General features: G+C 42.4%; 1 protein-coding gene and 1 pseudogene across 1 annotated transcript in view; one reads left to right on the top strand and one right to left on the bottom strand.

The window, feature by feature from the left end:
* Window positions 1-36,607: 36,607 nt before the first annotated feature.
* Window positions 36,608-58,456, top strand: LOC124034956 (annotated as a pseudogene).
* Window positions 58,457-66,898: 8,442 nt separating this feature from the next.
* The window catches only part of LOC124034954 (AP-4 complex accessory subunit RUSC2-like), a 66,881-nt gene continuing 61,690 nt past the window's right edge, over window positions 66,899-72,089 (bottom strand). Inside the window, 3 exon segments of the mRNA XM_046348346.1 lie at window positions 66,899-71,047; window positions 71,168-71,344; window positions 71,552-72,089. The exon segment at window positions 71,552-72,089 is cut by the window's right edge and continues 19 nt beyond it. Of these exon segments, the coding sequence (XP_046204302.1) occupies window positions 70,837-71,047; window positions 71,168-71,344; window positions 71,552-72,089 (926 nt within the window). The 3' untranslated portion in view covers window positions 66,899-70,836.

The following is a 72,089-nucleotide window of genomic DNA, read 5'->3' as shown; positions in this document are numbered from 1 at the left end:
TTTACCCAGCAGACCATGTTGTTTCTCAGTGGCACATTCATGTACTATATGTTATATTTTATGTGACAAAATGATAAATAACATTCTAGAAAGAGTAAATTAGCTTTGATTCCACCTGGGAACCTTAAAGCTACAGTCTGGGATTGGAAAAGTAACAAAACAACTATTTTATGAACATGTATTTAATCAGGGGAGCCCCATTGAGACCAGGGACTCATTTTCAATGGTGCCTTTAGATCACAAAGCTATAACATGTGTTTAGTTAGCTGATATGTGAAATACCTATCCAGGCAAGTTTAGGTTTCAGCAATGCCTGGGCTGAGGAGAGTGCCCTATAGCTTTAAGGTCATAAGTCAGGGGTTAAAGGTCAGGGGTCAAAACGTACTGGCAGCTGGTTCAAACACCCATCTTTAAATTAAACTCAGAGACAATCAAACATTTGCTACCTTTTTGTGAACTTTGCATTTAATGAATATATATTTGTCATGGTTTTAAAAAAAATAATGACTGTCAAATCAAGATTTTGAGTGAACTTGAGTTCCTTTTTGAATGAAATGAGACCTTTAATGACTAACCTCAAAGGTAAAATATTGTAGTTCATTGATACCTTGCTCTTATCTATTTTGAAGGATTAAACTGTGAGTTGATGAAATTATAGGAACTGTAAAGTGACTGGTCCATTTATGGGTTTAACATTTATAAAACGTGTTGTGGTCCCTAGCTACAGTTATTGATGCAAGTTTAGAGTGCATCCTAATTGGCACCCTATGGGCCCTATGGGTCCTGGTTCAAATAAGTGCACTATGGAGGGAATATGTTGGGATACATTTGTTTTTGATTCAGACATTGATTTGAGAGTCCAGATAGAAGTCCCCAGAACAAAAACAAAAAAATCTATCTTTATCTACACTGTTTAAAATTGCTGCATAATTTTTTTACATCTAGGGGCTATTTCCAAAAGCCTATTCCACAAAGAAAGGCATTTTATTGGGGGGGGGGGGGGGGTTGTTATAGCAATAGAGAGAAACAGAGAGCGAGCGAGAGTAGGCGAGAAAAATAAATCCGAAATGAAAACTACAGCGAAAGCTAAAGCCTTACCAAAATAGAGGCTAGAGCCAAACAAAAGAAGAAGTTATAGCAAACAAGAGTAGAGTTCAGCCACCTTGTGATTAGAAGTCTGTGAACTGAGAGAAAACAAAGACTACTGGAACACACACACTAAATGGGAACCGGACTGTAGGAGTATTGCTTCATACCACATTCGAACACAAACTTGAATTTATTGCAACATTTACAAGGTGTGTTTTTCTATAGAACTCCAGGCTATGACATCTGGGAGTTTTCCCTCCTTTTGGGATGAAACAAAATACTGGGGAGCACAATATGTCAGAATACACAGTTTATAGTATTTTTCTTTAGGAGATGTGTTCAAACATCTTGAGAATGGGAGTGGATGGAAACAACCGGCATGTCCTGACTTCCTGTCCAGCGAAGAGGTTCACGCATCCTGTTTTCCTACTAGCATGTCATCTAGATTGACAATTAATTACAAGTCCATAAAATGTTGATAAATGAAGCACACAACAAGACAACTTCATCCTCGTGGGGAACTTTTGGTTGCGGCTCTGTGCACAATGGAAGATTATCCTCTGTATAAAGACAGAGGATAAATACAAGTAGGAAGTGCATTTGTTTTCCACACCCATTTGAATGAATCTTTGGGCCATTTTCCCCCCAAAAACACTAAATATAAAACGCTACAAATCTCTAGCAAAAGCAAACGCTACATTCAAAACTGTTCTCTTTACAAAATGTTTTTTTTTTTTTGCAACACTCCACATGAATAGAGCTGTGTTCAACACAAAACACTACTATGAATATCCCATCAGTTAGGTCTTTTGCATTTTCAGTGTGACACTGTAGCCGGTTGTAAAATATTGTTACAGTCATGTATGACTACGCAAATATACATAAATAAACACTCAAATGCACTACAGTAACAAAAAACATTGTAATTTATTTCCAAAATATAGTATTTTTGAACACTTGTGTTTGGCACCCTATGTATCACTTACCCAAGAGGAGAAAACCAGGAAAACAATTCAGTAAGATAAAGGGTTTTCTGTACAAGAACAAAAAATGAAAGTAGCTCATTCTTTAAAAAAATCTAAAATCAAAGACAAAAATGCAAAATGTAAGACTAGAAGACATTAGGCTGCATCCTGCCTCCTATTTTGGTCTGACCACAGTACCTCATCTATATCACAAGCAATTTTCTCCCTGGCTAAACAGCAGGGAAAGAATCTTCTACAGTGACGGATCCAGCCGCCAAAAGCCACCACATCAACTTCACCACGTGCATCCTCCATTGCCTGGAGAAGAAGCAGGCGTGCGAGGGGATGGCAGTCACACACCTTCCATCACCATGCCGAAAAAAACTCCTCAATTGTGTGTAGTAATGGGGAATATGGTGGGAGGTATAGAACAATACATTGTGGGTGGTCGATGAACCAGTTGTGGACCAGAGCAGCCTGGTGGAAACTCACGTTGTCCCAGACGACAACATCCCTGGTCTGCTCTGGTCCACCCCTCTGCTGTAGTGTAGTGCAGGAATGTGACGAGAAGGGCGGTGTTGTAGGGACCAAGGTTGGCATTATGAATGGAGGACGCCTTGCTGGCTAACGGCTGCGCACATGGTGATATTGCTTCCACGCTGTCCAGGGACATTCACAATGGCACGGTGGCCAATAATGTTCGTTCCCTGTCCTCTTCTTTTGGCTAGTTTGAAGCCAGCCTCAATGTAAATATAAACGTGCTGAATTGCAGCGGCATCCAGCTCCAACACTCTCTGAAACAGACAAGACAATATGTGACATAGACCAGGATCAGTCAATATGGTGAGGGACAATACACTGGATTACAGTACTGTGATGTGTCTATACAGAGCTGATATGGTAGTAAATTCACAGTACAGTACTTACTTGCACATAGTCATAGCTGTTCTTTAACCCTCTGAGTTTTGCTCAAATGTCACCCTGTAGACCGGTTTCAGCCGAATTCGGTTGAATTGTAATACACGGTCCAATGTAGACAATCCCACCTGGTGAATGTTATTGAATATTGTTTTGTCTGCAATTATGTGGTTCTGGATTTCTCCTAGTCTAATGGTGTTGTTTGACACCACCATGTTCACAATAGCCGGTCTCCTGTTCTGGTGTGAACAGCCGGTGTCTTCCACCATGGCCTGGCCATCGCTCAGTTCTGAACAAGACGCAAACATGATTGGTTACAGTAAGCTAAAATAATCTATTTTCTTTCAATATGAAATGACATTACCGTAACATTGGCCAACAATGACTGAGTAACATAGGCCTACTGTTGTGTTGGACTACAGTATACTACAGTATACATACATAAAGAGCATAGTGCGTATATAGTAGGCAACTTACCGGATCTAATTTCTAAATGTACAGATGATAGTTGCAACCGTGTAGCAGCTCAGGTTGGGCTGAACTCTCTGCCCAGCCTCCCTCATACTCAATCCATGGATGAGCACATGGTCAACCAATGAGGCCCTGATCTCATCTGAGACAACTGTCCTCGTCTCACTCCCTTCACCTCCAGCTCTTTCTTCACCATTGACTTCCATTTTCTTCCAGAACAGGAGAGCTCATCTGTGGACTTTTATAGTGCTAAAACTCTGATTTCTAAGTGAACAACTTAGCAACTAGTGTTTACACCTGTGAGAAGTGGGTGTTGCCAACTAGTATATAGAGCTTGGCATTGGGATCGGTGTTGCTTTCCAAAGGGACTAACGAGATTTTCATTTTGAATGTTGTGCCTAAAGTAGAGAACTGTGTGTAATGTTTTGCAAAAAGTGTGATCTAGAATTGAAAAATGAGTGTAAAGCAGGAATTGTGCTTGCAATTTTGCAAACTCGGTTTAGGGATTTGGTATATGAGTTTCAGGTTTCGGTGATTTATAGAACTGGTGGTAGAGGTTAACACAGGGGATCTAGTAGTGTGTGTGTGTGTGTGTGTGTGTGTGTGTGTGTGTGTGTGTGTGTGTGTGTGTGTGTGTGTGTGTGTGTGTGTGTGTGTGTGTGTGTGTGTGTGTGTGTGTGTGTGTGTGTGTGTGTGTGTGTGTGTGTGTGTGTGTGTGTGTGTGTGTAAAACTGCAATGATCATATGGTCCTACTAGTGGTTTTTAACATTCAGGAGCCTTACTGCCGCTGGGATAAAGGATCTCTTGGCCTCATTTCTCCCTGAGGGGAGGAGCTCAAACCTCTGGTAAAGAGAATGTCTGGGCTCCATCAGTACCCTGTGGGCTTTTGGGAAGGATCTTATGTCATAAATAACCTCCTCATCTGTCTGTTTGACCCCTAGCACCTTACTAGCAGAGTGAACAATTGTATTACAGTTTTTGTCGATTGCTTAGACACTGAAAGTGAATGCTTAGACAAAAGCATCAACACTTACCTTTTGTATCCATGCCTTAAACAAAGGCACAAAAAGTGCAAACACATTTTCTGCTTAGCAATTTGTTTGCAATTCTGCAAACCACTTTTAAAACACTACACACGGTTTCATAAAATAGACACTTTGTTCAAGAATGAAATTTCTGGGAAAACACTTCTATTCAAAATGCAAAACATACCTGAAACTGGCAACACACACACACACACACACACACACACACACACACACACACACACACACACACACACACACACACACACACACACACACACACACACACACACACACACACACACACACACACACACACACACACACACACACACACACACACACACACACACACACACACACACACACACACGAAAACACTTATACAATAATTGAACACCAATTAGTCTGAGCCTCACCACTACAAATAGACCTCAGGTAAGATCACCTCTTAAAGTGAGAACTTTACAAACATGGAGGTAGTGAGAGGACGAGGTAGAGGACGAGGTAGAGGACGAGGTAGAGGACAAGAGAGAGGACAAGAGAGAGGCAGTGAGAGGTAAAGGCAGAGGCCAAAGGGCACCAATAGACGGAGACATATTTCCGACGACATTAGGGCCACTTTGGTGGACCATGTCATAAACCATGACGATGAGGGAGGCGGAGAGTCCAGCCCAACCTGAGTCGCTACATGGTAGCATCCAGAATACGGACATTTAGACTGGAGAACAGGTATGTCTTCAACGTTCTACACTAGAGTGTACCTATGGAATTGTTGCACATCATTCTGCATCACAGTATAATGTGGTCCTACAATATTAGGTCTATACCCAGTGAACAATAAAGGAGGTATAGTGCTGTGAAATACATGTAATACAGTTTTGACGTTACTGTGTACAGTATTACAGTACAGTACGTAAATAAATAAAAAACTAACCAATGACATTCTTGCATTTTCTACAGAACTGGGTGGAAGATGACGTCTGTTCTTCATGAACAGGAATTGGCCATTGTCAATCTAGTGTTGGCAAAACGTACCATCTGCCTACATAAACCAGGAGAGCAAATCACCACAGAACTCACAGCATTCCATAATATCAACCGCGTCAGTATGTCGACACTCTACCGCAACTCTCGTCAACACCAACTTACGAGGAAGAGGCTGTACAGGGCTAAGTTGAGAGGAACGGCATTAGTCAGACCTTTGCTATGATTATGTGGAAGTAAGTGTCACTGTACTATACCGTGATACAGTAATGGCAGGAGATTGTTTCAATGCAGTGCCATTAGGACACATTCAGACAGCATTATGTGACCTAGGCACAAAGTCTACATTTTCACACAAGGATGGGGGGCGCACCTGCCTTGCCTTGCCTGTTGTAGTTTTGACTGAATGTGTCTGACCCAACCCACCCCACACCCCCCATCCTTGTGTGAAAATGTAGACTTTGTAGTCCTGTGTTTTGAGTTACACCGTATTCACGGTACAGCATCTTCTGTTAGAGACCTGGGCTTCGATGCAACAGCCTCATGAGTTTATTTTCCGTTGAAGCTGGGTTCACTCTAGCTAAAACCAGCCTCATGAGTTTATTTTCAGTTGAAGCTGGGTTCACTCTAGCTAAAACCAGCCTCATGAGTTTATTTTCAGTTGAAGCTGGGTTCACTCTAGCTAAAACCAGCCTCATGAGTTTATTTTCAGTTGAAGCTGGGTTCACTCTAGCTAAAACCAGCCTCATGAGTTTATTTTCAGTTGAAGCTGGGTTCACTCTAGCTAAAACCAGCCTCATGAGTTTATTTTCAGTTGAAGCTGGGTTCACTCTAGCTAAAACCAGCCTCATGAGTTTATTTTCAGTTGAAGCTGGGTTCACTCTAGCTAAAACCAGCCTCATGAGTTTATTTTCCGTTGAAGCTGGGTTCACTCTAGCTAAAACCAGGCGTCGGGGCCAAAATGTTACAGGCCAAAGAGCCGTTGTGAATGTCCCTGGGCAGCACGGGGGGGGGGGGGGGATATCACCTTGTGTGCCGTTGTTAGTCTGCAAGGAGTTCTCCATCACCATGCCAACCTCGGTCCCTACAATACTGCAACACATAATCATATTTCTGGATGTATCACCATGCCAACCTCGGTCCCTACAACACATAATCATATTCCTGGGTGTATCACCATGCCACCCTCGGTCCCTACAACACATAATCATATTCCTGGGTGTATCACCATGCCACCCTCGGTCCCTACAACACATAATCATATTCCTGGGTGTATCACCATGCCACCCTCGGTCCCTACAACACATAATCATATTCCTGGGTGTATCACCATGCCACCCTCGGTCCCTACAACACATAATCATATTCCTGGGTGTATCACCATGCCACCCTCGGTCCCTACAACACATAATCATATTCCTGGGTGTATCACCATGCCACCCTCGGTCCCTACAACACATAATCATATTCCTGGGTGTATCACCATGCCACCCTCGGTCCCTACAACACATAATCATATTCCTGGGTGTATCACCATGCCACCCTCGTTCCCTACAACACATAATCATATTTCTGGATGTATCACCATGCCACCCTCGTTCCCTACAACACATAATCATATTTCTGGATGTATCACCATGCCACCCTCGGTCCCTACAACACATAATCATATTTCTGGATGTATCACCATGCCAACCTCGGTCCCTACAATACTGCAACACATAATCATATTTCTGGATGTATCACCATGCCAACCTCGGTCCCTACAATACTGCAACACATAATCATATTTCTGGATGTATCACCATGCCAACCTCGGTCCCTACAATACTGCAACACATAATCATATTTCTGGATGTATCACCATGCTAACCTCGGTCCCTACAATACTGCAACACATAATCATATTTCTGGATGCATCACCATGCCAACCTCAGTTCCTACAATACTGCAACACATAATCATATTTCTGGATGTATCACCATGCCACCCTCGGTCCCTACAACACATAATCATATTTCTGGATGTATCACCATGCCAACCTCGGTTCCTACAATACTGCAACACATAATCATATTTCTGGATGCATCACCATGCCACCCTCGGTCCCTACAACACATAATCATATTCCTGGATGTATCACCATGCCAACCTCGGTTCCTACAATACTGCAACACATAATCATATTTCTGGATGCATCACCATGCCACCCTCGGTCCCTACAACACATAATCATATTTCTGGATGCATCACCATGCCAACCTCGGTCCCTACAATACTGCAACACATAATCATATTCCTGGGTGTATCACCATGCCACCCTCGGTCCCTACAACACATAATCATATTCCTGGGTGTATCACCATGCCACCCTCGGTCCCTACAACACATAATCATATTCCTGGGTGTATCACCATGTCACCCTCGGTCCCTACAACACATAATCATATTTCTGGATGTATCACCATGCCAACCTCGGTCCCTACAATACTGCAACACATAATCATATTCCTGGATGTATCACCATGCCAACCTCGGTTCCTACAATACTGCAACACATAATCATATTTCTGGATGTATCACCATGCCAACCTCGGTTCCTACAATACTGCAACACATAATCATATTTCTGGATGTATCACCATGCCAACCTCGGTTCCTACAATACTGCAACACATAATCATATTTCTGGATGTATCACCATGCCAACCTCGGTTCCTACAATACTGCAACACATAATCATATTTCTGGATGTATCACCATGCCAACCTCGGTTCCTACAATACTGCAACACATAATCATATTTCTGGATGTATCACCATGCCAACCTCGGTTCCTACAATACTGCAACACATAATCATATTTCTGGATGTATCACCATGCCAACCTCGGTTCCTACAATACTGCAACACATAATCATATTTCTGGATGCATCACCATGCCAACCTCGGTCCCTACAACACATAATGATATTTCTGGATGCATCACCATGCCAACCTCGGTTCCTACAATACTGCAACACATAATCATATTTCTGGATGCATCACCATGCCAACCTCGGTCCCTACAACACATAATCATATTTCTGGATGCATCACCATGCCAACCTCGGTCCCTACAACACATAATCATATTTCTGGATGCATCACCATGCCAACCTCGGTCCCTACAACACATAATCATATTTCTGGATGCACTACATAATACAGCTGTACAGGACGGGCCAGAGCAGTCCAGGTTTGTTGTCATCTGGGATAATTTTAGTTTCAACCGGGCAGCTCTGGTCAGGGACTGGTTCACCAACCACAATAAATTCACATTTGTATATTTGCACCCCCCCCCCCTCCCTCACTCCCTATTTCTCAATCTGATTGAGGAATTTGTTTCGGCTTGGGGTTGGAAAGTGTTTGACCGCCAAACACATGCCCGCCTGCCTCTTCTGTAAACAATGGAAGAGGCACGCAGAGACATTGAGGTGGACACAGTCCAGGGTTGGATACGGCACGCAATGCAACATTTTATCCAGGGATGATGTTGCTTGTGATGTGGATGAGGTGATGTGGCCAGACCCTAACAGAAGGCAGGATCCATAAACCGTCCACTCCTGTCACGTTCTGACCTTTATTTCCTTTGTTTTGTATTTATTTAGGCTGGTCAGGGCGTGAGTTGGGGTGGGCAGGGTGTGAGTTGGGGTGGTCAGGGCGTGAGTTGGGGTGGGCAGTCTATGTTTGTTTTTCTATGATTTTGGGATTTGTATGTTTTGGCCTAGTATGGTTCTCAATCAGAGACAGGTGTCATTAGTTGTCTCTGATTGAGAATCATACTTAGGTAGCCTGGGTTTCCCTGTTTGTTTGTGGGTGATTGTCTATGTTGATTGCTTGTGTCAGCACAGTTCTCATTAGCTTCACGGTCGTTATTTCGTTTATTGTTTTTGTATAGTGTGTTTCCGTGTCTGTGTTTTCCACCACACGGTACTGTTTTGGTTTCGTTCGTTCCACGTTTATTGTTTTTGTATAGTGTGTTTCCGTGTCTGTGTTTTCCACCACACGGTACTGTTTTGGTTTCGTTCGTTCCACGTTTATTGTTTTTGTATAGTGTGTTTCCGTGTCTGTGTTTTCCACCACACGGTACTGTTTTGGTTTCGTTCGTTCCACGTTTATTGTTTTTGTATAGTGTGTTTCCGTGTCTGTGTTTTCCACCACACGGTACTGTTTTGGTTTCGTTCGTTCCACGTTTATTGTTTTTGTATAGTGTGTTTCCGTGTCTGTGTTTTCCACCACACGGTACTGTTTTGGTTTCGTTCGTTCCACGTTTATTGTTTTTGTATAGTGTGTTTCCGTGTCTGTGTTTTCCACCACACGGTACTGTTTTGGTTTCGTTCGTTCCACGTTTATTGTTTTTGTATAGTGTGTTTCCGTGTCTGTGTTTTCCACCACACGGTACTGTTTTGGTTTCGTTCGTTCCACGTTTATTGTTTTTGTATTCAGTTGTTCATGTGTACTATTTCCTATTAAAAGAACCATGGACAATTACCACGCCGCACATTCGTCCTCCGATCCTTCTCGCCTCTCCTCTTCGGAAGAAGAGGAGGAAATCCCTGACAACTTCATCTCTTACAATCCCTTTTACAATACTTTTGTTTACCACTGTAATTATTTTTCTTTCTGTGAGTTTACAGTAATGTATTGTATTGATTACTGTACTGTAATTCTACTATATTTTTTTTGTTGTAAAGCCTTTCTACTTTTGTGTTCATTGCAATATGAGTAGATGTACTGTTCTGGAACAATCTTTAACAGAAGCCTGTATATGAGAACATTAAAGGTATACAAAGTACGGAAGACGCTAGTGTTTTGTATAAAAGTACATTAGTGTGTATCATTTTGTTGCAAAAAATGCCCTTTTGAAAAACGATTGTTAGGTTTTGATTTTGCAGAGTTTCATTATGACATAGAAGTGAGATGTTATTCTCCAAGTGTTGTGTCTTATTTGGCTTGAGTGTTGAGATGACACAATGAGGCAAATTCTACAACAAGTGTTGCGATTGCAAAAAAAACGAACATTTCTGAGACATTAGCATATCCTTAGAAACAGATGCAATATGTTAGGATACTTGTAAAACGGTGACAACAGAACATACTTCAGACTGTTTTCTATCCAATACTAATAATAATATGCATATATTAGCAACTGGGACTGAGGAGCAGGCCGTTTACTCTGGACACCTCTGGGCACCTTTCATCCAAGCTACTCAATACTGCCCCCTGCAGCCATATGAAGTTAAAGCAACAAGCTGTCCGGTCTCACAACAGATGTTTGTCAAATTTCAAAGGTTAAATGAATTCATTGATTCATTCTGAATGGTTAAGCTAAGGATTGGCATAGGGAAAAACTAAACAGCCTTGTACTGGGCTTGAACAATGAGACCCTCAGAGCCGGAGCTCGCGGCTCACGCCCAAGTTTCCTCGATTGTAATAGCTCCCACTGTTGCCCCTAGTGGCCGGGTTTTAATGACATCTCCTGACGTCCCGCGTACTTGGACAGACGTCTTACACCTCGACTCAATCTGTGTTGCCGATTGATCATCTGCAGCGTTTACAGGAACATTGCCTTTAAATTTCCATCACACTGTAAAGCTGAACTTCGAGAGGTACAGATGGGATAGATCCCCTAATTTTGGATTTTGGATCTTGAGCGACCTGGCTGTATTATAGATGCTCATCCTCCTTATCTAGGCTAGAATAAATGGGAACGGGGCCATACTGTACAGACTAGGAGTATTTCCTCATATTTCATCCTGTTATGGATCATGCGCATTTTCGCAGCTTTTTGTTAAAAATCGCGCAACATTTCAGTGTCCTGCTACTCATGCCAGGAATATAGTATATGCATATGATTAGTATGTGTGGATAGAAAACACTCTGACGTTTCTAAAACCGGTTAAATCACGGCTGTGACTATAACAGAACGCGCGTTTCATCGAAAAGCGCAGGAAAATCTGATCACTGAAAACTGGAAAATATATCAATGCGCCACTTGAATGTATTGTTGAAAAGAAACCACATTAAATGGGGCCGAGGTTGCAATACCTACAGCTTCCACACGATGTCAACAGTCTTGTTGATTTGTTTCTTGGTAAAAAGAAAACACAAGGCAGCGCATATCTTCCGGTCTTCGACCGGATATTTTGGTTGAGATTTACCCGGACATTATTTCCAGACGTACAGCTATAGAATATACATCGCCTCGTGATCAATTTGATCGATTATTAACGTTTACTAATACCTAAAGTTGCATTACAAAAGTATTTCAAAGTGTTTTGTGAAAGTTTATCGTCGACTTTTTTAATTAAAAAAAATGACGTTGCGTTATCAAACTCAGTTTTTTCCTTGATTACACAGTCTTCATAGATCGATATCTAGGCTATATATGGACCGATTTAATCGGAAAAAAAGACCCAATAGTGATGTTTATGGGACATCTAGGAGTGCCAAGAAAGAAGCTCGTCAAAGGTAATGAATGTTTTATATTTTATATCTGCGTTTTGGGTAGCGCCGGCTACCGCAAAATCTGTCGTTTTCGGTGACGTTGCAGTATTTTGGGGTTGCATGCTATCAGATAATAGCTTCTCATGCTTCCGCCGAAAAGCATTTTACAAATCTGACTTGGTGGATAGATTCACAACGAGTGTAGCTTTAATTCAGTACCTTGAATTTGTGTTTTAATGAAAGTTTGAGTTTGAACAAAAACTATACGTGGCGATCTTAATATCTTGAAATTTCCGCTGATTTGATCCCGACAGCGGAACCCACTCCCTAAAAACACAAACTAGATTTTTTTCAACATTCTCAAGGTGGGCTTTTCCATAGAACTCCAGGCTATGGCATGTGGGAGTTTTCATACACCTCCTTTGGTAGAGATGAGAGAGAAACACAAAATGTGTGGGGTGAGCAAAATGCAAAATAAACAGTCACTTTATAGTCAGACACTTTACAGTCATGTACATTACATTACCAAAATGCTCGTCGAACGTCTCATTCCAAAAATCATGGCCATTAATACAGAGTTGGTTCCCCCCTATGCTGCTAAAACAGTGTCCAGTCTTTTGGAAAGGCTTTCCACAAGACATGGAACATTGCTGCAGGGACTTGCTTCCATTCAGCCACAAGAGCATTTGTGATGTTAGGCACTGATGTTGGGGGATTAGGCCTGGCTGGCAGTCAGCGTTCCAATTCATCCTAAATGTGTTCGAAGGGGTTGAGGTCCTATGAAGGTGCCATGTTGAAAGTCATTTTACTGCCATTGTTTGTCTATGGAGATTGCATGGCAGTGCGCTCAATTTTATACACCTGTCAGCAACAGGTGTGGCTGAAATAGCCAATTCCACTAATTTGAAGGGGTGTCCACATACTTCTGTATATACAGTACCAGTCAAAAGTTTGGACACAGCTACTCATTCAAGGGTTTTTCTTTATGTTTACTATTTTCTACATTGTAGAATAATAGTGAAGACATCAAGGTAGCCATCTTCAAAGTAGACACCCTTTTCCTTGATGACAGCTTTGCACCCTCTTGGCATCCTCTCAACCAGCTTGATGAAGTAATCACCTGGAATGCATTTCAATTAACAGGTGGGCCTTGTTAAAAGTTAATTTGTGGGACTTTCCTTTAACTGATGGGCGTTTAAGCCAATTCGTTGTGTTGTGACAAGGTAGGGGTGGTATACAGAAGATAGCCCGACTTGGTAAAAGACCAAGTCCATATTATAGTAAGAACAGCTCAAATAAGCAAACAGAAACGACAGTCCGTCATTAGGACATGAAGGTCAGTCAATCCAGGTTAATTTCAAGACCTTTGAAAGTAGAAAATAGTAAAAAATAAAGAAAAGCCCTTGAATGAGTAGGTGTGTCCAATCTTCTGACTGGTACTGTATAGTGTATTTTACAATCAGAAACTTTACAGTCAGTTCCTTTATAGTCAGATACTTTACAGTCAGATACTTTACAGTCAGATACTTTACAGTCAGATACTTTACAGTCAGATGCTTTATAGTCAGATACTTTACAGTCAGATACTTTACAGTCAGATACTTTACAGTCAGATACTTTACAGTCAGATGCTTTACAGTCAGATACTTTACAGTCAGATGCTTTACAGTCAGATGCTTTATAGTCAGATACTTTACAGTCAGATACTTTACAGTCAGATGCTTTATAGTCAGATACTTTACAGTCAGATACTTTATAGTCAGATACTTTACAGTCAGATACTTTATAGTCAGATACTTTACAGTCAGATACTTTACAGTCAGATGCTTTATAGGCAGATACTTTACAGTCAGATACTTTAAAGTCAGATACTTTACAGTCAGATACTTTATAGTCAGATACTTTACAGTCAGATGCTTTATAGTCAGATACTTTACAGTCAGATACTTTACAGTCAGATGCTTTATATTCAGATACTTTACAGTCAGATACTTTACAGTCAGATACTTTACAGTCAGATGCTTTATAGTCAGTTGCTTTACAGTCAGATACTTTACAGTCAGATGCTTTACAGTCAGATGCTCGTCAGATATTTCTGCTGGAGGGATGAGTGTTGCTCACACACATTGAAGAAAAAGAGGAAGAGGAGGAGGAAGAGGAGGAGCAGATGAGGAAACACATGTACATTATTAAAGGAAATAGGCATGTAATTAAATCAAATCAAATTGTATTGGTCGATTATATATATTTGCAGGTGTTGCAGCAGGTGCAGTGAAATGCTTATGTTACTAGCTCCAAACGTGCAGAATGTCTAGCAAATACAATACAATACAAGAAATGAAGAAATGTCAGAATGATAAATGATAAATACTGTATGTGGTGTGTATAAACTGAATACCATTTGGAAAATAAGGTAGATACATTAGGATGGGTTATGTGAAGAATAAAGTATATACATACATAGTGAGTATAAAACAGTATATAAACAGAATCAGTGATCAGTTTTCAATATCTATCTATACATGCGGCATTAGTCTGAAGGTGCAGGGCAGAACACCAGGCAGGTAGCTGGCTGGTGATGGCTGTTCAACAGTCTGATGGTGATAGAAGCTGTTCAACAGTCTGATGGTGATAGAAGCTGTTCAATAGTCTGATGGTGATAGAAGCTGTTCAACAGTCTGATGGTCTGGTGATAAAAGCTGTTTAACAGTCTGATGGTCTGGTGATAAAAGCTGTTCAACAGTCTGATGGTGATAGAAGCTGTTCAACAGTCTGATGGTGATAGAAGCTGTTCAACAGTCTGATGGTAATAGAAGCTGTTCAACAGTCTGATGGTGATAGAAGCTGTTCAACAGTCTGATGGTGATAGAAGCTGTTCAACAGTCTGATGGTCTGGTAATAGAAGCTGTTCAACAGTCTGATGGTGATAGAAGCTGTTTAACAGTCTGATGGTGATAGAAGCTGTTCAACAGTCTGATGGTCTGGTGATAGAAGCTGTTCAACAGTCTGATGGTCTGGTAATAGAAGCTGTTCAACAGTCTGATAGTGATAGAAGCTGTTCAACAGTCTGATGGTGATAGAAGCTGTTCAACAGTCTGATGGTGATAGAAGCTGTTCAACAGTCTGATGGTGATAGAAGCTGTTCAACAGTCTGATGGTCTGGTAATAGAAGCTGTTCAACAGTCTGATGGTGATAGAAGCTGTTTAACAGTCTGATGGTGATAGAAGCTGTTCAACAGTCTGATGGTCTGGTGATAGAAGCTGTTCAACAGTCTGATGGTGATAGAAGCTGTTTAACAGTCTGATGGTGATAGAAGCTGTTCAACAGTCTGATGGTCTGGTGATAGAAGCTGTTCAACAGTCTGATGGTCTGGTAATAGAAGCTATTCAACAGTCTGATGGTGATAGAAGCTGTTCAACAGTCTGATAGTGATAGAAGCTGTTCAACAGTCTGATGGTGATAGAAGCTGTTCAACAGTCTGATGGTCTGGTAATAGAAGCTGTTCAACAGTCTGATGGTGATAGAAGCTGTTTAACAGTCTGATGGTGATAGAAGCTGTTCAACAGTCTGATGGTCTGGTGATAGAAGCTGTTCAACAGTCTGATGGTCTGGTAATAGAAGCTGTTCAACAGTCTGATGGTGATAGAAGCTGTTTAACAGTCTGATGGTGATAGAAGCTGTTCAACAGTCTGATGGTGATAGAAGCTGTTCAACAGTCTGATGGTGATAGAAGCTGTTCAACAGTCTGATGGTGATAGAAGCTGTTCAACAGTCTGTTGGTGATAGAAGCTGTTCAACAGTCTGATGGTGATAGAAGCTGTTTAACAGACTGGGTGTACAGGGATAAAGCAGGTCAGTAATGTTAAATTTAATTTAATTTAATGGCTTCCCTTTTTCCTTCTAGAATGTGTGGATTCTGAGGAAAATGAGTTGTAGCATAAAGAGGAAATCACGTTTATTTTTACACGGTCCATCTGAAGTGCACTCATTGAAACACACACACAGCACACACACACACACACAAACACTCAGAATCTGAGCACCCCACGTCCAATTAATCCTGAATAAGCAGATTATTTCAACAGAAAACTTGTGTCAAAGAGAGAGAAGTGGAACCAAGTAAACGGTGGGGAAAGTGTTTTTGTCTACCACTTCCCTTCCAGTTCATTATGCTGCATCTTTCAAATCAGCAGTGCCTCTCGCCTCTCTTCTCATTCTGATATTTACCTACACAGCCTGGCTGGATGTACAGTCATGTCCATAATTATTGGTCACCCTGATAAAGACGAGCAACAAATACTGTATAAAATAAATAACAAAAATTCTGAGCTATATCGTATGCAATTTTTGGGGGGAATATTATTTACAGTATATCACAAAAGTGAGTACACCCCTCACATTTTTGTAAATATTTGAGTATATATTTTCATGTGACAACACTGAAGAAATGACACTTTTGTTGCCAGCGGTTTAGACATGAATGGCTGTGTGTTGAGTTATTTTGAGGGGACAGCAAATGGACACTGTTATACAAGCTGTACACTCACTACTTTACATTGTAGCCAAGTGTCATTTCTTCAGTGTTGTCACATGAAAAGATATACTCAAATATTTACACAAATGTGAGGGGGTGTACTCACTTTTGTGATATACTGTATATATTAAATCAAATCCAACTTTATCCAACTTTATCAGTCACATGCGCCGAATACAACAGGTTTAGACCTTACCGTGAAATGCCGAATACAACAGGTTTAGACCTTACCGTGAAATGCCGAATACAACAGGTTTAGACCTTACCGTGAAATGCCGAATACAACAGGTTTAGACCTTACCGTGAAATGCCGAATACAACAGGTGTAGTAGACCTTACCGTGAAATGCTGAATACAACAGGTGTAGTAGACCTTACCGTGAAATGCTGAATACAACAGGTGTAGTAGACCTTACCGTGAAATGCCGAATACAACAGGTGTAGTAGACCTTACCGTGAAATGCTGAATACAACAGGTGTAGTAGACCTTACCGTGAAATGCTGAATACAACAGGTGTAGTAGACCTTACCGTGAAATGCTGAATACAACAGGTGTAGTAGACCTTACCATGAAATGCTGAATACAACAGGTGTAGTAGACCTTACCGTGAAATGCTGAATACAACAGGTGTAGTAGACCTTACCGTGAAATGCTGAATACAACAGGTGTAGTAGACCTTACCGTGAAATGCCGAATACAACAGGTGTAGTAGACCTTACCGTGAAATGCTGAATACAACAGGTGTAGTAGACCTTACCATGAAATGCTGAATACAACAGGTGTAGTAGACCTTACCGTGAAATGCTGAATACAACAGGTGTAGTAGACCTTACCGTGAAATGCTTACTTTACAAGCCCTTAACCAACAGTGCTATTCAAGAAATACATGTTGAACAAAATATCTTTGTTTGAACAATTGTATAAGTATAAAATACTATAAGAATATAAAAAGTAGCATACAATATAGCCCAGTATTTGTATTATTTATTTGATTCAGTCTTTTGTGCTCATCTTTATGCCAAAAATGTTGGACCTGACTTTCTTTACCAGCAGTGTTGTTGGAGTGTATTGATTTCCATCCAGTGCAATAATGGCCCTATCTAGTGGCAAGATTTGACAATTACATTAGGTGCCTTGACCTTCTTTATATCAATTATACAATATCATAGAGGTTCAGATACATAAAACATTAATGCTCTCAAAGAGGCAATACATTTTTCAGCAATAATAATACCTGTCTTTTCTTCCCTTCCCTCTCTTGCTGTCTTCAATCAAATGTTGTCTTAGAAAGATTTGGATATTTCTTTCCCTCAATAATGCTCTCTCTCTCTCTCTCTCTCTCTCTCTCTCTCTCTCTCTCTCTCTCTCTCTCTCTCTCTCTCTCTCTCTCTCTCTCTCTCTCTGGGTGTTTACTTGTTTTGTTTGTCAAAAAGAGATCATTCCTCAGCGATGTCGTTAAGGGTTACCAGCCTCAGGTCAATGCAAAATCAAAAATCAAATCAAATCAAAGTTTTTGGGTCGCATAAACAGATTTGCTGATGGCAGCGCGCTCCGAGAATAAATGATGTTACCTATTATTGAAATGGCTGGTCTCCGTCTATTTTATGCAAACAAGAATCTTACAAATTCTCATAAAATAGATTAAGGGTTTTCAATTAATGAAAACACATTGGCATAATTAAATTACAGTAACTCCTCAATAAAATGCACATGACAGCCCACTTGGAGTTTGCCAAAAGGCACCTAAAGGACTCTCAGACCATGAGAAAGAATATTCTCTGGTCTGATGAAACCAAGATTGAACTCTTTGGCCTGAATGCCAAGCGTCACATCTGGAGGAATCCTGGCACCGTCCCTACGGTGAAGCATGGTTGTGGCAGGATCAAGCTCTGGGGATGTTTTTCAGCGACAGGGACTGGGAGACTTGTCAGGATCGAGGGAAAGATGAACGGAGCAATGTACAGAGAGAGCCTTAATGAAAACCTGCTCCAGAGCGCTCAGGACCCCAGACTGGGGCTAAGGTTCACCTTCCAACAGGACAAAGACCCTAAGCACATAGCCAAGACAACGCAGGAGTGGCTTCAGGACAAGTCTCTGAATGTCCTTGAGTGGCCCAGCCAGAGCCTGGACTAGAACCCGATCGAACATCTTTGGAGAGACCTGAAACTATCTGTGCAACAACGCTCCCCATTCAACCTGATCTGATCTGCAGAGAAGAATGGGAGAAACTCCCCAAATACAGGTGTGCCAAGCTTGTAGCGTAATACCCAAGAAGATTTGAGGCTGTGATCGCTACCCAAGGTGCTTCCACAAAGTACTGAGAAAAATGTAATATAATAGTAATAATAATGTAAAATAAAATACACGGTTACAATACAGTTGAAAGATGATCCCAACAACTTTACCACTCCCCTTATGGCCACAATGTGAGGGTGTCGGTGAATGGAAAAATGTGGAGTCAGGCGCAGGACACAGATATGAGTAATAACCCGAAAATGTACTCAGAAATAGAAGTAATGTTGCAATAAGGAAAAACATAATATCCCAGAGCACAAAACACGAACCCACATGACAAACAATAACGCACAAAACAGAGAGGGAAGCCAGAGGATTAAATAAGGAACATTAACTTCTTATGGTCACGTCCCACTTGGGCAAAAAACAGGGAAAATGCAGCGTGGCAAATTTAAAAAAATTATATAAAAATCAAACTTTCATTAAATCACACAGGTAAGATACTCAATTAAAGCTACACTCGTTGCGAATCCAGCCAACATGTCAGATTTTAAAAAGGCTTTTCGGCGAAAGCATAAGAAGCTATTATCTGATGATAGCACAACCAGTAAACAAAGAGGTTAACATATTTTAACCCTGAAGGCGCTACACAAAACGCAGAAATAAAATATAAAACATGCATTACCTTTGACAAGCTTCTTTTGTTGGCACTCCAATATGTCCCATAAACATCACAATTGGTCCTTTTGTTCGATTAATTCCGTCCATATATATCCAAATGTCAATTTATAAAGCGCGTTTGATCCAGAAAAAAACTGCTTCCAAAAAATGCAGCGTCACTACAAAATATTTCAAAGGTTGCCTATAAACATTGCCAACATATTTCAAAGGTTGCCTATAAACATTGCCAAAATATTTCAAAGGTTGCCTATAAACATTGCCAAAATATTTCAAAGGTTGCCTATAAACATTGCCAAAATATTTCAAAGGTTGCCTATAAACATTGCCAAAATATTTCAGAGGTTGCCTATAAACATTGCCAAAATATTTCAAAGGTTGCCTATAAACATTGCCAAAATATTTCAAAGGTTGCCTATAAACATTGCCAAAATATTTCAAAGGTTGCCTATAAACATTGCCAAAATATTTCAAAGGTTGCCTATAAACATTGCCAAAATATTTCAAAGGTTGCCTATAAACATTGCCAAAATATTTCAAAGGTTGCCTATAAACATTGCCAAAATATTTCAAAGGTTGCCTATAAACATTGCCAAAATATTTCAAAGGTTGCCTATAAACATTGCCAAAATATTTCAAAGGTTGCCTATAAACATTGCCAAAATATTTCAAAGGTTGCCTATAAACATTGCCAAAATATTTCAAAGGTTGCCTATAAACATTGCCAAAATATTTCAAACTACTTTTGTAATACAACTTTAGGTATTTTTAAATGTTAATAATCGATCAAATTGTAGACGGGTCAATCTGTGTTCAATACAGGAAGACAACAAACCAACGCTACTTTTCACGTCTTGCGCAACTCTCAACAGTGTTACCCAGTTCCTAGTTGGCCTACTTCTTCATTGAACAAATTAATAACCTCAACCACATTCCAAAGACTGGTGACATCCAGTGGAAGCGGTAGGAACTGAAAACCAGTTCCTAAGAAATTTAGTTTGCCAAAGAGAACTCACTGGACAGAGACCTCAAAAAAAACAAATCTGAACGGTTAGTCCTCGGGGTTTTGCCTGCTACATAAGTTCTGTTATACTTACAGACATGATTTAAACAGTTTTAGAAACTTCAGGGTGTTGTCCATCCGAATCTACTAATGATATGCATATCTCATATTCTTGGCATGAGTAGCAGGAAGTTGAAATTGGGCACGCTATTTATCCAAAAGTGAAAACGCTGCCCCCTATCCCTTAATTAACGGAATAGAAACCTGGTGTGTATGATTAAGACAAAACAAAACAAAAATGAACACCGCCCGAACAAGGAGAGGGACCAACTTCGGCCGAATTCGTGACACACGCAATGATTTAAATCCACGCCTACGTCATTCTTGGATTCACCATGGTAAGATGTTTTGGCGAATGAACAATGTGGATATTTACTGTGAGGTTGATGAGAACCTCTGGCAAAATGCTCAAGACAGTATCTTTTTTAATTATTTCATTTGATTACATGTCTTCAATTATCACACCTTTGATCACACATAGGATAGAAAATATAGAAATGTAATGTTCAGTCATTTTTGAAGGTTGTGCTAGTGTATTGCCTAATGTGAAAACAGTGTAATGTACAGTAATTTCCATTACTGTAGCATACCACATTCAATGGGCAATTTTGGATTAACTGCTTGTTAAAATATCTACATTGAGAAGATACTGTATCATTTTGTTGTGTTTTGGTGATTAAACCAATGTACTCATTATATTTCACAATAAACATATAATTTTGGATCAATGGTTGTGTGGTGAAAGATGTCTACAAACAAAATGTAAGCAGGGTGAAAAGTTTTGAATGTTAGACTGGCTGTGTTACTATAGTTACCAGTTTAGAGTTTTGAATGTTAGACTGGCTGTGTTACTATAGTTACCAGTTTAGAGTTTTGAATGTTAGACTGGCTGTGTTACTATAGTTACTGGTTTAGAGTTTTGAATGTTAGACTGGCTGTGTTACTATAGTTACTGGTTTAGAGTTTTGAATGTTAGACTGGCTGTGTTACACGAGTTACCAGTTTAGAGTTTTGAATGTTAGACTGGCTGTGTTACTATAGTTACCAGTTTAGAGTTTTGAATGTTAGACTGGCTGTGTTACTATAGTTACTGGTTTAGAGTTTTGAATGTTAGACTGGCTGTGTTACACGAGTTACCAGTTTAGAGTTTTGAATGTTAGACTGGCTGTGTTACTATAGTTACTGGTTTAGAGTTTTGAATGTTAGACTGGCTGTGTTACTATAGTTACTGGTTTAGAGTTTTGAATGTTAGACTGGCTGTGTTACACGAGTTACCAGTTTAGAGTTTTGAATGTTAGACTGGCTGTGTTACACGAGTTACCAGTTTAGAGTTTTGAATGTTAGACTGGCTGTGTTACTATAGTTACTGGTTTAGAGTTTTGAATGTTAGACTGGCTGTGTTACACGAGTTACCAGTTTAGAGTTTTGAATGTTAGACTGGCTGTGTTACTATAGTTACTGGTTTAGAGTTTTGAATGTTAGACTGGCTGTGTTACTATAGTTACTGGTTTAGAGTTTTGAATGTTAGACTGGCTGTGTTACACGAGTTACCAGTTTAGAGTTTTGAATGTTAGACTGGCTGTGTTACTATAGTTACCCGTTTAGAGTTTTGAATGTTAGACTGGCTGTGTTACTATAGTTACTGGTTTAGAGTTTTGAATGTTAGACTGGCTGTGTTACACGAGTTACCAGTTTAGAGTTTTGAATGTTAGACTGGCTGTGTTACTATAGTTACTGGTTTAGAGTTTTGAATGTTAGACTGGCTGTGTTACTATAGTTACTGGTTTAGAGTTTTGAATGTTAGACTGGCTGTGTTACACGAGTTACCAGTTTAGAGTTTTGAATGTTAGACTGGCTGTGTTACACGAGTTACCAGTTTAGAGTTTTGAATGTTAGACTGGCTGTGTTACTATAGTTACTGGTTTAGAGTTTTGAATGTTAGACTGGCTGTGTTACTATAGTTACTGGTTTAGAGTTTTGAATGTTAGACTGGCTGTGTTACTATAGTTACTGGTTTAGAGTTTTGAATGTTAGACTGGCTGTGTTACACGAGTTACCAGTTTAGAGTTTTGAATGTTAGACTGGCTGTGTTACACGAGTTACCAGTTTAGAGTTTTGAATGTTAGACTGGCTGTGTTACTATAGTTACTGGTTTAGAGTTTTGAATGTTAGACTGGCTGTGTTACAGTTACCAGTTTAGAGTTTTGAATGTTAGACTGGCTGTGTTACTATAGTTACTGGTTTAGAGTTTTGAATGTTAGACTGGCTGTGTTACTATAGTTACTGGTTTAGAGTTTTGAATGTTAGACTGGCTGTGTTACACGAGTTACCAGTTTAGAGTTTTGAATGTTAGACTGGCTGTGTTACACGAGTTACCAGTTTAGAGTTTTGAATGTTAGACTGGCTGTGTTACTATAGTTACTGGTTTAGAGTTTTGAATGTTAGACTGGCTGTGTTACCACCAGTTTAGAGTTTTGAATGTTAGACTGGCTGTGTTACTATAGTTACTGGTTTAGAGTTTTGAATGTTAGACTGGCTGTGTTACTATAGTTACCAGTTTAGAGTTTTGAATGTTAGACTGGCTGTGTTACACGAGTTACCAGTTTAGAGTTTTGAATGTTAGACTGGCTGTGTTACTATAGTTACCAGTTTAGAGTTTTGAATGTTAGACTGGCTGTGTTACTATAGTTACTGGTTTAGAGTTTTGAATGTTAGACTGGCTGTGTTACACGTTTTTAGAGTTTTGAATGTTAGACTGGCTGTGTTACACCAGTTTAGTTACCAGTTTAGAGTTTTGAATGTTAGACTGGCTGTGTTACACGAGTTACCAGTTTAGAGTTTTGAATGTTAGACTGGCTGTGTTACACGAGTTACCAGTTTAGAGTTTTGAATGTTAGACTGGCTGTGTTACACGAGTTACCAGTTTAGAGTTTTGAATGTTAGACTGGCTGTGTTACACGAGTTACCAGTTTAGAGTTTTGAATGTTAGACTGGCTGTGTTACACGAGTTACCAGTTTAGAGTTTTGAATGTTAGACTGGCTGTGTTTTACCAGTTTAGAGTTTTGAATGTTAGACTGGCTGTGTTACACGAGTTACCAGTTTAGAGTTTTGAATTTAGAGTTTTTTTGAATGTTAGACTGGCTGTGTTACACGAGTTACCAGTTTAGAGTTACTGGCTGTGTTAGTTACTGGTTTAGAGTTTTGAATGTTAGACTGGCTGTGTTACTATAGTTACTGGTTTAGAGTTTTGAATGTTAGACTGGCTGTGTTACTATAGTTACTGGTTTAGAGTTTTGAATGTTAGACTGGCTGTGTTACACGAGTTACCAGTTTAGAGTTTTGAATGTTAGACTGGCTGTGTTACTATAGTTACTGGTTTAGAGTTTTGAATGTTAGACTGGCTGTGTTACTATAGTTACTGGTTTAGAGTTTTGAATGTTAGACTGGCTGTGTTACACGAGTTACCAGTTTAGAGTTTTGAATGTTAGACTGGCTGTGTTACACGAGTTACCAGTTTAGAGTTTTGAATGTTAGACTGGCTGTGTTACACGAGTTACCAGTTTAGAGTTTTGAATGTTAGACTGGCTGTGTTACTATAGTTACTGGTTTAGAGTTTTGAATGTTAGACTGGCTGTGTTACTATAGTTACTGGTTTAGAGTTTTGAATGTTAGACTGGCTGTGTTACTATAGTTACTGGTTTAGAGTTTTGAATGTTAGACTGGCTGTGTTACACGAGTTACCAGTTTAGAGTTTTGAATGTTAGACTGGCTGTGTTACACGAGTTACCAGTTTAGAGTTTTGAATGTTAGACTGGCTGTGTTACTATAGTTACTGGTTTAGAGTTTTGAATGTTAGACTGGCTGTGTTACACGAGTTACCAGTTTAGAGTTTTGAATGTTAGACTGGCTGTGTTACTATAGTTACTGGTTTAGAGTTTTGAATGTTAGACTGGCTGTGTTACACGAGTTACCAGTTTAGAGTTTTGAATGTTAGACTGGCTGTGTTACTATAGTTACTGGTTTAGAGTTTTGAATGTTAGACTGGCTGTGTTACTATAGTTACTGGTTTAGAGTTTTGAATGTTAGACTGGCTGTGTTACACGAGTTACCAGTTTAGAGTTTTGAATGTTAGACTGGCTGTGTTACACGAGTTACCAGTTTAGAGTTTTGAATGTTAGACTGGCTGTGTTACTATAGTTACTGGTTTAGAGTTTTGAATGTTAGACTGGCTGTGTTACACGAGTTACCAGTTTAGAGTTTTGAATGTTAGACTGGCTGTGTTACTATAGTTACTGGTTTAGAGTTTTGAATGTTAGACTGGCTGTGTTACTATAGTTACTGGTTTAGAGTTTTGAATGTTAGACTGGCTGTGTTACACGAGTTACCAGTTTAGAGTTTTGAATGTTAGACTGGCTGTTTACTGGTTTTTAGAGTTTTGAATGTTAGACTGGCTGTGTTACTATAGTTACTGGTTTAGAGTTTTGAATGTTAGACTGGCTGTGTTACATAGTTACCAGTTTAGAGTTTTGAATGTTAGACTGGCTGTGTTACACGAGTTACCAGTTTAGAGTTTTGAATGTTAGACTGGCTGTGTTACTATAGTTACTGGTTTAGAGTTTTGAATGTTAGACTGGCTGTGTTACACGAGTTACCAGTTTAGAGTTTTGAATGTTAGACTGGCTGTGTTACTATAGTTACTGGTTTAGAGTTTTGAATGTTAGACTGGCTGTGTTACACGAGTTACCAGTTTAGAGTTTTGAATGTTAGACTGGCTGTGTTACTATAGTTACTGGTTTAGAGTTTTGAATGTTAGACTGGCTGTGTTACTATAGTTACTGGTTTAGAGTTTTGAATGTTAGACTGGCTGTGTTACACGAGTTACCAGTTTAGAGTTTTGAATGTTAGACTGGCTGTGTTACACGAGTTACCAGTTTAGAGTTTTGAATGTTAGACTGGCTGTGTTACTATAGTTACTGGTTTAGAGTTTTGAATGTTAGACTGGCTGTGTTACACGAGTTACCAGTTTAGAGTTTTGAATGTTAGACTGGCTGTGTTACTATAGTTACTGGTTTAGAGTTTTGAATGTTAGACTGGCTGTGTTACTATAGTTACTGGTTTAGAGTTTTGAATGTTAGACTGGCTGTGTTACACGAGTTACCAGTTTAGAGTTTTGAATGTTAGACTGGCTGTGTTACACGAGTTACCAGTTTAGAGTTTTGAATGTTAGACTGGCTGTGTTACTATAGTTACTGGTTTAGAGTTTTGAATGTTAGACTGGCTGTGTTACACGAGTTACCAGTTTAGAGTTTTGAATGTTAGACTGGCTGTGTTACTATAGTTACTGGTTTAGAGTTTTGAATGTTAGACTGGCTGTGTTACTATAGTTACTGGTTTAGAGTTTTGAATGTTAGACTGGCTGTGTTACACGAGTTACCAGTTTAGAGTTTTGAATGTTAGACTGGCTGTGTTACTATAGTTACTGGTTTAGAGTTTTGAATGTTAGACTGGCTGTGTTACACGAGTTACCAGTTTAGAGTTTTGAATGTTAGACTGGCTGTGTTACTATAGTTACTGGTTTAGAGTTTTGAATGTTAGACTGGCTGTGTTACTATAGTTACTGGTTTAGAGTTTTGAATGTTAGACTGGCTGTGTTACACGAGTTACCAGTTTAGAGTTTTGAATGTTAGACTGGCTGTGTTACACGAGTTACCAGTTTAGAGTTTTGAATGTTAGACTGGCTGTGTTACTATAGTTACTGGTTTAGAGTTTTGAATGTTAGACTGGCTGTGTTACACGAGTTACCAGTTTAGAGTTTTGAATGTTAGACTGGCTGTGTTACTATAGTTACTGGTTTAGAGTTTTGAATGTTAGACTGGCTGTGTTACTATAGTTACTGGTTTAGAGTTTTGAATGTTAGACTGGCTGTGTTACACGAGTTACCAGTTTAGAGTTTTGAATGTTAGACTGGCTGTGTTACACGAGTTACCAGTTTAGAGTTTTGAATGTTAGACTGGCTGTGTTACACGAGTTACCAGTTTAGAGTTTTGAATGTTAGACTGGCTGTGTTACACGAGTTACCAGTTTAGAGTTTTGAATGTTAGACTGGCTGTGTTACACGAGTTACCAGTTTAGAGTTTTGAATGTTAGACTGGCTGTGTTACACGAGTTACCAGTTTAGAGTTTTGAATGTTAGACTGGCTGTGTTACACAAGTTACCAGTTTAGAGTTTTGAATGTTAGACTGGCTGTGTTACTATAGTTACTGGTTTAGAGTTTTGAATGTTAGACTGGCTGTGTTACTACAGTTACCAGTTTAGAGTTTTGAATGTTAGACTGGCTGTGTTACTACAGTTACCAGTTTAGAGTTTTGAATGTTAGACTGGCTGTGTTACTATAGTTACTGGTTTAGAGTTTTGAATGTTAGACTGGCTGTGTTACTACAGTTACCAGTTTAGAGTTTTGAATGTTAGACTGGCTGTGTTACTATAGTTACTGGTTTAGAGTTTTGAATGTTAGACTGGCTGTGTTACTATAGTTACTGGTTTAGAGTTTTGAATGTTAGACTGGCTGTGTTACTAGAGTTACCAGTTTAGAGTTTTGAAAATTCACCACAATCTTCTGAAAATAGTACCAATGCAATTAAAACACGATTAATTTGTAGACAAACTGGAATTAAATATATATTAAGTTTGTGACACAGAGGGAACTATCCAATCAGGAGATGCAAATCCTTCAAATATAGATTTTTGGTTGTGTTGACAACCAAACACAATTCAATATCACTATATCATTCAATTTGAAATCAACCAGAGTTTGAAGCACTAGGCCTACTGTATTTTCTATTTTTAGGTGAATTCTGGGTTGAATTGAAACGGTAGTAGCTGTTGATTACACAGCAAATTCTACATAAGCCTAAATAGCATCATTGATGATACAATATATAAGTGATAATGTATGGTCACATTTCATTTGCTCTGTTAAACTTTCCCATTGGAATGACTTTAATAGCATCAGTGAATCTATTTAGTTTTTAAGTGGAGATCTCTCAACAATATTTCCCACGATAGCACATTGGCAATAATCACAAACACATATCATAGCTAAGCTGGTGTCACTCCCTGGTCATTATATTTTGTGTTTTTGGTATATGTTTGGGTAAGCCAGGGTGTGACATGGGTTTATATGTTGTGTTTTCGTATTGGGGTTTGTAGTAATTGGGATTGTGTATGATTAGGAGTGTGTCTAGTTAGGCTTGGCTGCCTGAGGCTATTCTCAATTGGAGTCGGCTGCTTATCGTTGTCTCTGATTGGGAACCGTATTTAGGCAGCCTGAGTTCGCGTTGTATTTTGTGGGTGTTTGTACCTGTCTCTGTGTAGTAGTCACCAGATAGGCTGTAATTATTTTCACTCGTTTGTTGTTTTCGTATTATCAGTTATTTCATGTACCGCGACATTCTTCATTAAAGTCATGAATAACCTACACGCTGCATTTCGGTCTGACTCTCTTCATACAACAAACTAACAACGTTACAGCTGGGCTTGGTTAAAACCCTGCATGGGAGACCAAAGGCTATCTGTAGATACATCACTTCTCTTCTCTTCTCTTGTCCCTGTGCTCCCCATTCTGTTCGTTTCCCTCTGCTGGTCTTATTGGGTTCTTTCCCTCTTTCTATCCCTCTCTCTCCCCCTCCCCCTCTCACTCTCTCGCTCTCTCTTCTCTCTATCGTTCCGTTCCTGCTCCCATCTTGACGATATCCTGATTTTTTCTCCGTCACTCGAGATTCATGTTCAGCACGTTCGACGTGTTCTACAGCGCCTTTTAGAGAATTGTCTCTACGTAAAGGCTGAGAAGTGCTCTTTTCATGTCTCCTGCTTTTACATAAAGACTAGAACCAGCTCACCTGCTTTTACATAAAGTGTAGAACCAACTCACCTGCTTTTACATAAAGAGTAGAACCAGCTCACCTGCTTTTACATAAAGGCTAGAACCAGCTCACCTGCTTTTACATAAAGAGTAGAACCAGCTCACCTGCTTTTACATAAAGACTAGAACCAACTCACCTGCTTTTACATAAAGACTAGAACCAGCTCACCTGCTTTTACATAAAGTGTAGAACCAACTCACCTGCTTTTACATAAAGAGTAGAACCAGCTCACCTGCTTTTACATAAAGGCTAGAACCAGCTCACCTGCTTTTACATAAAGAGTAGAACCAGCTCACCTGCTTTTACATAAAGAGTAGAACCAGCTCACCTGCTTTTACATAAAGACTAGAACCAGCTCACCTGCTTTTACATAAAGACTAGAACCAACTCACCTGCTTTTACATAAAGACTAGAACCAGCTCACCTGCTTTTACATAAAGTGTAGAACCAACTCACCTGCTTTTACATAAAGAGTAGAACCAGCTCACCTGCTTTTACATAAAGGCTAGAACCAGCTCACCTGCTTTTACATAAAGAGTAGAACCAGCTCACCTGCTTTTACATAAAGACTAGAACCAACTCACCTGCTTTTACATAAAGACTAGAACCAGCTCACCTGCTTTTACATAAAGTGTAGAACCAACTCACCTGCTTTTACATAAAGAGTAGAACCAGCTCACCTGCTTTTACATAAAGGCTAGAACCAGCTCACCTGCTTTTACATAAAGAGTAGAACCAGCTCACCTGCTTTTACATAAAGAGTAGAACCAGCTCACCTGCTTTTACATAAAGACTAGAACCAGCTCACCTGCTTTTACATAAAGACTAGAACCAACTCACCTGCTTTTACATAAAGACTAGAACCATCTCACCTGCTTTTACACTGTGATCTGATTATTAGATGTTCAATATTTATTTTGAAAAATATAATTTAAAAACGAATAGTTTCACCAAAACGAGAGTTCAATTCACGTAACAGGGTTGACGTTAAAAGGAGACACAAATGTAAATGTATTACTTAATCACATTAATTAAATAATAATCTTCAGAAATGTACTTAACATAATTAGTGCTTTACAATGATGATTTAAAAATGTTAAGAAATGTTGGGGTTAAATGGGTTCACGAAGTCTGAAAAACGTGTGGATAAAAACACAACGTCTACTTTGCGAGCACAGATTGAGCCCTCTAAAGCAGCCTTATGTATTGGATCAATTGTACTGTCTGATCCTCACAAGGCCCAGCCAAAATATGTCATATGTACAATGATGTTTTAGAATGACAGTTTTCTCAACTGCGTATTGATATTAAGTATTACAATGGCTGTTGTAATGGTTGGAGAGGACCAAGGTGCAGCGTTTTAAGTACAATAAGTACAAACAATACACGACAAACGAACAGTCCTGAATGGTGCAACAAATCACAGAACAAAAAATAAACACCCACAACTCAAAAGTGAAACCAGGCTACCTAAGTATGATTCTCAATCAGGGACAACGATTGACAGCTGCCTCTGATTGAGAACCATACCAGGCCGAACACAGAAAATCCCAAATTATAGAATAAAGAACATAGACAACCCACCCAACTCACGCCCTGACCAATACTAAAACAAAGACATAACAAAGGAACTAAGGTCAGAACGTGACAGCTGTAATGGTTGTTACGAACTTCTGCCCAGAGCAAGTTTGAAGCTTAGAAGAAACATGTCCCTCAAATACAAAAACACAGGTCATATATCACGCAAGATCTTGGCACATTAAAATAGTTTAAATGTCATCAACTCAGTCTGCATGGTGTGAATGTTCTCTCCAGCCACAATCACGCCAAGTAGATGTCGTCTGACTAGTAACAGTGGCATCGGTGCCAGAATAAGGCTGTGTGGAAATGCTGGCAGATATACCAAACAATAAACCTTGGCTGTAGTGAAGAAGAGAGCGCAGTCCAAGAAATGAAAAGGTGTTGATGGGGTCCTTCCAGATGGTCAGCATAGCTTCCTGCCCAATTTGTATAAGCGGTTTACTTCAGAGTGAGGTAAAAGTTTAAGACGGCTATATCGCTGTCAGCAATTTAAGTGGAGAAGATTACTGAAATACTGTACTGATGTCATATCAATCGTAACAATCCTGCTGGACCGTTTTAGCCGACTGAAATGTGAGCCAAATAAAAGCATCTCCAGCATCTTCATTAGATCCTACTGATAAATAACTACACATCTTCATTAGATCCTACTGATAAATAACTACACATCTTCATTAGATCCTACTGATAAATAACTACACATCTTCATTAGATCCTACTGATAAATAACTACACATCTTCATTAGATCCTACTGATAAATAACTACACATCTTCATTAGATCCTACTGATAAATAACTACACATCTTCATTAGATCCTACTGATAAATAACTACACATCTTCATTAGATCCTACTGATAAATAACTACACATTTGAGGGAACAGTTTAATGAGCTGTCGAAAGCCTAAATGTCTCTGTTATAGCGCTTAAATATTTATTCTGGTTTCACCAGGGTGATAAATCACACTTAGATAACGGACAACTCCGTCACAAGCATGAGGTGAGGAGACAGTTCAGATGTTTTTACAAGCAAAATATAAAATATATATATATATATATTTTTTTTAAAGTCAAAAATATAAAATGGTTGATAAAGATTATTGCCACAAAAATGTACCTAATTAAGGACATATTAGGTCATATAAGATTAATTGGTAGTTGGGAACATGGACTCACTCCATTACAGTAGCTGAGGTGCAGTAGTAGTAATCTTGGAATCAATTTGATAAATCAAACAGTTTATATTGTCATCAGTATTATTAGCGAAGACATCTCTAATTTACATAAATTCAGTTAAATTCGATACAGAAGTCAGATATTGCATTTAAAAAAAAGTGATGTAATGGGAGTGTGGCGCTCCTGGATGTGGAAGGTGCTAATGAAACATAGACATACAGAGGTCCCTCATGCAATTCATTGCCTTAAACAGAGTGGTCCACAATTAACTTTTGCTTGGTTGGCACTTCCAACCAGATATAAGGAAGCTGTGGACCCAGTATCCATAAGTCAGAAACTTCTTCCTCTATGGTAAGACTCTCTCCACCTCCTTAGATATTAAATTGGTCTCATCTTTGCGCTCAGCATCTGAGGCAGAAGCTAACTGCACTGTTTGAATTTATTTTGGGAATTTTATTTTTTGAAATTTATTTCTGCAACAACAACAAAAATACATTTGTCTCTTGTAAGATTTTAGAATATGCAAATAAGCGGGATTCATTTAATATATATATATATATTTTATAGTGTTTTACATTATATCTTTACATTAAATCTGTAACTTTAATTTATTTTCAAAAGCGGTGCTCCTGCATTTAGCTGTAAATTGAGGCGTTGTGTCATGCTGGTGATAGAGGACCCAAAAGCGACTTAACAGAAACAGAGTTTATTCAAGTCCAAACAGGGAATAACAGAAATCCTCTAGTCTGTAGAGGGGAATAACAAGAGAAGCGGCCACAGACTGCAGGTCGCCGGGTAGGCGCAGGCCGTAGTTGACAGAGACACCTGCTCACACGCAGCATCTGATGAAGGCAAAAACACGACAGGACAGGGCGAAACACAATCACAGCACGGTGAATACTAAACAAGGAACCGACGGGACAGGAACGGAACACAAAGGAATAAATAGGGACTCTAATCAGGGGAAAGGATCGGGAACAGGTGTGGGAAGACTAAATGATGATTAGGGAATAGGAACAGCTGGGAGCAGGAACGGAACGATAGAGAGAAGAGAGAGCGAGAGAGTGAGAGGGGAGGGGGAGAGAGAGGGATAGAAAGAGGGAAAGAACCCAATAAGACCAGCAGAGGGAAACGAACAGAATGGGGAGCACAGGGACAAGACATGATAATAAATGACAAACATGACAGTACCCCCCACTCACCGAGCGCCTCCTGGCGCACTCGAGGAGGAATCCTGGCGGCAACGGAGGAAATCATCGATGAGTGAACGGTCCAGCACGTCCCGAGACGGAACCCAACTCCTCTCCTCAGGACCGTAACCCTCCCAATCCACTAAGTATTGGTGACCCCGTCCCCGAGAACGCATGTCCATGATCTTATGTACCTTGTAAATAGGTGCGCTCTCGACAAGGACGGGAGGGGGAGGGAAGACGAACGGGGTGCGAAGAAAGGGCTTAACACAGGAGACATGGAAGACAGGATGGACGCGACGAAGATGTCGCGGAAGAAGCAGTCGCACAGCGACAGGATTGACGACCTGGGAGACACGGAACGGACCAATGAACCGCGGAGTCAACTTACGAGAAGCTGTCGTAAGAGGAAGGTTGCGAGTGGAAAGCCACACTCTCTGGCCGCAACAATACCTTGGACTCTTAATCCTGCGTTTATTGGCGGCTCTCACAGTCTTCCCCGCAGACAAAGGCAGACCGGTAGTGAAGCCTAAGGCGATGTGAGACCATGGTCGAGAAGGAATGGGGAGCGGTCTGAGACGACCGGCAGGAGGAGAGTTACCCGACTTAGTCTGCGCGCAGTCCGAACAAGCAGCCACGAAACGGCGCGTGTCACGCTCCTGAGTCGGCCACCAAAAGCGCTGGCGAATAGACGCAAGAGTGCCTCGAACACCGGGATGACCAGCTAACTTGGCAGAGTGAGCCCACTGAAGAACAGCCAGACGAGTGGAAACAGGAACGAAAAGGAGGTTACTAGGACAAGCGCGCGGCGACGCAGTGTGCGTGAGTGCTTGCTTAACCTGTCTTTCAATTCCCCAGACTGTTAACCCGACAACACGCCCATAAGGAAGAATCCCCTCGGGATCAGTAGAAGCCACAGAAGAACTAAACAGACGGGATAAGGCATCAGGCTTGGTGTTCTTGCTACCCGGACGGTAAGAAATCACAAACTCGAAACGAGCGAAAAACAACGCCCAACGAGCTTGACGGGCATTAAGTCGTTTGGCAGAACGGATGTACTCAAGGTTCTTATGGTCTGTCCAAACGACAAAAGGAACGGTCGCCCCTCCAACCACTGTCGCCATTCGCCTAGGGCTAAGCGGATGGCGAGCAGTTCACGGTTACCCACATCATAGTTGCGCTCAGATGGCGACAGGCGATGAGAAAAATAAGCGCAAGGATGAACCTTATCGTCAGACTGGAAGCGCTGGGATAGAATGGCTCCCACGCCTACCTCTGAAGCGTCAACCTCGACAATGAATTGTCTAGTGACGTCAGGAGTAACGAGGATAGGAGCGGACGTAAACGTTCTTTTAGAAGATCAAAAGCTCCCTGGGCGGAACCGGACCACTTAAAACACGTCTTGACAGAAGTAAGAGCTGTGAGAGGGGCAGCAACTTGACCGAAATTACGAATGAAACGCCGATAGAAATTAGCGAAACCTAAAAGCGCTGCAACTCGACACGTGACCTTGGAACGGGCCAATCACTGACAGCTTGGACCTTAGCGGAATCCATCTGAATGCCTTCAGCGGAAATAACGGAACCGAGAAAAGTAACGGAGGAGACATGAAAAGAGCACTTCTCAGCCTTTACGTAGAGACAATTCTCTAAAAGGCGCTGTAGAACACGTCGAACGTGCTGAACATGAATCTCGAGTGACGGAGAAAAAATCAGGATATCGTCAAGATAGACAAAAACAAAGATGTTCAGCATGTCTCTCAGAACATCATTAACTAATGCCTGAAAAACAGCTGGCGCATTGGCGAGACCGAACGGCAGAACCCGGTACTCAAAATGCCCTAACGGAGTGTTAAACGCCGTTTTCCACTCGTCCCCCTCTCTGATGCGCACGAGATGGTAAGCGTTACGAAGATCCAACTTAGTAAAGCACCTGGCTCCCTGCAGAATCTCGAAGGCTGATGACATAAGGGAAGCGGATAACGATTCTTAACCGTTATGTCATTCAGCCCTCGATAATCACGCAGGGGCGCAGAGTACCGTCCTTCTTCTTAACAAAAAGAACCCCGCCCCGGCCGGAGAAGAAGAAGGCACTATGGTACCGGCGTCAAGAGACACAGACAAATAATCCTCGAGAGCCTTACGTTCGGGAGCCGACAGAGAGTATAGTCTACCTCGAGGAGGAGTGGTCCCCGGAAGGAGATCAATACTACAATCATACGACCGGTGAGGAGGAAGGGAGTTGGCTCGGGACCGACTGAAGACCGTGCGCAGATCATGATATTCCTCCGGCACTCCTGTCAAATCGCCAGGTTCCTCCTGAGAAGTAGGGACAGAAGAAACGGGAGGATGGCAGACATTAAACACTTCACATGACAAGAAACGTTCCAGGATAGGATAGAATTACTAGACCAATTAATAGAAGGATTATGACATACTAGCCAGGGATGACCCAAAACAACAGGTGTAAACGGTGAACGGAAAATCAAAAAAGAAATAGTCTCACTGTGGTTACCAGATACTGTGAGTGTTAAAGGTAGTGTCTCAAATTTGATACTGGGAAGATGACTACCATCTAAGGCAAACATGGGCGTAGGCTTGTCTAACGGTCTGAAAGGAATGTTATGTTTCCGAACCCATGCTTCGTCCATGAAACAACCCTCAGCCCCAGAGTCAATCAAGGCACTGCATGTAGCACCCGAACCGGTCCAGCGAAGATGGACCGACATAGTAGTACAAGATCTAGATGAAGAGACCTGAGTAGTAGCGCTCACCAGTAGCCCTCCGCTTACTGATGGGCTCTGGCCTCTTACTGGACATGAATTAACAAAATGTCCAGCAACTCCGCAATAGAGGCACAGGCGGTTGGTGATCCTCCGTTCCCTCTCCTTAGTCGAGATGCGAATCCCTCCCAGCTGCATGGGCTCAGTCTCAAAGCCAGAGGAGGGAGATGGTTGTGATGCGGAGCAGGGAAACACCGTTGATGCGAGCTCTCTTCCACGAGCCCGGTGACGAAGATCTACCCGTCGTTCTATGCGGATGGCGAGAGCAATCAAAGAGTCCACATCTGAAGGAACCTCCCGGGAGAGAATCTCATCCTTAACCACTGCGTGGAGTCCCTCCAGAAAACGAGCGAGCAGCGCCGGCTCGTTCCACTCACTAGAGGCAGCAAGAGTGCGAAACTCAATAGAATAATCCGTTATGGACCGTTCACCTTGGCATAATGAAGCCAGGGCCCTAGAAGCCTCCCTACCAAAAACTGAACGGTCAAAAACCCGAATCATCTCCTCTTTAAAGTTCTGGAACTTGTTAGAGCAATCAGCCCTTGCCTCCCAGATAGCTGTGCCCCATTCTCGAGCCCGGCCAGTAAGGAGTGAAATGACGTAAGCAACCCGAGCTCTCTCTCTAGAGTATGTGTTGGGTTGGAGAGAGAACACAATCTCACACTGCGTGAGAAAGGAGCGGCACTCAGTGGGCTGCCCGGAGTAGCAAGGTGGGTTATTAACCCTAGGTTCTGGAGGCTCGGCAGGCCAGGAAGTAACAGGTGGCACGAGACGTAGACTCTGGAACTGTCCAGAGAGGTCGGAAACCTGAGCGGCCAGGTTCTCCACGGCATGGCGAGCAGCAGACAATTCCTGCTCGTGTCTGCCGAGCATGGCTCCTTGGATCTTGACGGCAGTGTAACGAGCGTCTGAAGTCGCTGGGTCCATTCCTTGGTCGGTTCCTTCTGTCATGCTGGTGATAGAGGACCCAAAAGCGACTTAACAGAAACAGAGTTTATTCAAGTCCAAACAGGGAATAACAGAAATCCTCTAGTCTGTAGAGGGGAATAACAAGAGAAGCGGCCACAGACTGCAGGTCGCTTCGGGTAGGCGCAGGCCGTAGTTGACAGAGACACCTGTTCACACGCAGCATCTGATGAAGGCAAAAAACACGACAGGACAGGGCGAAACACAATCACAGCACGGTGAATACTAAACAAGGAACCGACGGGACAGGAACGGAACACAAAGGAATAAATAGGGACTCTAATCAGGGGAAAGGATCGGGAACAGGTGTGGGAAGACTAAATGATGATTAGGGGAATAGGAACAGCTGGGAGCAGGAACGGAACGATAGAGAGAAGAGAGAGCGAGAGAGTGAGAGGGGGGAGGGGGAGAGAGAGGGATAGAAAGAGGGAAAGAACCCAATAAGACCAGCAGAGGGAAACGAACAGAATGGGGAGCACAGGGACAAGACATGATAATAAATGACAAACATGACACGTTGGTCTAGAATGTAATTGGGTTTTATTTGAATTCTTGTCAGAATGTGTAGTAACGTGAGGAAAATGAAAGTTACCAGTTGCAACTGTAGTTGAATTGGACATGACCGTAATAATTGAGTTGAATGACGCCATTCAAAATGTTTTCTAGCGCTTTGGGGGACTAAATGACAGGGCTTTAGACTTGTGCGTATTCACCCTGATGTTTCACAGGGTCCTCCAAGAAGTACAAATTCATCTGTAGAAGGGGGAAAAAATAAGGCGAGTCATAAAAAGTTATAAAAATGTTCCATTCACCTTACACTGTTGACTGAGGAGGAAGCACCACAGAGTCAATCGCGTTTCTCTTTCCTATAGTGATCCGTCACCATGAGTACGGACGCGGAGATGCAAATCTACGGCAAGGCTGCCATATACCTCTGTAAGCCGGAGAAAGAGAGGATGGAGGCACAAGCCGCACCCTTTGATTCAAAGAACGCCTGCTATGTGACAGACGCCAAAGAGCTGTACCTTAAAGGTTTGGTCACTGCCAGGGCTGACGGAAAGTGTACTGTGACAGTCACGAATCCTAACGGCACCAAGGAGGTAAGGCTGATTTGAAAAGTATTACATTTCAAGTTTGTGCAATTACTCAATTTAAAAACATATATAAAAACAGCATGCCAATAGGTTAAATGAAATCAGTAACAACAGATATATTAAGAAGCATTTGTTCGTTTTTCTTGTAAGCAAAATATAGTCTTCAAACACGTATCACTGCTATTTAATAACGGCATGGCATTTTTCATATTGACAAGTCAAGAATCCCCATGTCTGTATCAGTGGGTGATAACAAAGTCGATTCATTAAATGGGGGAGTATGCATGTTTTTAAAAAGATTGAACGTCAATTATTGAATTATCAAAAAGCATTCAGTCTTGTCCAGTTTGTTCTGTAATCTAGAGTTGTGACTGTTTCAGGAAGGAAAAGAGTTCAAAGAGGCAGACGTCTACCAGATGAACCCCCCGAAGTACAACAAGGTTGAGGACGAACGAAGCCTCTGTGTTGTATAACCTCAAAGAGCGTTATGCAGCATGGATGATCTATGTAAGAAACCTACACACACACACACACACACACACACACACACACACACACACACACACACACACACACACACACACACACACACACACACACACACACACACACACACACACACACACACACACACACACACACACACACACACACACACACACACACACACACACACACACACACACACACACACACACACACACACACACACATACAGTACTACACATAAAGTCAGGGTAGAAACCAAAACAAACCAATGCAGTAGACCTACACTACTATACCAATGCACACCCACATCCTCACATAAATCCAGGTAAACGTCAATCTGATTGTGCTAATCCCCTAATTTAATTTATTCTCTTTCATCCAGACCTACTCTGGGCTCTTCTGTGCCACGGTGAATCCCTACAAGTGGCTTCCTGTGTACGACATGGAGGTTGTTAACGCCTACAGAGGGAAGAAGAGGATGGAGGCTCCACCCCATATATTCTCCGTCTCTGACAACGCCTTTCAGTTCATGCAGATTGGTACGAGCTCTCATTCATGGATGGATGGATGGATGGACGGATGGATGGATGGATGGATGGATGGAAAATAAAATATTCTTTAGAGACAAACGGTTCAATGCCAAACAAGCAGGTTAACCAGTGAGCTAACATGTCTTACATTCATAGCTAGTTATCTACTCGCCTCCTGTAGCCAAATGTCAACATATCTTTTCATTATAAATTGTGTGATTCCAGCGCTGAATGCTGATTGGCTGACAGCCGTGGTATATGAGACCCTATACCATGGGTATGACAAAACATTGGTTTTTACTGCTCTAGTTACATTGGTAACCAGTTTATAATAGCAGTAAGGCACCTCGGGGGTTTATGGTATATGGTCAATATGTCATGGCTAAGGGCTGTAGCCAAGCACTCCGCGATGCGTCGTTCATAAGAACAGCCCTTAGCGGTGGTATATTGTCCATATACCATAAACCCCCTCAGGCCTTATTGCTTTAGTATAGACCTTTATTTCCTGTGACATCCCACTCATCATACTGTAAGTTACGTAGTAAGCAAGCTATCTAGTTAATTATACTATGCTGTTGAAACAGTCTGACTCGTCTTTGGCCTTTGATTGGAGTTGCTGCTGACATCTGCCTCTTAGGCCTAGTAACAACCAGTTGAATTGAGGCCTTCCCTGTTTCTGATCGTGAGATGACACATGCAACTCAAAAAGAGAGCCAATACTACACTACCGTTCAGTGCCGGTAGTTTCTGCAGTGCACGCTCACGTGGGGAGCAGGGGAATTTTCCAAGATAAAAAAAGAAGTCTATATATTGGAACATTTATTTTAATTAAATAAAAATCTAAATAAATCTAAAACTCACCACCAATCTGAAAGGGAATTTTTCTCATAGGATGGCAAAAGGGGAGGTGCTCAGGCATCCCTGGACCTTTATCTGTGCACATGCCTTTTTGGTGCTGTATAGAACCCTTTTTGGTGCTGTATAGAACCCTTTTTGGTCCTGTATAGAACCCTTTTTGGTACTGTATAGAACCCTTTTTGGTACTGTATAGAACCATTTTTGGTCCTGTATAGAACCCTTTTTGGTACTGTATAGAACCCTTTTTGGTCCTGTATAGAACCCTTTTTGGTCCTGTATAGAACCCTTTTTGGTCCTGTATAGAACCCTTTTTGGTACTGTATAGAACCCTTTTTGGTACTGTATAGAACCTTTATGGAGAATGGTTCTACAAATAACCTCTTGAAGAACCATAAAGGGTTATTTTCTTTTGGTTAGTCGTATTATATTGTTTAAATTCCATTGTTTTTATTAGTTGACAAGTTGAATCAGGTGTGCTACCTCTGGAACAGCTGGTGGTGAGACCTGAAAACCACTGACTTGGACAACAGTCATCACTGACATAAGGCCACAACATACATGAGTCTTTCAGAAGACAAGCATACTCATATGTAACATGTAATGGCATTACACAACAGATTAGATCAACTGGAAGGACACTCTCACTCACGGTTACACGAAAAGAGCTGTACGCAAACCACACCTGAAAATATTCTAATTAGCTGTCGCGTTGACGTTTTTTTTAAATTATGGCTAAAAAGAGGGAAGAACCCTATGAATTCACTAATGAACCCCTAATGTTGCTTGAGTATGATAAACAATTCGTTTTTTTTGGTTACAGATAACGAGAACCAGTCTGTCCTGATCACGTAAGTTGTTTACTAAAGTTTCACTTGAGAAAAAGTGTTTCTATTGATGTGATGTGATGAAATACATGACATTATAAATGGATTAGGCTCTGTGTAATAATGGGTCGTTGAGTGGGAATTCTGGTTCATTATTTACGTAAGAAAACAGGTCAACAGTGTTTTTTTTCAATGCTCGTCTTTCTCTGTCATATAAACCAGTGGAGAATCCGGTGCAGGAAAGACTGTCAACACCAAGCGTGTCATCCAGTACTTTGCCACCATTGCAGTGTCTGGTGCCAAGAAGGAAGTAGACCCCAACAAAATGCAGGTAGGTTGTGCTTAACCTTTTACCTTTTAACCACATTCCCATTTGGTTGGTTCTGTAAACTTTGTTTTCATTGGTGAATCCTGTTTCAAGAAAAGTACTCGAGTAATTAAAGAAAAACTAACTTTACCACATTACCAGTTTCTGAGCCACTTGTGTTTGTGTCAATCTGGGGTCTCTTGAGGATCAGATCATTGCTGCTAACCCTCTGCTGGAGGCTTACGGTAATTTTTTAAATTTTTTTAACCTTTATTTAACCAGGCAAGTCAGTTAAGAACATATTCTTATTTTCAATGACGGCCTGGGAACAGTGGGTTAACTGCCTGTTCAGGGGCAGAACGACAGATTTGTACCTTGTCAGCTCGGGGGTTTGAACTCGCAACCTTCCGGTTACTAGTCCAACGCTCTAACAACTAGGCTACGCTGCCGCCCCGCTAATGCCAAGACAGTGAGGAACGACAACTCGTCTCGCTTCGTAAGTATGAAGAGCGTATAAGATACCTTCAATTGAAAACATTCCTTTCAGTAGATTCCTATTGTTATATCAATAGATGTCCAACAATCTGTAACATTTAAAGTGGTATATCAAAGTAAAATGTTAGATTTATTTTGTTGACCTAATTCCCACCTCCATGCTCTACGACAGGGTAAATTCATCAGGATTCACTTCCAAGGAGGAAAACTGGCTAAAGCTGACATTGAGACCTGTGAGTTGATTTTGATTATTTATCAATTCTTTCCTAAATTCACACATATTATTTTTTGGAGATCATGTCATTCATCAAATTACATTTTTATCTCATGTTCTCTCTCTCCTCTCTCCTCTCCTTCTCCTCTCTCTCCTCTCTTTCTCCTCTCTCTCTCCTCTCTCTCTCTCCTCTCTTTCTCCTCTCTCTCCTCCTCTCTCTCTCTCCTCTCTCTCCTCCTCTCTCTCTCTCCTCTCTTTCTCCTCTCTCTCTCTCCTCTCTTTCTCCTCTCTCTCCTCTCTCTCTCCTCTCTTTCTCCTCTCTCTCTCCTCTCTCTCTCCTCTCTTTCTCCTCTCTCTCTCTCCTCTTTCTCCTCTCTCTCTCTCCTCTTTCTCCTCTCTCTCTCTCCTCTTTCTCCTCTCTCTCTCTCCTCTTTCTCCTCTCTCTCTCTCCTCTTTCTCCTCTCTCTCTCCTCTTTCTCCTCTCTCTCTCCTCTTTCTCCTCTCTCTCTCCTCTTTCTCCTCTCTCTCTCCTCTTTCTCCTCTCTCTCTCCTCTTTCTCCTCTCTCTCTCCTCTTTCTCCTCTCTCTCTCCATCTTTCTCCTCTCTTTCTCCTCTCTCCTCTCTTTCTCCTCTCTCCTCTCTTTCTCCTCTCTCCTCTCTTTCTCCTCTCTCTCCTCTTTCTCCTCTCTCTCTCTCCTCTTTCTCCTCTCTCTCCTCTCTTTCTCCTCTCTCTCCTCTCTTTCTCCTCTCTCTCCTCTCTTTCTCCTCTCTCTCTCTCCTCTCTTTCTCCTCTCTCTCTCTCCTCTCTTTCTCCTCTCTCTCTCCTCTCTCTCTCTCCTCTCTTTCTCCTCTCTCTCCTCTCTTTCTCCTCTCTCTCTCCTCTCTCTCCTCTCTCTCTCTCCTCTCTTTCTCCTCTCTTTCTCCTCTCTTTCTCCTCTCTCTCTCTCCTCTCTTTCTCCTCTCTCTCTCTCCTCTCTTTCTCCTCTCTCTCTCCTCTCTTTCTCCTCTCTTTCTCCTCTCTCTCTCCTCTCTTTCTCTCCTCTCTCTCTCTCTCTCTCTCTTTGACTCTCAGACCTCCTGGAGAAGTCCCGAGTGTCCTTCCAGCTGCCCAATGAAAGAGGCTACCACATCTTCTTCCAGATGATGACCAATCACAAACCTGAGATAGTTGGTACGGCAAAGTAGTGGTTCAGGGGAAATGATTCCCACCCAAATTTGTGGAATTTATAAAAAAAAATATTCCTAGTCCACACTATTAATACTATTAAAATGAGTACATCCAAGGTAACAAGGTATCTAGGCACAGATCAGGTCATTGGGAAATATATATCAAGTAATGTCCAGGAGTCTCAGCCCCCTCTTTTGATGCTGTTTATACTACATGTATCATTGAGTCCATCTATTGAGTAAAGGAAGGAGAGATACTGTAAAGGTTAGGACAGCACAATTCTAAGAGATTTAACTGACAAGCCATTCTCCATTGTCCACAGAAATGTCGCTCATCACCACCAACCCCTACGACTTCCCCATGTGCAGCCAGGGTCAGATCACGGTGGCCAGCATCGACGACAAGGAAGAGCTGGATGCCACAGACGTGAGTAAAACCAAGGGTTAACCAAACTCTGGAATGGGTAGGATCCCCATTACACACTGAATGCACTGTGCAATTCCAAATTGGTGGCTGCTGTGAATTGATGTATTTTTGTTTGTTTGATAGCTTGTGTTGGTTAAGCACTCTTCATGCCTTCACACTTGGCCTTGAGGCACATGCTTGTAAGACATCCACAAGACAGCGCTACTAAGTGCCCTGTGGAACTGTAGAAAACTAATTTTGTTCTGCCGTCTACTTGTGTTGGCCAAGCATACTCAAGAGGAACAGAGAAGACAAATATATCCATCCCATTTGTTCTGGAGTGACGACAGAACTGTTATGTACTATAACTAGTGTCCAGTTCAGCACTGTTGTACTTCATCTCTAATGCCAGGATGCCATTACAATCCTGGGCTTCACTAATGAGGAGAAGATGGGCATCTACAAGCTGACAGGAGCTGTGCTGCACCATGGAAACTTGAAATTCAAGCAGAAGCAGCGTGAGGAGCAGGCTGAGCCAGACAGCACAGAGGGTCAGTCCCAGTAATAGATGTTCAATCTGTAGAGCATTAGTCCGATTCCCAGTCCCAGTCATAGATGTACAATATGTAAAGCATTAGTCCCATTCCCAGTCCCAGTAATAGATGTTCAATATGTAGAGCATTAGTCCGATTCCCAGTCCCAGTCATAGATGTACAATATGTAAAGCATTAGTCCCATTCCCAGTCCCAGTCCCAGTCAGAGATGTACAATATGTAAAGCATTAGTCCCATTCCCAAACAATGAAATAGAACACCTAAGACAGATAGTGTCACATGAAAGTCAGCCATGAGACCAAATGTCAACCTCCAGAAATGATTTGAAATGATGGATGTGGGTGAAAATCAAAACCTAACCCACAAAAGATCTTGTGTTTCTGAGTCTGTTGTTGTTGGTTCTCTCTCCAGTGGCTGATAAAATCGGCTACCTGCTGGGCCTGAACTCAGCTGAGATGTTGAAGGCTCTGTGCTACCCCAGAGTGAAGGTTGGTAATGAGTACGTGACCAAGGGACAGACAGTGCCTCAGGTAAGGCGACCAAACACACCAGAAATCTTTTGGGGACCATAGGTTTTTCTTCTTCTTGTGAGGTTGTTGTTCCCAAGCTCTTTTCACCTTATCACTAGACATGGTCAATATCTCATGTATTCATTTGAGATATTATCATTGCAGGTTAATAACTCAGTCTCGGCTCTGGCCAAGTCAATCTATGAGAGGATGTTCTTGTGGATGGTCATCCGTATCAACGAGATGTTGGACACCAAGAATCCAAGGCAGTTCTATATCGGCGTGCTGGATATTGCGGGGTTTGAGATCTTTGATGTGAGTATGCGACCAGAGCAAGACAATGAGTTGTGATTGAGAGGGATTACAGCCTTGTATGATGTAACGACCCCTTTTTAAAATTCCATGAACAGTACAACAGCATGGAGCAGCTGTGCATCAACTTCACCAATGAGAAACTGCAACAGTTTTTCAACCACACCATGTTCGTCCTGGAACAAGAGGAGTACAAGAAGGAGGGAATCATCTGGGCTTTCATTGACTTTGGCATGGACTTGGCTGCCTGCATTGAGCTTATTGAGAAGGTACACTGTCTGTCAGGATTATAAATGGACCACAACAGCAAAGCTCATGTGAGCACTGTGTGAAATATTATCACAGTGGTACAACGCTTCCGATGGTTGAGAACTCAATATGTTTCCTATTATGTGCCCCTAAATGAATATAATTCTACAATAGCATGTTTGCTAAAGGAATAAATGTGATCCTAAATGTAAATATCACTCATTTCATATACATCTCTTTTTTCGTAAAGCCATTGGGCATCTTCTCCATCCTTGAAGAGGAGTGCATGTTCCCCAAGTCTTCAGACACTACCTTCAAGGACAAGCTGTACGCCCAGCATCTTGGCAAAACCAAGGCGTTTGAGAAGCCCAAGCCTGCCAAAGGCAAGGCAGAGGCCCACTTCTCCCTGGTGCACTATGCCGGCACTGTGGACTACAACATCACTGGCTGGCTGGAGAAGAACAAGGACCCCCTGAACGACTCGGTTATTCAGCTGTATGGGAAGTCCACAGTCAAACTTTTGGCTGCTCTGTACCCTGCTGCCCCACCGGAGGGTAAGACTAGCAGCAGTTATAACTCAGACCTACATTTTTTGTTTAAAGTCTTTGAATGTACCACAAATGCTCGGGCTTATTAACTGGGTTAATTTACTCATAGGTGTTATTTAACACACTCTCATTGGTAGCATTTTCATTACGATAAGTATGAAGTTAACCAGAGATTCTCTGGTTTATATTTAGTGTGCTTACTGAAGACAAAAACATTCTAGATTTATTGCATACTCGTATTACTATTGCACTCTGAGACGTATACTTGTCTAGTTATGTTTGACTTTCCCCTCGTGTGAACAGATACAACCAAGGAGGCAAGAAGAAGGGTGGTTCCATGCAGACTGTGTCGTCCCAGTTCAGGGTGAGCTTCCGAAATGTGGATATTCAGTCCTTCTAAATGCGCATTGATTATCATAAATTATTTCTCAGAAAATGCTTTGTAACCCTCTTACAGGAGAACTTACATAAGCTGATGACAAACTTGAGGAGCACTCATCCTCACTTTGTGCGCTGCCTGATCCCCAACGAGTCAAAGACTCCAGGTACAAGAAATATTGACTTAAATATGTCATCTTATCAGTACAGTACCAGTAACCTTAACGAACCAATCTTTAACCTGTTTATGAGTATTTAAAGAGACTTGGTTTGTGTTTCCAGGTCTGATGGAGAACTTCCTGGTTATACACCAGCTCAGGTGTAATGGTGTTCTGGAGGGAATCTGGATCTGCAGAAAGGGCTTCCCCAGCAGAATCATCTATGCTGACTTCAAGCAGAGGTACACACGCACAAACACGTGCAAGCACGCACACACACAGATCTGCTTCAAGAGTTCTCAGCATCAGAATAGTCTTACTTTTTACGTAATATAACCAACCTATTACAACTTGACATGTGTTATAAATGTCTCCTCATTCAGGTACAAAGTACTGAATGCCAGTGTCATCCCAGAGGGCCAGTTCATGGACAACAAGAAGGCTTCTGAGAAGCTGCTTGGGTCCATTGATGTGAATCACGAGGATTACAAGTTTGGACACACCAAGGTCAGTCACCCTTTGCAAAAGCTGACAGCAAAACACAACTCAATGATCATTTAAACCCGTACCATTTTCTTCAATGTCATATAATCACAAGTCTAGAAGAGAAACTAAACTCGTTATTCATCTACAACTGTTACAACCAACTTACAACTTATAAACAACCTCTCATGGACTGTCTGTGAGCATTGCAATGTTTGTGTTGTTGAAATCAATCTAGTGGTGTTGTTTCCTGTTCTGTCACCATCTGACTGTGGATCCATAATTGACCATGTCAACCTGTGTCTCAGGTGTTCTTCAAAGCCGGTCTGCTGGGCGTCCTGGAGGAGATGAGAGATGAGAAGCTGGCCTCTCTGGTCGGGAAGGTTCAGGCTCTCAGCCGTGGATTCCTGATGAGGAGAGAGTTCACCAAGATGATGGAGAGGAGGTGAGGAAGAGTAGACATCTTGGCAAAGCTTTCTGTCAACCACCTGTATCTAATGCATTATTCCATACTGTATATGCTGTGAGATGTTCAGAATGAGAAAGTACAACTTAAAATGCTCTATTAAAACTGTAGTTTGGGATTTGTCAAGCTGTTCAATTATCATTTAATTGTCTAATATTTACCCATTCATTCTTGAAGAATATAAAATGCCTGATGAGCTGGAATCTATCTAGAGCGCAGTTTATGAGGGGTTACATCTCCACAGCCCCATTCCTCAGCTGGTAACAATGTGGTGGGGGTCTCCATTTGGATTTAGCTTTATGTCAAGCTATCCTTTCTGTTCAACCAGAGATTCCGTCTTCACCATCCAGTACAACGTCCGTTCATTCATGAATGTGAAAACCTGGCCGTGGATGAAGGTGTACTTCAAGATCAAGCCCCTGCTGAAGAGCGCGGAGACGGAGAAGGAGCTGGCCAACATGAAGGAGAACTATGAGAAGATGACGTCGGACTTGGCCAAGGCTCTGGCCACCAAGAAGCAGTTGGAGGAGAAGATGGTCTCCATGGTGCAGGAGAGAGCAGACCTGGCGCTCCAAGTAGCATCTGTGAGTGAACAACAACCCTGAGGATTATTTTATTTTTTAAATGTAACCTTTATTTAACAAGTTAGTTAAGAACACATTCTTATTTACGATGACCGCCTACCGGGGAACAGTGGGTTAACTGCCTTGTTCAGAGGCAAAACTACAGATTTTTACCCTGTCAGCTCAGAGGATTCAATCCAGCGACCTTTTGGTTACTGGCCCAACGCTCTAACCACTAGGTTACCTGCCAACCCGACACATTTACACACACATGAACACAAACACAGACACACAGATATGAACACAGACAGTGAGACACACACACACACACACACACACACACACACACACACACACACACACACACACACACACACACACACACACACACACACACACACACACACACACACACACACACACACACACACACACACACACACACACACACACACACACACACACACACACACACACACACAGTGTCTCGATAGGAGTGCAAATGTCATGCCCTTCTACATGTTTTCTCATGGGGATGATGGCTGAGAGAAAAAAATCAAATCAAATCAAATTATATTTGTCACATACACATGGTTAGCAGATGTTAATGCGAGTGTAGCGAAATGCTTGTGCTTCTCTCTCTTCGTCCGCCCACGTGTTCTCGCACACCCCGAGAGCTTCTGGTCAGCGGGGTGGTGGCACCGGGATCCTCATCTCTCCCAAGTGGTCATTCTCTCTTTCTCCCCTTACCCATCTGTCTATCGCCTCCTTTGAATTCCATGCTGTCACAGTTACCAGCCCTTTCAAGCTTAACATCCTTATCATTTATCGCCCTCCAGGTTCCCTCGGAGAGTTCATCAATGAGCTTGATGCCTTGATAAGCTCCTTTCCTGAGGACGGCTCACCTCTCACAGTTCTGGGTGACTTTAACCTCCCCACGTCTACCTTTGACTCATTCCTCTCTGCCTCCTTCTTTCCACTCCTCTCCTCTTTTGACCTCACCCTCTCACCTTCCCCCTACTCACAAGGCAGGCAATACGCTCGACCTCATCTTTACTAGATGCTGTTCTTCCACTAACCTCATTGCAACTCCCCTCCAAGTCTCCGACCACTACCTTGTATCCTTTTCCCTCTCGCTCTCATCCAACACCTCCCACACTGCCCCTACTCGGATGGTATCGCGCCGTCCCAACCTTCGCTCTCTCTCCCCCGCTACTCTCTCCTCTTCCATCCTATCATCTCTTCCCTCCGCTCAAACCTTCTCCAACCTATCTCCTGATTCTGCCTCCTCAACCCTCCTCTCCTCCCTCTCTGCATCCTTTGACTCTCTATGTCCCCTATCCTCCAGGCCGGCTCGGTCCTCCCCTCCCGCTCCGTGGCTCGATGACTCATTGCGAGCTCACAGAACAGGGCTCCGGGCAGCCGAGCGGAAATGGAGGAAAACTCGCCTCCCTGCGGACCTGGCATCCTTTCACTCCCTCCTCTCTACATTTTCCTCCTCTGTCTCTGCTGCTAAAGCCACTTTCTACCACGCTAAATTCCAAGCATCTGCCTCTAACCCTAGGAAGCTCTTTGCCACCTTCTCCTCCCTCCTGAATCCTCCTCCCCCCTCCTCCCTCTCTGCAGACGACTTCGTCAACCATTTTGAAAAGAAGGTCGACGACATCCGATCCTCGTTTGCTAAGTCAAACGACACCGCTGGTTCTGCTCACACTGCCCTACCCTGTGCTCTGACCTCTTTCTCCCCTCTCTCTCCAGATGAAATCTCGCGTCTTGTGACGGCCGGCCGCCCAACAACCTGCCCGCTTGACCCTATCCCCTCCCCTCTTCTCCAGACCATTTCCGGAGACCTTCTCCCTTACCTCACCTCGCTCATCAACTCATCCCTGACCGCTGGCTACGTCCCTTCCGTCTTCAAGAGAGCGAGAGTTGCACCCCTTCTGAAAAAACCTACACTCGATCCCTCCGATGTCAACAATTACAGACCAGTATCCCTTCTTTCTTTTCTCTCCAAAACTCTTGAACGTGCCGTCCTTGGCCAGCTCTCCCGCTATCTCTCTCTGAATGACCTTCTTGATCCAAATCAGTCAGGTTTCAAGACTAGTCATTCAACTGAGACTGCTCTCCTCTGTATCACGGAGGCGCTCCACACTGCTAAAGCTAACTCTCTCCCCTCTGCTCTCATCCTTCTAGATCTATCGGCTGCCTTCGATACTGTGAACCATCAGATCCTCCTCTCCACCCTCTCCGAGTTGGGCATCTCCGGCGCGGTCCACGCTTGGATTGCGTCCTACCTGACAGGTCGCTCCTACCAGGTGGCGTGGCGAGAATCTGTCTCCTCACCACGCGCTCTCACCACTGGTGTCCCCCAGGGCTCTGTTCTAGGCCCTCTCCTATTCTCGCTATACACCAAGTCACTTGGCTCTGTCATAACCTCACATGGTCTCTCCTATCATTGCTATGCAGACGACACACAACTAATCTTCTCCTTTCCCCCTTCTGATGACCAGGTGGCGAATCGCATCTCTGCATGTCTGGCAGACATATCAGTGTGGATGACGGATCACCACCTCAAGCTGAACCTCGGCAAGACGGAGCTGCTCTTCCTCCCGGGGAAGGACTGCCCGTTCCATGATCTCGCCATCACGGTTGACAACTCCATTGTGTCCTCCTCCCAGAGCGCTAAGAACCTTGGCGTGATCCTGGACAACACCCTGTCGTTCTCAACCAACATCAAGGCGGTGGCCCGTTCCTGTAGGTTCATGCTCTACAACATCCGCAGAGTACGACCCTGCCTCACACAGGAAGCGGCGCAGGTCCTAATCCAGGCACTCCCGTCATCTCCCGTCTGGATTACTGCAACTCGCTGTTGGCTGGGCTCCCTGCCTGTGCCATTAAACCCCTTCAACTCATCCAGAACGCCGCAGCCCGTCTGGTGTTCAACCTTCCCAAGTTCTCTCACGTCACCCCGCTCCTCCGTTCTCTCCACTGGCTTCCAGTTGAAGCTCGCATCCGCTACAAGACCATGGTGCTTGCCTACGGAGCTGTGAGGGGAACGGCACCTCAGTACCTCCAGGCTCTGATCAGGCCCTACACCCAAACAAGGGCACTGCGTTCATCCACCTCTGGCCTGCTCGCCTCCCTACCACTGAGGAAGTACAGCTCCCGCTCAGCCCAGTCAAAACTGTTCGCTGCTCTGGCCCCCCAAGGGTGGAACAAACTCCCTCACGACGCCAGGACAGCGGAGTCAATCACCACCTTCCGGAGACACCTGAAACCCCACCTCTTTAAGGAATACCTAGGATAGGATAAGTATTCCCTCTCACCCCCCCTTTAAGATTTAGATAAACTATTGTAAAGTGACTGTTCCACTGGATGTCATAAGGTGAATGCACCAATTTGTAAGTCGCTCTGGATAAGAGCGTCTGCTAAATGACTTAAATGTAATGTAAATGTTCTAGTTCCAACCATGCAGTAATATCTAACAAGGAATCTAACCTAACAATTTCACAACAACTACCTTATACACATTAAGATGGCAAGATGGAGTAGATGGTATAGAGTACAGTATGTACATATGAGATGAGTAATGTAGGGTATGTAAATATTATATGGTGTGGCATTGTTGAAAATATCTTGTGATATGTTTATTACATCAATTTTTCCATGATTAAAGTGACAAGAGTTGAGTCAGTGTGTTGGCAGCAGCCACTCAAAGTTAGTTATGGCTGTTTAACTGTCTGATTGCCTTGAGATAGAAGCTGTTTTTCAGTCTCTCGGTCCCAGCTTTGATGCACCTGTACTGACCTCTCCTTCTGGATGATAGCGGGGGAAACAGGCAGTGGCTCGGGTGGTTGTTGTCCTTGATGATCTTTATGGCCTTCCTGTAACATCGGGTGGTGTAGGTGTCCTGGAGGGCAGGTAGTTTGCCCCCGGCGATGCGTTGTGCAGACCTCACTACCCTCTGGAGAGCCTTACGGTTGTGGGCAGAGCAGTTGCCGTACCAGGCGGTCATACATCCTGACAGGATGCTCTCGATTGTGCATGTGTAAAAGTTTGAGTGTTTTGGTGACAAGCCAAATTTCTTCAGCCTCCTGAGTTTGAAGAGGCGCTGCTGCTGTCTGTGTGGGTGGACCATTTCAGTTTGTCCGTGATGTGTACGCAGAGGAACTTAAAACTTTCCACCCTCTCCACTACTGTCACGTCAATGTGGATAGGGGGCTGCTCCCTCTGCTGTTTCCTGAAGTCCACAATCATTTCCTTTGTTTTGTTGACATTGAGTGTGAGGTTGTTTTCCTGACACCACACTCCGAGGGCCCTCACCTCCTCTCTGTAGGCCGTCTCATCGTTGTTGGTAATCAAGCCTACCACTGTAGTGTCGTCTGCAAAGTTGATGATTGAGTTGGAAGCTTGCATGGCCACGCAGTCATGGGTGAACAGGAAGTACAGGAGAGTGCTGAGAACGCACCCTTGTGGGACCCCAGTGTTGAGGATCAGCAGGGTGGAGATGTTGTTACCTACCCTCACCACCTGGGGGCGGCCCATCAGGAAGTCCAGAAAAATCACAGTTTTAAAGACAATGTCCTGCAATTCGACACATTTTTGCTATGGCTTATGGCGTGTTGTTACGCTATCTGAGTGATTCAATCACTGTAGCAAAAATGTTTGACGTTTTTGGAATTTTAGATTCTCCCCGACTGTCTAGTTTTTATTTTGGTGATTGTTATATAAGATGATCTTATAAAAAAGATATAGCTCTATTATATATATTTTTTTACATACTTTAGTAATTTAAGTTTAAACTGAAGAATGTTTTACTATCCCTAAAAGTTAAAGAAAATATAAAATAAACTTTTTGTGAGTGGCAACAACTAAATGAACATTGGGTTAACACTGCAGTGTTGTATGTGGCTAACTCATACATTTATTTGTGTTACCCATGTTACTTGCACATACATACATACATACATACATACATACATACATACATACATACATACATACATACATACATACATACATACATACATACATACATACATACATACATACATACATACATACATACATACATACATACATACATACATACATACATACATACATACATACATACATACATACATACATACATACATACATACATACATACATACATACATACATACATACATACATACATACATACATACATACATACATACATACATACATACATACATACATACATACATACATACATACATACATACATACATACATACATACATACATACATACATACATACATACATACATACATATTGATTTGCTCTGAGCTGTTTGACTAAATGAAGTCTATATTTTGATACACAAAGTGGGGCTGTAGATTTTTTTCTCCTGTTCTGAAACCAGGATTCAGAGAATCTGACTGATGCTGAGGAAAGGTCTGAGGGGCTCATCAAGAGCAAGATCCAGCTGGAGGCCAAACTCAAAGAGACGACCGAGAGGCTGGAGGATGAGGAGGAGATGAATGCTGAGTTGACTGCCAAGAAGAGGAAGCTGGAGGATGAGTGTTCTGAGCTGAAGAAGGACATTGATGACCTGGAGCTCACCTTGGCCAAAGTGGAGAAGGAGAAGCACGCCAGTGAAAACAAGGTCTCATAGACAGTCTAACCATTTAAACAAAAACCTACTCAAAACAACAGAAATCTAATTCAAATTGTTTTGTGGGCGCAGGGAATATGAAGACACAAAATAGTTTCATTTTTGTTGCTTGTTCTGCTTTCCCTCGTTTTTAACTTCCATTTAGTACAGTGCAATTTACTGTTGAATCAACAGTATAGTACTTGTTGACACATTTAGAATCTGAATTAGATGAATGCAATATATATCAAACTTACATCTCCTCTTCATGGTGAAGTGGCAAAAGACTTACATTTGTTGTGGACATTTTCAGGTTAAAAACCTGACAGAGGAGATGGCGTCTATGGATGAGAGTGTTGCCAAGCTGACCAAGGAGAAGAAAGCCCTCCAAGAGGCCCACCAGCAGACACTGGACGACCTGCAGGCAGAGGAGGACAAAGTCAACACTCTGACCAAGTCCAAGACCAAGCTGGAACAGCAAGTGGATGACGTGAGTGGAGTTTTACATTTTGTCCATGGTTAAGAGATGAGATTATCTTCAGTTGTTTAGATTTGAACATTACATGTGTGTTTTTATCTTATAGCTTGAGGGTTCTCTGGAGCAAGAGAAGAAGCTCCGTATGGACCTTGAGAGAGCCAAGAGAAAGCTGGAGGGAGATCTGAAACTGGCCCAGGAGTCCATAATGGACCTGGAGAATGACGAGCAGCAGTCTGAAGAGAAACTCAAGAAGTAAACACAAACAAATGACTACAGTATTTCCTGCCATATTGATCAACATAATGATTGTTCTTCACTCAACCTTGTAATAAGGATTTGTATGTGATTCTTAAAAGCAAAGTGGATGCTATTATATTATCCCTTTACACTATCAAACCAAAAACCAACTCTGAAATCAACGTGTTTATGTTTCTTAGGAAGGAGTTTGAGACCAGCCAGCTACTCAGCAAGATAGAGGATGAACAGTCTCTGGGGGCTCAGCTGCAGAAGAAGATCAAGGAACTGCAGGTACAGTACAGGATCTCAGCTCCAGTACAGGAACAAACACACCTGAAACATTTCTGGTGGCGTCTAATGGCTCAGTAAGTTGGAAGATGGTGCTTTAATCTGTTGTAAAGATGGTGCTTCTAACCGTTGTGGTTTTGGTTGCCACATTGGACACTGAAGATATTTTACTGTAACTGGCTTTTGTATTAACAAATGTATGCAAAATATACATACTATTTATAGAGGTTATTTATTTCAACTATATTGTAGTGTTCATCCCACCTGCTCCTGCACCCTGTTCTAGGCCCGTATTGAAGAGCTGGAGGAGGAAATTGAGGCTGAGCGTGCTGCCAGGGCCAAGGTTGAGAAGCAGAGGGCTGATCTCTCCAGGGAACTTGAGGAGATCAGTGAGAGGCTGTAGGAGGCCGGAGGCGCCACTGCTGCTCAGATTGAGATGAACAAGAAGCGCGAGGCTGAGTTCCAGAAGCTGCATCGTGATCTTGAAGAGTCCACCCTGCAGCATGAGGCCACAGCCGCCGCTCTGCGCAAGAAGCAGGCCGACAGTGTGGCTGAGCTCGGGCAGCAGATCGACAACCTGCAGCGCATCAAGCAGAAGCTGGAGAAGGAGAAGAGTGAGTATAAGATGGAGATTGATGACCTCTCCAGCAACATGGAGGCCGTCGCCAAGGCTAAGGTGAGTAATGATGTTTTAGTCAAGCAGTGTTGAGAAAGGTCATCTTCATTACCATTCAAGTGAATGTGCTGGCCTCCTCCAGCACAGAGGAGCTGGAGGAGGCCAAGTGAGTTGCACACAACAGCAAAATCACAAACATAGGGTGTGGATGATGAGGGTGGTAGTGGGCACTGAGAAAATGTTGCGTCAATATGTATTGTAACATTCGTTTCACAACAAATTGTTCACCATAAAACCACCCTCACTCATCCAACAGGAAGAAGCTGGCCCAGCGTCTGCAGGAGGCTGAGGAGACCATTGAGGCGACCAACTCAAAGTGTGCCTCCCTGGAGAAGACCAAGCAGAGACTGCAGGGAGAGGTGGAGGACCACATGATTGACGTTGAGAGAGCCAACGCCATGGCCGCCAACCTCGACAAGAAGCAGAGGAATTTTGACAAGGTGAAAATGCATAAACCTAATCCTAGCGGGATATTTTATGTGTGCTATTTGATCAATTGTAGTATAATTGTAACATATTTCAGATTCAAAGCTCTCCATCAATGAGTTGTAATGAAAACCCTATGGATTTCCCTAGGTTCTGGCAGAGTGGAAGCAGAAGTATGAGGAAGGTCAGGCTGAACTGGAAGGAGCTCAGAAGGAGGCTCGCTCTATGAGCACTGAACTTTTCAAGATGAAGAACTCCTACGAGGAGGCTCTGGATCATCTGGAGACTCTGAAGAGAGAGAACAAGAACCTGCAACGTGAGCATTTGACAGCAGTTCTATTGGGCTCATGTTTGACTAGCGTTTTTGAAAATGGAGGGAACTGTAATCAACAAAATGACCATTACACCATTTCAGAATTGTTTTATGTAAAGTTTAAAATATTCTTGTTTGAACTTGTATTCGGTATTCTTTCAGACAACCCAAGGAAGTAGTAGGCAATTCAATATGCTAAACGATATGAAGTGCTTTTGTTAATGAACTGTTATTATGATTCAATGTCAACTTCAGTGTATCGGTGATATCCACTGAACATCTCCTGAGTCTAAACAGCTGCTGTGTTTGTGAGTGCAGAGGAGATCTCTGACCTGACTGAGCAGATTGGAGAGACTGGCAAGAGCATCCATGAGCTGAAGAAGGCCAAGAAGACCGTGGAGACAGAGAAGTCTGAGATCCAGACCGCTCTGGAGGAGGCTGAGGTACAAACTGTTTGATGGGAAAAGCAGTGTCCAATTCCAGCTACAGTCCAATGCTTTCCTTGTTGGTGTTTATTGTAGTCATATATATTTAATTCCTTATGTTATACACATCCAAATACAAATGTATTGAACACAATTGGCCTGACTGCTTCTCTTTGTCCAGGGAACACTGGAGCACGAGGAATCCAAGATTCTGCGTTTGCAGCTGGAGCTGAACCAGATCAAGGGTGAGGTGGACAGGAAGCTGGCTGAGAAGGACGAGGAGATGGAGCAGATCAAGAGGAACAGCCAGAGGGTGGTTGACTCCATGCAGAGCACCCTGGACTCGGAGGTCAGGAGCAGGAATGACGCCCTGAGGGTGAAGAAGAAGATGGAGGGAGACCTGAATGAGATGGAGATCCAGCTGAGCCACGCCAACAGGCAGGCCGCTGAGGCCCAGAAACAGCTGAGGAACGCCCAGGGACAGCTCAAGGTAAAGGGACTGGGACATCAGGCAACGGAAATCTGAACATGGGGAGGATTTTATTTTATTTTTATCTGTAAAAAAGAATAGAACAGAGGAGATGAATAGAGTGGACTAATATGTTGGACATTTGGGAAATTATTATCAATTAAAAATGTCTATCACTGATCCTATTGCCCCTGCTTAATGAACCTATATCATTGTGAATCCCAGGATGCCCAATTCCACCTTGATGACGCCGTCCGTGTTGCAGAGGACATGAAGGAGCAGGCAGCCATGGTGGAGCGCAGAAACGGTCTGATGGTGGCTGAGATCGAGGAGCTGAGAGTTGCTCTGGAGCAGACAGAGAGAGGCCGCAAAGTGGCTGAGACTGAGCTGGTGGACGCCAGCGAGCGTGTTGGACTTCTGCACTCCCAGGTAGGGGTCAAAAGCCATTTCTAATAAAAACCTAGCATACCGTTTACATACACTTGGAATTTGACAGTGCTTGCTTTTACATTTTCATCATTCTGCCCTGTGACTCGAGAGTCAAGTAAATGTCTTATAATAATAATAATAATATATGCCATTTAGCAGACGCTTTTATCCAAAGCGACTTACAGTCATGTGTGCATACATTCTACGTATGGGTGGTTTCCTCCAGAACACCAGCCTTCTGAACACTAAGAAGAAGCTGGAGACTGACCTAGTGCAGGTGCAGGGAGAGGTGGACGGCATCGTCCAGGAGGCCAGGAACGCAGAGGAGAAGGCCAAGAAGGCCATCACTGACGTGAGTCCTTATGATCTCTATTGAATTACATCAACTTGATTTTGCCCATAAGAGGGATGTTATAATTAGTGTAGTGTCGGAAATCCCAGACCTATGGGCAACAGCACTAGGTCAGGGAATCATGTTGGATTTTCTTGGCCAATTTGTAGAGGATTCTGACAGACAACTCTCCAAACAAATCACAAATTTGGGTAGGCAGAGCTTTACTGCAAGACTCTGGATGGATTTTATAGTACACCAACTCTTCCCTTCCTCTGCCAAATTGACGTTGGTTTTAATACTGACGTTTATACTGGAACATTGGTACATTGTGGGAGGCAACCCGTCTGTCAAGAGAGAGACTATGGTTCTATGGTTGGTGCCAATCGGTGCATAATTTAACACACTACCATTCCAGGCGGCCATGATGTCTGAGGAGCTGAAGAAGGAGCAGGACACCAGCTCTCACCTGGAGAGGATGAAGAAGAACCTGGAGGTCACAGTCAAGGACCTGCAGCACCGCCTGGATGAGGCTGAGAATCTGGCCATGAAGGGAGGCAAGAAGCAGCTCCAGAAACTGGAGTCCAGGGTGAGTTAACAGCAGGGTGGATTGAAAAACAGATTGCTGGAAATGTATTTGATCATATAAAAACACACAGGAGCATTGGGTAATGACTTGTTCTCTCAATAACCCACCTAGATTATGAAAAGCTGTTGTTATGACTACAGACCGCTTTAATTAAACATGTACAAGTACATAGGAACAGACAACATTGTGCTTCCTTGACTAGTAGAAGATACATTAATTACATTAATTTCTTCCATAAAGGTGCGTGAGCTGGAGACTGAGCTGGAGGCTGAGCTGGAGGCTGAGGTGGAGGCTGAGGTGGAGGCTGAGGTGGAGGCTGAGGTGGAGGCTGAGGTGGAGGCTGAGCAGAGAAGAGTTGTAGACATGGTCAAGGGAGTCTGAGCGCAGAGTCAAGGAGCTCACCTACCAGGTAAGAGAAAGTACTAACACAGACAGGTTTGTGTATAAAACTATGGGGCAATGATTATTTGATCTTCTCCCACAGACTGAGGAGGATAAGAAGAACGTTGGCAGACTTCAGGACCTGGTAGGCAAGCTGCAGATGAAAGTGAAGGCCTACAAGAGGCAGGCCGAGGAAGCGGTGAGTCACATACTTTGTCAAATACTCTGAAAGCATACATTCCAAAACATATTTTTCCCCTAGTAGACATTACAAAACTTAATGTCCATACCGTTTAGTTGAAGTAAGTGCTACTGCGCATCAGTCAACAATGACTCAATTGATAGTGCAAGTAATTGATATGTTATATGTTACCAACTTAAAGGAGAGGGGGTTGAATATTGATATGAATATGAATATATTGCAGTTTGATCCCCAGTTTTGCAACTCACTTTCTCTGCTGTGTCATTGGCATCTGTCAATAAAAAAAGCTTTCAAATACTTAAAAAAATACATATTAATTTGCTACCTGAATTTTCAAACTTTGAATGCTGATGTTCTGCTCTCCTCTCTTTTCCTCACCCAGGAGGAAGCAGCCAATAGCCACATGTCTAAGCTCCGGAAGGTTCAGCATGAGCTGGAGGAGGCTGAGGAGCGTGCTGACATCGCTGAGACTCAGGTCAACAAGCTCAGGGCCAAGACCCGCGAAGGTGGAAAGGTACAGAACTGCTGCTGAACCCGACTCATGTTCAGATATGACCACATCAACACCACCTATGAATTAGCCTTCACAGAGGTCAATACTGACCACTTAAATGTATTTAAGATCTCTAAGAAGAACATTTCACATAGGGCAAAAAATGTGGTACTAAATCTCAAATTTAAGCTGAGCACTGAGCATTAAATTCTTGATCCATTATATTAATTCCAATTGTTCATACATTTAGTTCATTATTAAATACTAATATATTATGTTCTTTCCTCTCACAGGGCAAGGAATCTGCTGAATAAACCAAAGTATTGAAGATCAAAGTCTTAACATTTTCCTGTCTTGCATAAAATATGATTTTCATGGTTTTAGCATCGATTAAAAACATGTGGGCGTAAGTACACTTCCTTTGTGACTCTGAATTTATTACTCAGCAAACAGCTTTTTCATACCATAAAAGGGCCTGTAAAACAACACATTTCACCAGGGGTGGCGGGGTAGCCTAGTGGTTAGAGCTTTGTACTAGTAACTGAAAGGTTGCAAGTTCAAATCCCTGAGCTGACAAGGTAAACATTTGTCATTCTGCCCCTGAACAGGCAGTTAACCCACGGTTCCTAGGCCATCATTGAAAATAAGAATTTGTTCTTAACTGACTTGCCAAGTAAAATAAAGGATCAAAAAAACAAAAACGGCACCAATCCTGTTTATGTGACAAAATGCAACAATCCAAAATGTAGCTGGCTGTCTTCTACAAGTGATATAACATTACTTTGAACAAGACATGCAACCTGACTCCCCCCTCTCATTCTATTGATTTCAACATGATATCGATGAGTAATTGACAAATGAGTTTTGCATTTCCCTTTTAGGCATTTCAGGAAGCCATTTCCTGAAATAAACACATGCATATACACAAACTACAACACATAAACTGGGGAACGTAACAGTGTCTAAAATAGTGATCAACTGAAGACAAGCTTGCTCAGTCCAACTGTACATTTTTGCAATCCTGAAATGAATTGAGCTGACTTATTGTACTGTGTGTGTGTGTGTGTGTGTGTGTGTGTGTGTGTGTGTGTGTGTGTGTGTGTGTGTGTGTGTGTGTGTGTGTGTGTGTGTGTGTGTGTGTGTGTGTGTGTGTGTGTGTGTGTGTGTGTGTGTGTGTGTGTGTGTGTGTGTGGGCCTTCACCTCACAATGTAACAATCCAAAATGTAGCTGACTGTATTTAGCAGGTTTTCCTCTAATCCTGTAACTAATGATGTAAACAATAGTTCCAGTAGTTTAAAAAATAAATAAATATTTGTAGAGCTAATATAGTTTACATAATCAAAATAACATTTGAATAAATGGTAATTTCACGCCTCCCTCTTACGTCGGCTCACTCTCGCGTCTCTCTCCAGTTGCAGCCAGTCACTACTTTATCTCAGTAGAGACATACACAAATGAAGGTGTCTACATACATAGATTCGGTTTGCTCCTAGCAGAACTAGGCTAGGCAATCCCTTAAAATACCTTTTGTGTGAAACATTTGAAAGCGTTAGTGACTGCATCTGTGCTACTGGCAACAACTTATTCACGCTTTTATTTGCCAGCGTTTAGTGACACCGACCATATTCAACGGGTTGTTGAGCGTTTGTAAATTCCTCCGTTATTCTGCGCTCAAATTTACCAGCTACATCGATCAACAGCGGTCGCAGTGACATCATGAACATTATTGAAATGGATACTTGCATATTGGAGTCTTTTGTTAAGACATGTAGCTAGCTAGCTAAACAATTAACCATAATCTCAATCAATGATGTTACTACCCTGCACAAATCTGCAGGTATCTAACCAACCAGGTTCAACGTTAGCTAGCTAACATTAGGTTATAACTATCAAAGCAAATGGCTCTGAGATATGAAATAATATTACTACATAGCTCCAAAACAACAAAATTAGAAATGTGTTATATCTGAAAATGTAGCTTGCTACACTATCTTACCCATATACATGGAAGGACGCTTCTCCCTCTCTGTCACGGATGCCATGGTTGCCCTTAGTTTGAAGATGTGATCCGTAGACAGGTGTTTTCTCCATCTCCTTAGCTATCATATTCTAATTCCACTGATTTCAAAACTCGGTCCTCCAGAAAGTGGAGAGCAACACTTACGCAGTTCTACTACATGATATCCTTCAACAAAGCAGTGTTAGAAAGGATTACCTATACATACTGACCAGCTCATGTTATAGACAGAAGCATGCTACATGGCAGACCAATGGGAACTCATCTCTCGGCATGTCCAGCCCACTCATGATCTCAGCCAATCATGGCTAGCGGGAAGATTGCTCACTTTTTCTGTGGCTAAACCAACTAGGCTCGTAATTTAACAATTGTATTCGTGTTTACAGATGTGCATATGGCATATAAGCTTGTTATTAAGGCACATAAAAGTATACATGTTCCAGAAGGCATTTCTGCTGCAAAAAATGCATTTTGATTTTTAAAAAAGTTGAAAAAAGTCCTGTGAAGTATTGACGCACGACAAAAGCCTAGTTTCCTGAAACGAGCTAATGTGGCTGTTATCAGCTGGGTGCAGGGCAGGCAACTGTCTAATAAGTGCTGAGCAGCAGCCAAATAGCTACTCTATACAGACATTGGGCTACTCACATGCAGAGCAGGGGACAGACGAGCATCTAATGAAGAAAGTTATTTCAGATTTTTGCGTGGGAAGGGAGTGATTTTTATCAAGACAGGAGAGTTCCCGACAGTTAGAGAACTGTTGGGCTATCAGAACAGTAGAGGAAAAACATGAACATGATTGGACAGGAATGAATTTTCACACCCGTGTGTCAACCTCTACTGTCACTGTTGCGTGAGATCACAGTCAACACACATTTCTGGGCACATTCCAGGCCGTCGTTATTTCAAGTTGGTTTCACAGATGGGCAGATATGATCAGATCTCAAAAAGTCCGGGGGATTTCTCAGACACCAGTGAACCACACCAATAATAAGGCTAAAGGCTTGAGATCTAGAGATGAGGCCTTCCTTCCTTGAATAGATAAGTGAAGAGATTTTCCACAATGCTATGTCCACCAATTTTTCACCACAAATGATTGCTTATGAGTAATTTCATGTGTGTGTAAAATACTACTGTGCTCAGATTTTTTTTTATTCATTGATTTTAGGTGGTGTTAAAATGGGAGAACCCCATAGGAGAACCCTTTTTAGGTTCCAGGTAAAACCATTTTGGGTTCCATGTAGAACCCTCTGTGGAAAGGGTTCTACAGGGAACCCAAAACGGTTCTAATTTGAACCAAAAAGGGTTTTACAAACCAACAAGGGTTCTCCTCCGATGGGGACAGCCAGGAAATCGTTTAAGGTTCTAGATAGCATGTTTTTTTCTAAGAGTGTACGGTATATTTGACTGGTTGTAAGTTTCTCTGGATAAGAGCATATGCTAAATGCCTAAAATGTTTTACATAAAGATCTCATGTTACTGTATGGAGTCATGTTTTTTTAAAGTCTTATATAATGATGTCAGAAATATATAATTTGCACAGTTCTTTACACAAAAATATATTGTTATTTGTTACGTTTCATTGTGTGAAACCTAGCAGGCCTACGTATTTCTGTGAGAGTGAGGCTACTTTTAGGCTTTTACTTTTACTCAAGTAGTATTTTAATGGGTGACTTTCACTTTTACTTGAGTCATTTTCTATTAATTTCTCTTTACGTTTAATAAATTATGACAATTGGGCACTTTTTCCATCACTGTCGCTTGGTATTGCAACTGCTTGGCATCTGACTGCAAGGCACTATAGAGGGTAGTGTGTATGACCCAGTACATCACCGGGGCTGAGCTCCCTGCCATCCAGTTGGGAAGCGGCCGTAAGTACACATGTTTGATTTGATTTGACACACACAGATAATCAAAGCATCCCACAAGCGCAATTTATTCCTGAATAATTCCAGTTACACTACAATTTCTATTCCCCCAGGAAACTTCACAGTTAGTGTACTTGTGTACATTCTTGCATTGTAGTCTGTCTTGGACTACGGTGCTGTTATTTCCAAGCAGACATCGAGCATTACACTGAATTCAGTTGATTATGTGTATCAAGTAGCCCTTAGGTTTATTACCGACCAAAGCGTCTGGCACATCACTGTTGGTTGTTCTTCATTGGCTCTGGGAAAACTGTCGCTTTAACTTGGTTCTTCTGTGATCAGGTCAGAAAAACAACAACAAACAAAACAAACAGCTATACGGGTCGCATGTACTTTTAACAGTTCCCGAAAAATCACTACGTATCAGGAAGTGTTTCAGTTACTCAGCTCCATAGTGTTTCAGTTACTCAGCTCCATAGTGTTTCAGTTACTCAGCTCCATAGTGTTTCAGTTACTCAGCTCCATAGTGTTTCAGTTACTCAGCTCCGTAGTGTTTCAGTTACTCAGCTCCATAGTGTTTCATTTACTCAGCTCCGTAGTGTTTCAGTTACTCAGCTCCGTAGTGTTTCAGTTACTCAGCTCCATAGTGTTTCAGTTACTCAGCTCCATAGTGTTTCAGTTACTCAGCTCCATAGTGTTTCAGTTACTCAGCTCCATAGTGTTTCAGTTACTCAGCTCCATAGTGTTTCAGTTACTCAGCTCCATAGTGTTTCAGTAACTCAGCTCTATAGTGTTTCAGTTACTCAGCTCCATAGTGTTTCAGTTACTCAGCTCCATAGTGTTTCAGTTACTCAGCTCCATAGTGTTTCAGTTACTCAGCTCCATAGTGTTTCAGTTACTCAGCTCCATAGTGTTTCAGTTACTCAGCTCCATAGTGTTTCAGTTACTCAGCTCCATAGTGTTTCAGTTACTCAGCTCCATAGTGTTTCAGTTACTCAGCTCCATTGTGTTTCAGTTACTCAGGTCCGTAGTGTTTCAGTTACTCAGCTCCATAGTGTTTCAGTTACTCAGCTCCATAGTGTTTCAGTTACTCAGCTCCATAGTGTTTCAGTTACTCAGCTCCATAGTGTTTCAGTTACTCCGCTCCATAGTCTTTCAGTTACTCAGCTCCATAGTGTTTCAGTTACTCAGCTCCATAGTGTTTCAGTTACTCAGCTCCATAGTGTTTCAGTTACTCAGCTCCATAGTGTTTCAGTTACTCAGCTCCATAGTGTTTCAGTTACTCAGCTCCATAGTGTTTCAGTTACTCAGCTCCATAGTGGTTCAGTTAATCAGCTCCATAGTGTTTCAGTTACTCAGCTCATAGTGTTTCAGTTACTCAGCTCCATAGTGTTTCAGTTACTCAGCTCCATAGTGTTTCAGTTACTCAGCTCTATAGTGTTTCAGTTACTCAGCTCCATAGTGTTTCAGTTACTCAGCTCCATAGTGTTTCAGTTACTCAGCTCCATTGTGTTTCAGTTACTCAGCTCCATAGTGTTTCAGTTACTCAGCTCCATAGTGTTTCAGTTACTCAGCTCCATTGTGTTTCAGTTACTCAGCTCCATAGTGTTTCAGTTACTCAGCTCCATAGTGTTTCAGTTACTCAGCTCCATTGTGTTTCAGTTACTCAGGTCCATAGTGTTTCAGTTACTCAGCTCCATAGTGTTTCAGTTACTCAGATCCATAGTGTTGGAATGCTCTACAGACCAATTTGAAAACTCCAGGATCTTGTTTGTTTAGATATGTTGAAAAGGTGGTGATTGTCATTAGGATTTAATGTGGTTGAAAAGGTGGGTTGACTTGCATGTTACTGAGTAACGTGATTGTCATTATGATTTAATGTGGTGGTGCTGATTGATTTGATCTATAATGTTTCGATATTTCTGTATGTAATTGTAATGTATGTGTGTCTATGTCTATAATTAGTTTATGGTGTTGTCTATGTCTGTAAATTTTTAGGTCTGATATTTGTCGAAAACATTGTTCCCCCTTGCTGCTGTCTTGGTTGGACCAGGTCTCTCTTGAAAATGTGATTTTTTTTCTCACTATTCAGGTGCCCATCCAATTGGCGACAGATTGTCATGCGAATATGCAAAAATCCACATGCAAACAAAATGCATGGTTTTCTGAGTCGTAGTGGGAGGACCACACACCAGATCTGTATTCTAATAAACTGCATGGTTTCCTGAGTCGTAGTGGGAGGACCACACACCAGATCTGTAGCCTAATCATCTGCATGGTTTCCTGAGTCGTAGTGGGAGGACCACACACCAGACCTGTAGCCTAATCATCTGCATGGTTTCCTGAGTCGTAGTGGGAGGACCACACACCAGATCTGTAGCCTAATAGACTGTATGGAGTCCTAGGTCGTAGTGGGAGGACCACACACCAGATCTGTATTCTAATAAACTGCATGGTTTCCTGAGTCGTAGTGGGAGGACCAGCTCCAATCATCTGTGTTTCAGATCTACTAGCTCCAATCATCTGCATGGTTTCTGAGTCGTAGTGGGAGGACCACACACCAGATCTGTAGCCTAATAGTGTTGGTTTCCTGAGTCGTAGTGGGAGGACCACACACCAGATCTGTAGCCTAATAGTGTTTCCTAGTCGTAGTGGGAGGACCACACACCAGATCTGTAGCCTAATAGACTGTATGGAGTCCTAGGTCGTAGTGGGAGGACCACACACCAGATCTGTAGCCTAATAGACTGTATGGAGTGCTAGGTCTAGTGGGAGGACCACACACCAGATCTGTAGCCTAATAGACTGTATGGAGTCCAGGTCGTATGGGAGGACCACACACCAGATCTGTAGCCTAATAGACTGTATGAGTCCTAGGTGTTGGGAGGACCACACACCAGATCTGTAGCCTAATAGACTGTATGGAGTCCTAGGTCGTAGTGGGAGGACCACACACCAGATCTGTAGCCTAATAGACTGTATGGAGTCCTAGGTCGGTGGGAGGACCACACACCAGATCTGTAGCCTAATAGACTGTATGTTACTGATCTGTAGCCTAATAGACTGTATGGAGTCCTAACCACACACCAGATCTGTAGCCTAATAGACTGTATGGTTTTAATAGTGGGAGGACCACACACCAGATCTGTAGCCTAATAGACTGTATGGAGTCTAGGTCGTAGTGGGAGGACCACACACCAGATCTGTAGCCTAATCATCTGCATGGTTTCCTGTAGTGGGAGGACCACACACCAGATCTGTAGCCTAATAGACTGTATGGAGTCCTAGGTCGTAGTGGGAGGACCACACACCAGATCTGTAGCCTAATAGACTGTTGGAGTCCTATGTCGTAGTGGGAGGACCACACACCAGATCTGTAGCCTAATAGACTGTATGGAGTCCTTTGTGGGAGGACCACACACCAGACCTGTGCCTAATCATCTGCATGGTTTCCTGAGTCGTGTGGGAGGACCACACACCAGATCTGTAGCCTAATAGACTGTATGGAGTCCTAGGTCGTAGTGGGAGGACCACACACCAGATCTGTAGCCTAATAGACTGTATGGAGTCCTTCGTTGGGAGGACCACACACCAGATCTGTAGCCTAATAGACTGTATGGAGTCCTAGGTGCCACACACCAGATTGTAGCCTAATAGACTGTATGGAGTCCTAGGTCAGTGGGAGGACCACACACCAGATCTGTAGCCTAATAGACTGTATGGAGTCCTAGGTCGTAGTGGGAGGACCACACACCAGATCTGTAGCCTAATAAGTCCTAGGTCATGCAACCACAAAGATCTGCCTAATAGACTGTTGGAGTCTGAGTCGTAGTGGGAGGACCACACACCAGATCTGTAGCCTAATAGACTGTATGGAGTCCTAGGTCGTAGTGGGAGGACCACACACCAGATCTGTAGCCTAATCTGTATCTGCATGGTTTCCTAATCATCTGAGGTCCTGTAGTGGGAGGACCACACACCAGATCTGTAGCCTAATAGACTGTATGGAGTCCTAGGTCGTAGTGGGAGGACCACACACCAGATCTGTAGCCTAATAGACTGTATGGAGTCCTAGGTCGTAGTGGGAGGACCACACACCAGATCTGTAGCCTAATAGACTGTATGGAGTCCTAGGTCGTAGTGGGAGGACCACACACCAGATCTGTAGCCTAATAGACTGTATGGAGTCCTAGGTCGTAGTGGGAGGACCACACACCAGATCTGTAGCCTAATAGACTGTATGGAGTCCTAGGTCGTAGTGGGAGGACCACACACCAGATCTGTAGCCTAATAGACTGTATGGAGTCCTAGGTCGTAGTGGGAGGACCACACACCATAGCATCGAGTGACTCCAAGTTCAGTTTGATATGATGGTTATTATATCAATATTTTAATAAAAGGCCCGTCAATTTCCACCGTCATTTCTCACTTAATTAATTTTACTGACTAATTTTACTAAAAGCTCATACTTGGTCAAACGCACATTTATAAAATTATACCGAAACTTCCTGTTTCAATCACAGATGTCGTGATTATGGTATGACTTTCCTTGCATAAAAACTGTGGATGAATACGTCGTTAATGAGACTACCTGGATAAATAAAGGTTAAATGAAAAAGTAATACATTTGACAAAAGTCAAAGAGAGTTTAAAGAGTTTAAAGAAGAGAAGTCGAACCAAGTAAACAGTGTGGATACTGTTTTCAACCACTTCCCTTCCAGGTCCTTGTGTTGCAGCTTTCCAATCCATCAACAGTAATGTAAACCTAAAGTCCCACAGAAGTTTCCAGCCCGACAGCATGTGAACTTCCAGAACCACAGGTCAGTAAAGCCCTTGAACCTGGTGTATCCAAATGAGAAATGTGGAAAAATGGCCCCATCTAGTGGCCATATAGAGACGCAAACAAGTATGAGGGGCACAAGTCATTGTGTGACGGAAACAAAAGACAAAAGGAGACAAAGGAGACATTTGAAGTATGATCACATGAGCACTTTGTTATTAACATCCATAGCACGTTGATATAGCATGGACACGGACGTGTTACACACGTCATATGGGCACGGAGAACAGTAGTGGTGCCACGGTGATACGGAATACAGAATGAGGAACAGTTTACTTCTATCGGAACATGGACGAGAGGAACAGGAGAGACGGAGAGAGAGAGAATACATTAGCTTCTTTCTAATTCTGCCTATCACTCCCATGTAGAGGCAAGACCAGAACCAGTACCGTATTTTGGCCACAGGAGGTCGCTAGCTATTATAAAGATTTAAAAATATAACAATAAATGACACACTTCTAATTATGAAGGAGGGAAAATCCATCTGCACCGTTTTACAAATGTCTCTGTATCTTTTCTCTCTCTCTCTCTCCCTGCTCTATCCATCACTAAGACCTCTACTACAGTACAATACTGTCTGTCCCGTAGTATGACCCTGCAGGAGGATGTCAATGAATAGCAAACTGTACCTGGAAGACTAACAAAACCCTCATCCTCATCTGCATATCCTGCATTTTCTGCACAACTGACATCTTACCTCAAGTTATGAAGATAGATATGTGCCAAAACACAAGAACAAATATATGGTTATATTCATAATAATTTGGGCAGGTATTTATCCCCATAACTGACATTTAACATAATATGATATGTTATGTCCTTTGTCCATAACATGATACGAACTCACATTTTAAAAAGCTTGTTATTAACGCAATGATGTCTTAAAGTACAGCTGTTACCATTCAACAACCCCTATCTTTCAAAATTAATTATTGAAGATTTTAAATATATTTAATTTAGAGATAACAAAATATTTAAATAATTTATGTAAACTAAAATAAAAACAAGAAAAACATATATAAAAAAATATAACTGTACAACAAAATAAAAGAACGAAATACATTTTTACAAATACATTTTTAAGAGTAATAATACACCTTTATCTACAAGCTAGGTTAACTCTTATCTGATTGAACCTCTTGTCCTCGTGGATTCGTCCTGGCAATATTATGTTTTTCTAACCTATCCTTTTTTATGTTACTTTACATAATTTCATTGTGAATTATTTAGGCTCTACAAACCCTAATCCAGGGCTTAAACCACAATGTTTTGACATCATATTAGGGTTGAATCCTTTTTTACCAGCTCTAGTTTACCTGTACAGCTAAATCTGAACCTAGTTTACCTGTACAGCTAAATCTGAACCTAGTTTACCTGTACAGCTCAATCTGAACCTAGTTTACCTGTACAGCTCAATCTGAACCTAGTTTACCTGTACAGCTCAATCTGAACCTAGTTTACCTGTACAGCTAAATCTGAACCTAGTTTACCTGTACAGCTCAATCTGAACCTAGTTTACCTGTACAGCTCAATCTGAACTGAGTTTATCTGTACAGCTCAATCTGAATTGAGTTTATCTGTACAGCTCAATCTGAACTGAGTTTATCTGTACAGCTCAATCTGAACTGAGTTTATCTGTACAGCTCAATCTGAACCTAGTTTACCTGTACAGCTCAATCTGAACCTAGTTTACCTGTACAGCTCAATCTGAACCTAGTTTACCTGTACAGCTCAATCTGAACCTAGTTTACCTGTACAGCTCAATCTGAACCTAGTTTACCTGTACAGCTCAATCTGAACCTAGTTTACCTGTACAGCTCAATCTGAACCTAAGGCAACATTTGAAACATCTGAATCCACTAAATGCATTGGGGTTTCTTCTAAAATGCCTCCTATCCTCAGAAATATTTCCCACCAGATAACCTGAGTGCTCTCAGGACTGAAACCCAGGGAAAGTGGCTGGTTGGACGCACCGTCGCGTATATAAAACATCATGTAGGGACCATAAGGCATGGTCATGGCTAAATACGTCCAGCATATCAGCTCTCCCGTGGTTCTTTCTCAAGCACTTTACGGCATAAGCAATAAACAATACTCTCTTTCTCAATTACATACAACCAATCTGAATCATTTGAAGTATATCTTTTTTTGCTTGAAATGAAAACATTCAGTGTACTTCTATTATATTTTTAGAAAAGCCCACTTTTAGAGCGTTTTAGAATAGGGAGGTTGGGGTGGAGCTGGCTCTCCATTGGTTTGTACAGCCTTCTCCCCAACACGTTCAGAAAAATTCACCAAAGCACCTGAACAGACCTCCAAAGCCATGTGTTGCTTTCATTCGACATCCTTCCTTCTTTATCCACCTCTACTACCCGGTTTTCCTCAACGATAATAAATGATATCGTCATTAGTCGTTAATCAATAAATAAGTAAGTCGTATATGCATTTACAGTCTGGATATATATATATAGACACATACAGCTCATAGCTGATCATAGCCTCTTGAACATCTTCATTTTCTCTGTACCAGAGGTACAGTATCCTCCTGAAAGCTGTGCAGTTTTATTGGATAAAGGAGAGAGGGGTGGAGCAGGTGGGAGGAGCTAGGGTTTTGGGGTTCTAACAGAGGTAAAGAAGAGTTGAAAAGACACAAAAACATTGTCAGTTTGTTGCTAGGTTACATGCACTAGGCCCGGCTCCACCCTTTTCCTTCCCAACACCTGCAGTGATAGGTCAGTTCATCCCATCCACCAAAACAAACAGGAAGTGAAGGGAGGAACCAGAGGATGTTGTCGGCTTTGTCCAATCAGTCAGGTTTATAAGTCCATCCAAAATCACTGTGTTACCAAGATGATGAGTATCAGGAATTTGCAGATGACGAGGAATTAATGAAGCCAGTTCAAACCGGGTTTATCTGTCTGACCATTTGTATTTAGCCCACACAGAGAAATGACGACAGCTGTCAGAAGACACACCCAGAGATAGAGCTCGCAAAACAATATTGTCTTTTTTTTCTCTTTTCTGTTTTGTAACAACACTACTTTTCATACTAGCATCCTACTACAAAGCAGAGGAACTCTGGGCTAATTAAATCAAGTAGCATGATGTCAGTGTGGATACATTTAATGACAAGTCCTTTAACCAGTCTCCTGAAGTTTTCTATTAGCATTAGCACTAGCATTAGCTTTAGCACTATCACTTGTATTTAGCACTAGGACAAGGACTAGCACTAGCATTTACACTAGCATTTAGCATTAGCATCTGCATTCAAAGTGTGGCACAGCTAGGTGATTGATAGAGTATATTTCTGGGGCATGGTAAAGTAAAGCACAGCTAGGTGTGGTATATATATATATATCGGCTGAGCTAAGGCAGTCTCTGTAGCTAGCCATGTGTCTCTGTTTGGTATTCCCATACAGTTTGTTTTGGTTTGTTTTGGTATGTGTGTGTGTGTGTGTGTGTGTGTGTGTGTGTGTGTGTGTGTGTGTGTGTGTGTGTGTGTGTGTGTGTGTGTGTGTGTGTGTGTGTGTGTGTGTGTGTGTGTGTGTGTGTGTGTGTGTGTGTGTGTGAGTATAGTCTGAATGTATGCATGCATGAGTTTAGTGTAAATGCATGCGTAGAGAAGTCTGTTTGTTCGTGCCTGTGTGTATATGTACATACATGCATGTTTACATCTGTGTGTTTGTGTGTGTGTATCCGTCTGTGTTTCATCCCACAGTACAATAATTACACTTTAAACCAGTCACATCAGTCATATCAGCATCCTCCATGAGTATCCATCGTCTTGTATCCACCCAGTGAATATATACTGTGTGTCCATATTTGGTCCTCTGAGTCCTTTCCTCCTTTCCCCACTCTCCCTTCCTTAATGTGGCCCCTCGGTTCGGGCTAGGGTTGCAAAATCGGTGGCCCCTCGGTTCAGACTAACTTTCCCAAAATCCCTAGGTTTACCAGAAATCCCGGTTGGAGGAATCACAGATTTCCTCCTTATTACCTCTTGTTTCCAGTAATCTCCCAACAGTGATTTCTGAAAAAAAAACAGAATTTTGGAACCCTAGTTGAGTCTGTCAGGTCAGTGTGGTCCCTGAGGCCATTGGGGCACCTGGCTGTCCTCCATGCCCCTCAGGGTAACATAGATGAAAGGAACCAGGCCCCGCTGGGCCCCCAGGGAGCAGAGGAGCCAGTCGGAGTCGGCTCGGCTCAGGACCCTCAGTACGTCCCCTTTCTGGAAACTCAGCTGGTCAGGCTCCGTGGCTATGTGGTGGCACAGGGCTCGTACTTCACTGGGGGGGGGTAGAATATGTGTCATTGTATTTTGTATACGTAGCTTGTATCCTGTATTTTTTATTTGCATCCTGCTGAAATATTGGTTGAATAAAAACATTTATTAAGTATGACCTTACCAGGGTTGTTTGGTGTGGCTCTCCTGTGCTGTCTGACGAGGTGGAGAGGGTTGGTTCAGAGTGGGAGGGGCCATAGGAGCTGAAGGCTCCACCCTCTTACCTGTCCCCACCCCCACCGTCTGAGCTACGAGGTCCAGCACGGACATGTCCAGACCTGTCAGCCAGCCGGACGGCAGCCTGGGAGGGACAAACAAAGCACAGCCAAATCAATATTGAAAATTCCTTGCAAACTTGTGTGTCAAATAATTTATTGTAATCTTTGAAGTACATGTCCTAAATTATTGTCTTGGTTAATACTCAGCAAATGCTTAAAAGGTCATTAAAATAAAGAGTCAATTATTACTGTATCATCTGTACCAGTTTACATCACTTCACTTTCCTCACCTGCTCTGACTTTTGGCTGATCTCTGCTCTGGCCTGGAGGGGGTGCCACCACCTCCTATGCTGGACCCAAACAGCCTACCCCAACGCATGCCCTGGTCCTGGGAGGGACACTCAGCCTGGGCCGCTGGCTGGGCCACTGAGGCTTCTGCTGCTCCTGTCACTGGGGCCCCCAGTTCCGTTTCGTTCTCCTTGTCCTGGGTGAGCAGCGACTCTGGGGGACTCCCCATCCAGGAGAGTCTTCCTCTTCCCCTGGACCCCGTCCACTCACCACTGGAGCTGGAGCTGCTCTTCCTGCTTCTCCCTCTCTCTCTGAGACCCTCCTCATCTTGGCTAGACTCCGCCCCTTCCACCACGCCCTCCCTGGGGGGCGGGAGCTGGCTCCGCCTCTCCGCAGACTTCTTTCTCTTCTCAGTCTTGACAAACTTTGAGCCCCCCTGAGCTGATTGGTCGATGTAGACCTGGGAACTCTGCATGAGCTGGTACCACCAACACGCCTGGCGATCCCGCTCCTGCCGCTGACGACCCTCCTCCACCCAAT

This window comes from Oncorhynchus gorbuscha, linkage group LG05 (assembly GCF_021184085.1).
Source record: "Oncorhynchus gorbuscha isolate QuinsamMale2020 ecotype Even-year linkage group LG05, OgorEven_v1.0, whole genome shotgun sequence".
Lineage (NCBI taxonomy): Eukaryota > Metazoa > Chordata > Actinopteri > Salmoniformes > Salmonidae > Oncorhynchus > Oncorhynchus gorbuscha.
Note: the sequence above shows the minus strand (reverse complement) of the source record. Positions and strands in the feature narration are given on the sequence as shown.